The sequence below is a fragment of the Streptopelia decaocto genome (genome assembly GCF_964273445.1).
Source record: "Streptopelia decaocto genome assembly, chromosome: 3".
Taxonomy (NCBI): domain Eukaryota; kingdom Metazoa; phylum Chordata; class Aves; order Columbiformes; family Columbidae; genus Streptopelia; species Streptopelia decaocto.
This window is the reverse complement of record NC_138656.1, coordinates 18,295,366-18,365,833: the sequence shown is the minus strand read 5'-3', so window position 1 is coordinate 18,365,833 and position 70,468 is coordinate 18,295,366. Positions and strand designations below refer to the sequence as shown.

At 45.8% G+C, this 70,468-nt stretch overlaps 2 protein-coding genes across 3 annotated transcripts in view; one reads left to right on the top strand and one right to left on the bottom strand.

Moving 5' to 3' along the window:
- Positions 1 to 17,750: 17,750 nt before the first annotated feature.
- EHD3 (EH domain containing 3) lies at positions 17,751 to 48,339 on the bottom strand. The gene is made up of 6 exons (XM_082047610.1): positions 47,718 to 48,339; positions 40,731 to 40,907; positions 35,671 to 35,768; positions 22,528 to 22,940; positions 21,346 to 21,510; positions 17,751 to 19,793 (listed from the first exon to the last, which is right to left on the bottom strand). The coding sequence occupies exons 1-6, from the start codon at positions 47,942 to 47,944 to the stop codon at positions 19,266 to 19,268; spliced, it is 1,608 nt and encodes a 535-aa protein (XP_081903736.1). The 5' UTR covers positions 47,945 to 48,339; the 3' UTR covers positions 17,751 to 19,265.
- Positions 48,340 to 56,789: 8,450 nt separating this feature from the next.
- Positions 56,790 to 70,468, top strand: part of CAPN14 (calpain 14) — a 25,602-nt gene continuing 11,923 nt past the window's right edge. Inside the window, exons 1-11 of one of the 2 annotated variants that reach the window (XM_082047904.1) lie at positions 56,790 to 57,035; positions 59,443 to 59,512; positions 60,469 to 60,587; positions 61,439 to 61,575; positions 62,715 to 62,889; positions 63,616 to 63,681; positions 65,001 to 65,086; positions 66,288 to 66,362; positions 67,012 to 67,175; positions 67,868 to 68,031; positions 68,770 to 68,781. In XM_082047904.1, coding sequence (XP_081904030.1) covers positions 56,805 to 57,035; positions 59,443 to 59,512; positions 60,469 to 60,587; positions 61,439 to 61,575; positions 62,715 to 62,889; positions 63,616 to 63,681; positions 65,001 to 65,086; positions 66,288 to 66,362; positions 67,012 to 67,175; positions 67,868 to 68,031; positions 68,770 to 68,781 — 1,299 coding nt within the window. In that variant the 5' untranslated portion in view covers positions 56,790 to 56,804. Of the gene's footprint in view, positions 57,036 to 59,442; positions 59,513 to 60,468; positions 60,588 to 61,438; positions 61,576 to 62,428; positions 62,481 to 62,714; positions 62,890 to 63,615; positions 63,682 to 65,000; positions 65,087 to 66,287; positions 66,363 to 67,011; positions 67,176 to 67,867; positions 68,032 to 68,769; positions 68,782 to 70,468 lie in introns of those variants that run through there. The other variant, XM_082047905.1, reaches the window with a different exon arrangement.

Genomic DNA, 70,468 nt, shown 5'->3' with positions numbered 1-70,468 from the left:
ACCAGGAAGGTTAAAAAAATCCACAAACACTATTTTTTAAATTATATTTTAAATCACTCACTTGCAGAGGGCATTGGCTGTTTGCCTGACGAGGAGAAGTTGGGCAGGGGAAAAAACACATGACCCAGAGGCCCCGCAGCACCACCAGCACTGGGACGTGTCAGTGAAGAGGAATTTTCTTGCCTGTTTTACCACCCTGGAGCCTCAGCAGCTCCCAGGGCAGCTCTGTTGGCTTCACCCTGGCCCAGGTGCTTTGAGAAAGGGCCAGGAGCTCACAGACCCATTGCGGTCTGTAGCTCCAGCTCAATCCAACAGCCTCCTTCTTGAAATCAGTCAGAAACGTTCTTCTTTTTTTAAAAAAAAAAAAAATCCTTGGGATTATTTTTATCTAAAAGTGAAGAAAAGAGAAACTTCTCTTCCTACATTTCTAAAATATTTTTTCCCGCAGTGGTTTTGGATTTGGGAAGGAGGAAAAGGGGAAATGACTTTCCTCCCTCATTCAAAGCTGGCAAATGCAGCCAAAAATTGCCTCCTCCTCCCATTATTGTACTTTTGTGAGTAAATCTCGCCTGCCTGTAAATCAGGTTTTTCTGCAGATATTTTCATTCTGGGAAAAAAAAAAAACAACAAACCCTTGCCGCCTCTTCCTCCTCTCCAAGAAGCCTGTGTGCCAGGTATGGGTTGAGGGAGCTGTTCTCCATGAGCTCAGGGCTTTGATGGACACATCCGGGGGGTACTTGGGGAGATGGGAATGTAAGACCCCTGTGCTTCTGTCACTCCTGGTTATCCACATCTTCATCTGTACATCTCAGTTGACAAGAAGAGTTGACTCATTGCAAAACCATCCATCACCCTGCTACCTACCACCCTCCTTGCCACATTCACCACTCCTTGCTTTGGTGACCAGGCTTGCTGCTGACAATGGCACATGACCTCCTCTTTGGTGGTGCCCCCGCTGTTTTGGGGTGCAGCAATTGCAGCATGGCAATGTAACGTATTAAATTACATTGATTTAAATATATATATTTTTTTCCCTCAAATGGTTGTTCTCAAACAGATGTAACAATGTTATTCAGTGGGATCACATTTGTCTCCCTGCAGGTGCTGAGGTGCATTTGGTTTCATTCTCTCCAAAACAGACACAAGGGAAGTGGCTACTTGTCACCCACAGCACCGTGTTCCTATAGAACAAAAACACCATGTTATGAATGAAAGGACCTGGAAATGCTGAAAAATTGCTTGGAAAGAAAAATTGTGCCAATGAGCAAGTCACCCCACAATTAAAGCAGCAGCAGATCCTGGTGTCGAGGCAGTTTTGGTCTGAAAAAGCCCCAAAGGTTTCAGCTCTTCTTCCTAGTGAAGGGCATAAAATGCAGCAGCTGTTCAAAGTCGCGCTCTGGTGTTCCACCTGCCCTGTGTGCTGAATTTCAAAGCAGGTGATGAAAATCTTAACTAACAGGGCAGGAAAGGTGTAAAATGGAAGACCAGAGACGTCCGTGCCTGAAGACAAATTCCAGGAGGGGTGAACGGCTGTTTCACCCCAGCAGCCATCTGACTCTACGAGCCTTTGTTTTCCCCTACACCTGTTTTCACTGACTGTGGCACACAGGAACAAATCACATTTTGGGAACTCTCTGGAAGCAGAGATTTCAGATGCACCGTTGCTAACTCGTTACCTAAGACCTTGTGGCAGGTTTTGCCTCTGGGAACTTGTGACCCCAACTGGTGACTGCACCCTTCTTGAGCATCCTCAGCTGATTGTCCTGGTGAAGATGAAGAAGGAGGTAAAGAAGATGGGTGATGGAGAGGTGGCACCAAGTTCTCCCCTGTGAGAGCCCTGTACAGACCTTGGGAAAAGCATTCACAAGCAGGCACCAGTCGCTCACTTCAGCCCTTGAGGGAGGTCAAGCTAGGAGGAAAGGGTTGGGAATATGCTGTAGACCTTGTGCCAAAACAGTGTTTTCAGCAGCTCCTGAGTGGTGGGAACTGGCATCGCTGCTGGGATCCATGTTGAAGTGCTGCCCCAGCCCTGGCCCTTGGAATTTAACAGGACCAGGGCACCCAAATGCCCCTGAGGACCTGTCTCTTGGGTCCTACTGAGGCTTTTTTAGACCATTGGCTGGTAGTTTGGTCTTGCTCCAGTGCATTCCCACTCCCTTACTCCTGCCCTGGCAGTCCCTTTGCAGAAGACCATGCTGGTGTCCCAGGAGAGCTGCCAGTGCCAGCTGCCTCTATAAATAATTCTGCTATAAATTCAGAGAGCTCGGTCCCTGGCAGGCACATCCCTGTCTCCCATCACCGCATCGAAGGGTGCCAGGCTGGAAACTTGCAGGCTGTGAGCACTGCCATGAGAGAAACAGCTATTAACATCTTGTTAGAAGGCTTACAACTCCATTTTCAATTGATTAATAAAAGCAATGCAATGCTCTCTGATATTGCAGTGTTTCCATTCCCTTGGTATTATTTAAGGCAAATATTTTAATTTTTGTACTGGGATAAATTGTTTTTTGAAAGCAAATCTAACACATACATGCAAAAGCACTGCAGGCTCTGTGGCGATAAGCCTGGCACCTAGGCTCAGGTGTTGGTGTGCTGGGGTCAGACCTGCAGGTCTTTGCTTTGCCATTTCAAGGAAGATTGACTGGTCTCCACCAGCATGAAGCTTCCCAAGGTTGCACGATACGTCCTTCCATTTTGAAGGCTTGAGCTTTCCCAGCAGCAGTGGGTTGAAGGCAGCTCTCACCCCACTGGTCCCCCTCGCTTCCCCAGCCTGGGGAATAGCAGCTGTGGTATTTCTCAGGTTGACCTAAAGGGACATTTTTTATACTCTTCTGGCCCAGATTGACTTTCTGAGCGTTTTCATGTGGTAAGGCTGAGTCCCTAGGAATGACCCTGTTGGATTCAAACCTGTGTGAGGAGGAGGAAAGACTCACCTGTCTGTGCGTCTCTGACAGGACATCTCAGGGATGGGCTGCAGCCAGAGCTGCTCTCAGTTCCGAGTGCCGCATCTCTATACCCACATCTCCAGTGAGAGAATCGAGATTTATTCTTAAAAGGATTAAAAATATGCACTTTTCCTCTTCTCAGGGAAAATTCTCTCCTCCTTTTACTCGCTTGCCAAGAGGAACGGCTTGCTGGGGGTTGAGAGAAGCTTCTGCTCGAGAATGGGGAAAAGTGTGAATTCCTCTTCACGTTCCTGTTGGCGCATTTCCTTTTAGCACTTGAGGATTTCTTCCCCAGTCACAGAGAAAAGCAGGCAAGGGAGAGTAGGAGCTGGTGGGTGGCAGAGCCCTTGCCAGTGTTTTATTTCATAAACGATGCTGGTGACCTTGGTGGCTTCGAAATAAGGTTTTGTTGTGTGAGTACCTGCTCAGTGCAGACACAGCTAAGAAGATGATGCTTTTGCATTATAGGAGACTGAGAAAATCATCAGCATTCAGGCTTAGAAACAGCCTGTCCTGAAATTGTGGTACTCCTGTTTGGGCATGGGGAGAGGTGGGGAGCGACCCCCTGAGGCAGCCCCATGTGTCCTACTCCTCCCCATAGCACTGGGAGCTGTGTTGGGGACCTTGGTACATGTACATGTGTGCTGAGGACCATGGGTACATGTGTGTTGGGGGAGCATGGGCACTGTGTCATGGGCGAGTGGGAAGGGTGGGAGGAATGACTGTTCTCCTGTGCTTATATTTATCTCCCAGTTGATGACCAGGCTTAAAAGGCAGGATGTGCCTCCCTGGAGCTCAAGAAACTCACAAACATCTACCTGGGAAGGACGCAAACCCGAACCTTGCTACTAAAAATATTCAGGCAAACACAGATTTTCCAAAACAGAGTTCCGGAAATGCTAAATTTGGTGGCGATACGTTGAGGGTGGGGGGCACAACTGCTTTATTTTTTTTCCCTTAAGGCAAGCAGGAACAATGTAAATCCCAAACACCGTTCGTCCTACCCCCTTGGCTGGGCTGCTGTGCTTTGAAGCACCCACCAATAACCCCGTAGGCTCTGTCTTCCCAAGAAGGCAGACCTGCTGCAAAAACAGGAATCCCTTATCGAGTGGCAGGAAATTCTATTTTTACATGAAGTTCAGATTAAAAATAAAAGGAAAAGATACACACCGGGGGTGCAGGCTAAAATTAAACCTTCAGCTTCTCCCCTGATGGCTGGTTCCTGCTGCTTGTTTGGTGGAGAACTGGATGGTGAATGCCAAGAAGGCACACTGTCACTGCTGCTCTTGGTGGGGTTTGCTCTGCTGTGGTGCTTTTCTTCTGGCGGCGAACTTTGAGTGGGGCTTAAATAAACCATCTTGCACCACTGCTGTGACCTTGTGTTCTGGGCAAGTGAGAAAAGGCTCTTCGATAGCTTCTTCGTGCAGCTCCCTGACATGACTTTGAGCCAAAGGGTTTGGTTTCTGACTGCCCCATGAGCCGCCCTGTCCTGTGCCCAATCCACACCTTTCTCTGAGCAAACATTTCTGCATCTAGGTGTCTGGTGTCATGTACTTGTGCATCTTGAGGGTCTGTCTTGTCCAAGTGACTCCCTTGCCACCTGCAAGGGATAGACCAGCATGTGTGGCCTGTATTTTTGTCATCACCTTACAAAGTTTTGCTGGATCCATATTAATGAAACAAGCTCTGAGCTACAATCCCCAAATCTCTTCCTTTCCTGCAGTCCAACATTGAAAAGCGACTGCCAAAACAGCACTGTGGCTGTGTATTTTCATTACTGCTGTGATTTATACAACAAATGCAACCCATTTGCAGTCATGCTTTTGTTCTGAGGGCATCTGAGGGCTCAGCCAGCTGAAGCCATGCTTGGGGCTTTCCTCTGGGCTGCACCAGCTTTACCAGCTCTGAAGGCTGGGTGACACTGGGGCAAGACCTGCAGGGACCCTCGGTCATGAAGATGGCCCTGATGGCCCCTTGTCAGCAGTCCTGCCAGGCAGCTCATTTCAGGCTTATCTGCATTGGACCTTGGACCAAAAAGCTTTCTGCTTGGCTTGAGAAAAGCAATTAAAATTTATCCCGAAAAGTCAACTAGTAAAATGAATGCATGAGGTACACATCTTCTGAGTGACCACACTGAGATTTTGTGTGTGTGTGTGTGTGCATGTGTGTGTATATATGTGTATATATATATATGTATACACACACATATATATATATACACATATATATGCGTTTATAGGCACAACATACCTCCTGCTTGGGAAATGTCCCTTTCAAGTGTAAATGGAAAGCAGGAGGGCTGCCGAGCTCAGATGGGGGCTCTTTGCACCATGATAGGGTTTTCTGCAGGGTGAGAGATGCCCAAACCACACAGAAGGCTATAACCAGCTATGGGGTTGCAGAGGGATGCCCACAGCTCATGTCATCGGTGCACAGTCAGGCATAGGTGTTGTAGGGCTCAGAGCTGAGCAGAGTAGGACAGCTTGTTCATGGTGACACAGCCCAGTGAGTCTCCAAAAGGCAGCAAGAGGAATGTAAATGGCAGTCAGATACGATAAACCACATGGACAAGTTGAGACCGCACCTGGAGTCCTGTGCCCAGCTCTGGAGCACTCAGCACAGGAAAGACATGGACCTGTTGGAGAGGGGCCAGAGGAGCCACAGAGATGATCAGAGGGCTGGAACAGCTCTGCTGTGAGGACAGGCTGAGAGAGTTGGGGTTCTTCAGCCTGGAGAAGAGAAGGCGCCAGGGAGACCTTATTGCGTCTTTTCAGTACTTAAAAGAGGCCTGTAGGAAAGATGGGGACAGACTTTTTAGCAGAGCTTGTTGTGGAAAAAGAAGGGGTGATGGTTTTAAACTAAAGGAGTGGAGATTCAGGCTAGACATGAGAAAGACATTTCTTACAATGAGGGTGGTGAAACACTGGCCCAGGTTGCCCAGAGAGGTGGTAGATGCCCCATCCCTGGAGACATTCCAGGCCAGGCTGGACGGGGCTCTGAGCAACCTGGTCTGGTTGAAGATGTCCATGCTCATTGCAGGGGGGTTGGACCTTTGAAGGTCCCTTCCAGCCCAAACTATTCTATGATTATATGAATGTTTTGAAGCTCAACAAGAGCAACAGAGCAAACGTGCAGAGCCTGGGGGCGCTCAGGCCTCACCTGCCCTGGTAGTACCACCACCAGCTGCTCTGTCCAGGTTAACCTGCACAAACTTCACCCAATAACTCCTCTGAGTTACTTATGCTGAGAGGGGGAAAGCCCACAAAGATGCAAGTCTGTGATCTCCACTATGTTGTGTAAGTACTTCTCAATTCTGTTGCTTACTGTAAGATGAAGTGGTGAAATTCGGCTTAAAGGAAAAGTGATGTGAAATTGTGCCTTGTCTGATCTGGAAAAAGCACTGATCAGAGGGCTACTCCTCCTCCATGGGGTGCAATCTATTTTGAATTTCAACCTTCAAATGGTCTTGCTTATATGTAAAAGGTTTTCCTTTGCAAAACACCTCTTTGCTGTTTTACCCCCTTAAAATCACTCTCACGACTGTCCAGACTGCTCCTGTGCAGGAGATGCTGGGGCGCTCTGCCATTATCCTCACCCTTCCCTGAGGCAGGGACTCTGTACCAGAGGACAAACGGAGCCTTTAAAATTACTTTTACTTCACTTTCTGGAGTGGGCTGAATTTCTAACTGGTTATTTCTCTTTTAATGGGAGGTGATTTTAAGGGGTTAAATGTTAAATTTCTGTGTAGAAATCTGGTGCTCCTGGGGAATATCATGTATCCATATCTGATGTTGAATCAAGTGCGTGCAATGATTTTTCTCTTATCTTTGAAGAGGAGAGGCTTATGAGGCCAGTGCAATCACAGGTGCACATGAACGCCTTCGGGCCGGGACTGGGGCAAATCCTCTGCCAAAAGCCCCTTTGGCAGAGTAGCATTTACAGGGAAGGTGCAACAGAGAGCTACTCTATTCTCTGATACAGCCTGTTTGGACCAGATATCGGACCTATGGTCTGACCCCAGTAATCGGGAACAGTGGATCCAGGAGGTGCACTGAGGTGATGGAAAAGGAGAGGACTTTCCACAAAGACTGTTGGGATCCCTAGGCTGCTGTGAACACAGGGCAATCTGTGCTGGAGCACTCACTGGTGACTTTTTGGGGTTTCAGATGAAAACCTGTGTCTGAGATGCCCCATGTGAATACCAGGCAAGTCAGCAATGAGCAGAAATAGCCGCCCATCTGGTAGATCTCCTCAAGCGTGCATATGTGCTCACATGCAATGGAGGTTGTGCCACCCCCAATGAGAGCTCACATCCCTGGAGATTTCAGCTTTTTTTGCCTGCATTAGGAAGTGTGGGTGTTGAGAGAGGTGGTACAAAACACAGAACTTAAGAGAGTGCAGGGTAGGACCAAAGGTGTGCGCTGAACCTGATCCGTCATCCCTATGTGGTGATGGACTCAACTCTCACCTGCTGCCTCAGCAGATGTGCTTGGGTTTCTTGGACCTGGTCCCCATGTCATGTTCAGCAAAGCAGAACAGATTTTGCAACATAACATGTTTGGGAGAGAAAAAAAAAATATAGTATATCTGTTGGTCCTTCCTCTTCTGTTTGAGAGAGTCAATTTTTATCAAGGAAAAAAAAAAACCCAAAACCGCAACACAACCCAAAACTCAAAACAGGAAACTCTTATCAGCTTGCCAGGAAGCTCTATTGCTTTGTGGAAGTGTTACTCTACGGTCATTGCTGCTTTCAGTAGCTGTTTGTGAGTAATTTATGGCTTTAAGATGGGCGTCAAATCTTCCATGCAAGGAGGGGAGAGGCCCTAAAGCTGGAAGGCGTAGTGGTAGGAGTGGAGGGTGGAGGGGAAATACCAAGGAACAGGATTTGTATTATCTTACTACATATATTTACGACGATAAGATTTTCATTGTCTTCTATGGTAAATTATGATCCTGTTTTTGTTCTGTATTCGGATCAGGAAACAACAAACCTGTGTCTTCAAAAAATGCACAGGCTTAGTCTTCAGTGACAGTTATTCAGCAGAAATAACCAAGGGATTCAGGATGATATGTAACTTCTTAGCAGGACAATTTCTGAATTACCGCCTTACGAAATTCTGTGTGCTTGTATTCCAAAAGTAAGTGTCTGTGTAAAACTATATATAGTTTTATATATAAACGTAATATTAGTCACTTATCTATTTAAAAAGCTATTAAAACTTGGCACAGGGGGTTGGCTGTTTCTTTTTCATGACCCAGTTTTGGTGTGCCCATGCCCAACACAGAGGGCTTGTTCATGTCCAGAAGTAATTTCTTCAAAAATAGCATTCCTCCAAAAGGTCTTTGGATTAAAAAAAAAAGTGGTATGCAATGTAGTAAAACGTATCTGAAAACTCTGTGTGTGTGCTTTACATATGGAGGTGAGGAGCTTACAATTCAAATCTCCCAAGCAGTTGTGTTGAACGCAGTGCTGGCTCCTTGCCTGTTTGTTTGTTTGTTTTTCTCTTTTTTCCCCTGGTGTAGCTGTTGGAGTGTTTTGTGGATGACTGTCACCCTGGCGTCACCTGACACTATGCAATCTTTACACCAGAGCTATTTGGTGTCCTGCGAGCTGTGCCGGGCAGCACGACGCGAAGAAGGAAGCGCAATGCTCCTGCCAGGTTATCGTGTTTGTTGTGTTGACTGCTGACTAAAGTGCTTCTTTATCTTCTAATTTGTGCTGGCAAAACTCTTTTGCTTAAAAAAAAAAGAACTGAACTTTTGTCTGGAAAGCTGAACTTCTGGACCATGAAGGAAAAAAATTTTCTGAGTGGGTAACCCATGACCAGCTCTCTTAAAGGCAGTTTGGCAGCAGGGCCGAGCAGAGGAGCCGGGATGACATCCAGGTTGAGCTCACTGAGTGCCACCAGCGACGCACAGCACATCTCCATGGGCCCTGGCCTGGCGCTTAATTATGCACCATGGTATCAACAGGCTTTGGGAGTGCAGGGAGCGATGCTTTTTTGGGAGCAATTATTTTCTCAGAATGGCTTGGGTTCCCTCTTTGCTGGAGGAGTTCCTGTGAAACCAACACCAGAGAAGTTAAAGATCTCCATCCTTCCATCCCATAACAGATGAGCGCACTTTGAAACTGGCTGTGCTTATAGGCTACTAGTCTGATATCCCTCTCTGAAACACATCTTTAAATACAAAGATCAACCATTATTTTTCATCTCCCAGTTTTTAAATGATGGTCTTAAACCCAAAGAACCCTGCGCAGGTTCAGTGTGCTGGTGTTCACTGCTTCTCGGAAATGGGGTTGTTTCATGATTGCTTGAAGTCTTTGGCCCAGCATAGTTAATAGAATTATAGAATAGTTTGGGTTGAAGGGACCTTCAAAGCTCATCCAGTCCAACCCCCTGCAATGAGCAGGATCATCTTCAACTAGATCAGGTTGCTCAGAGCCCCGTCCAGCCTGGCCTGGAATGTCTCCAGGGATGGGGCATCTACCACCTCTCTGGGCAACCTGGGCCAGGGTTTCACCACCCTCATTGTAAAAAATGTCTTCCTCATGTTTAGCCTGAATCTCCCCTCCTTTAGTTTAAAACCATCACCCCTTGATCTGTTGTAACAGAACCTGCTAAAAAGTCTGTCCCCATCTTTCCTACAGGCCCCTTTTAAGCACTGAAAGGCCACAACAAGGTCTCCCTGGCGCCTTCTCTTCTCCAGGCTGAACAGCCCCAGCTCTCTCAGCCTGTCCTCACAGCAGAGCTGTTCCAGCCCTCTGATCATTTCTGTGGCCTCCTCTGGCCCCTCTCCAACAGGTCCATGTCTTTCCTGTGCTGAGGGCTCCAGAGCTGGACACAGGACTCCAGGTGGGGTCTCACCAAAGCGGAGCAGAGGGGCAGAATCACCTCCCTCAACCTGCTGGCCACGCTCCTTTTGATGCAGCCCAGGATATGATTGGCCACCTGGGCTGCAAGCGCACATTACTGGCTCATGTCCAGTCTTTCATCCACCAGTACCACCAAGTCCTTTTCTGCAGGGCTGCTCACAATCCCTTCATCCCCAACCTCTATTGAAACCCAGGAGGTCAACACACAGAGGTACAGCATTATAACTGCATTTGGGTGTAAAACCATTTTTCTCTTTTAATACACATTTATCTTTCTAATAGGGCATTTGAAGACATTTGTCTGAAACCCAGTAAACAGTGGCCTTTTTTTCTCCTTGGACTAAATTCAGTGTTTGCAGTTGCACTTCATTAGGAAGTAAATAGCTATTTGCTGGGGCTGTAAAAATCACTCTTCCTCTCCTTGTACCTTATCTCATCTTCCTGGGCAGAAGTCAAGAGCCTCTTTCTTTCCTCCCACCCCTTCCCTCTTGGCTACACAATTGAATACAAGTGATCCAAGGGGTATAATATGCCAGGTATTTTGCACATTCATCTCTGGGGAGCTGATAACAGCAGCCTGACTCTCTTGGAAAACGCCTCTTGATCCGCTCTTTCTTGCTGGAGTCAGCAGTCACTCGTGGGGCTGGGAGGTGCTCGTCTCCCTCATCCCTATGGTGGAGAACTTCGGGGCAGGAGGTGAGGCTGCATCTGATGCTTTGAGATGCCCTATTGATTGGCAGGTCAGGTGGCTTAATTGCAAACCTCCAGCCAGGGTGGTGAGGTCCTTGAAAGACATTTCCTTGGCTAGAGGGGAAAAATGGGCTGTGAATGGGTTTGACCAGTCCTGGAGATGGTGGGAAGCCAGGTTTGAGCATCCTCCTTCCCCAGAGGTCTCCAAGAGGCTAAGGTGGGCCTGCCAACCTTGTGTCATCCTGATTTTGTTAGCCTTTCCATGTAAATCGCAGCTCTGACATTCAAGTCTGCAGTGAGAAGCTGGAAAAGTAAATACCCTTCTGGGGAAGGAGGAAGGGCTGCAGCTGGCATGTGCCTCTTGGGGTGTGATGGTGGCCCACGGCTTTTGGCAAGACCATGCCAGCTCTTGTTCATAACTGTCCTCCTGAAAGGAAGCAGTGAAAGGCCTCCAGTCCGCCTTTATTTCTGTGAAACCAAGTGAAATGAGTGAGGCGACCCATCGGAAACAGATAATTAGAAACACTTGTGGCCTTGCGTGATCCCTACAGAGCTGGGATACAGGCAGCCAGAAAGGGCAACGTGTCCTCATTTGTCACATTAGCAGTTTGTCATGTCCCTCCCTGCAGGGCTCATTTCTCTCCCCTGTGAAGGAGCCATGCATGTTTCTTGCTGGGTGGGGAGTAGCTGCTCTGGGATGGCTGGACAGACTCTCCATGGAGGCACAACCCGCTTTCAACACATTCTGCTTGCACCAGCCTGCCCCAGCTGCATGGACATGGCACCTTGGCCAACTTCCAGGAACTTCCCTCCTCTCCTCTGGTCCCACCTTGGAGGCCCTGGGGCTCCCTTTGTGCCTCTGGCAGCTTCTCCTGAGGGCTGGGCTTGGTTTGAGCTCAAACCTCAAAGCTCCATTGCTTTGGGACCTAACATAGACTGGCTATCTCTAGGGGGCTACAGGACAAAGACCATCACGCTTGCCTACCTCAGAAAGTCTTTGGGGTATCACGTTAAGCACTTTCCTCCTCCCGCTCCCACTGTGCAGGTTGGGCGGAGATCTGTACTTCCCCAAAGAGCTGGGTGGGAGGGGAGGAAGGACAGAAAGTGGCCTTGAGAAGAGGAATTGCTGTGAAAAACCACAAACAAAACCCAGAACTGCTCCTTCCAGGTTCTCACAACAGATGTGCAGCTCTGACCTCAGGTCTGAAATGCTGCCAAGGCTGAGATGATCTGGTGCTTCTTGAGTTTTACTGTACTGTGTAAAGGACGGAGCGTGAGAGAAAAGCTGTTCAGCCCAGACTTTCCCGCTTCATAGGCAGCATGTGGTCTGTTCTCTACACTGTGCCTCAGCCTGGCAGAGCCTCCTCCCCAGCATTCCCTCTTGTTGTAGACATGGGGACAAAGTACTGCAAGCAAAGGGCTGGAGCGACTGAATCAGCAGAGCTTAAAGGAAAGTACTGCTGCCAAACCTCGCTGCCTTGTCAGTCACCATTCTTGCAAAGTTTTACTGGGAAAAAACAAAACCGCAAACATAATCCACTGCTGTAAAGGGCTCATGGGTGCACAGACAGCTTTGAGGCAGTCAATGGTCCATGGACTATGGTTTGGTTACTGCAGGCCTGGATGTTTACAAGACGTTCAACCACTTGTTGCATAGCGTTGCTGTATTTGATGCCGAGAGCTGGCAAGGCAAAGTCCACATGTAGCTCTGTCAAGAACCAGTTGCTGGTTATAGCATGTACTGTCCGCGTTGGGCTGAAGCAGGTCTGAACCAGAGCTTAAAAACTAGGTCCCAGTATATCACCAGTACTTGACCCATAGTATTTTTTGTTGTTGTTGTTTTTGTTTCGTGTATGGTTGTTTTTTTTAATTTATTTTTAAATTTTTTATTAAGGCTTTCTGTGAGACCTGGAGTTGACATTCACTGCTCGCATAACTCTTGTTCAGTAAATATCTCTGCTCCTGTGCATATGAGACATCTCTGGGTGGTAAAGCTTCTTGCTCAATTGCTCTTCCAGTTGCTGGATTATGTATTGACCCGAGCAGCCTACAAATCTCCTGACTAGCACCAAATGGCAACCACTATATCATCTCCTTTCCCCTTTCCAGGCTGCTCAATTTCAGAAGGAAGAGCCAAGTCTTTCATGGCTCAGAAGGAAGAGGTGATTTAGGCGTCCTCTGCTAATGTATGTTGGTGACAGCTGGTGGGACCCCAGGAAGCACATCACCATTCCTTTTTATGGTTTAGTTTGCAAGTGGAGGTTTCTTGGCAGAGCAGATGGCCATCGATCTGCTTTTACCCTTTGGTAGGATGAGTCATCAAAGATGATGCTGTTCATTAGAGAGCTGATATTCCTTGTGGAGAATGGTGTGAGCTCCTTGGTCTGTCAAAGGTTTGTTCCGAGGTAGAACCGGATTGATGGGGGCTAGTTAGCTATTACGGATGCTCAAGCTGCTTATGACCTTTCTGTGCATACAAAAGAATTAAAACTCTGGCTGGCATATGAAGGAACTCTTTACTGATGGATTGAGGCTCCTAACCAGGGAGCAACTCTACTTTTGAGAATTTAACATACCTGCTAGCTGGGACCCCAGTTACACAGTTACGGTACAAAATGGAGACGCCTGTGCTGTGTGACATGTAAACTTTAAAGGTGTTTGGATGCAGAGAATTCCCCCTTGTCCTCTTCGTGAATGGCTTAAACATGGTAGGCATATGTCGAGCTCTTATTGTGATTCCTTTCCACTGTCTTTAAAAAACAACAACAACAACAACAACAAAAAAGGCTGCTAAAATTCTGCCTTGAAATCTCTAAGTTAAAGGAGGTGACAGAAGTGTCCAGAGCTGCCCCTGGAGCTGGCCTTCCTCCTGGCCCCTGGGCTGCCTTCACCTTATACGGACCTTCTGTGATTCTCCTCTTGCTGGTAAATGCGTAGGGTGGTGGACTGAGTGGTGGGTAGAAGCTATTTAGAGAGAGCTTTTAGCTGGCATTTGCTTGCAGTGATCTTGTGAGGTGTAAGGAGAGGAATTCCACACGTACAGCCTTGGTTTGTCTACGCAACGGCGCAGGCGAGGAGTACAACATAATTCATTTCCCACGTTCATGTCTTCAGAAGACGTTAATGGAGCCCTTGCTGACGCTTGTTTACATGACACGTAACCAGCTGGAGAAGAGCCCGTTTTAAAGCCTAGCAACTCGTACAGTGTTTGACGTGCTCCTGACTAGTAAAGGGATCAGTGGAATGACCATGCCGCAGAGAATGTCTGCTGTGTTCTCCAGGGATTTCTCTCCCTTTGGGCAGAGAGGAATTGTTTCAAAGTGTGTTCATCCGTCTTTAAATGCTGGCTTCATTGCTCTATCTGCACTGCCTGAAGGTGTTGGAAGGCTATGCAGTAATTGACTTGCCTGCACTAGCCTTGAACTTCTTAGCATATTGAGTTTCCAAACCAAGCTGTGTGTTCCCCCGCCATTGTGTAGACTGGGAAGAGGAGGGAAAGGCTCATAAGCACAAGGAATCAAAGGGAAAGACCTGAAAATAATAGATGCTGTATTGTGAAAACTCCACAAAAATAACTTAGATATCATAGTCAAGTTGCTCCTTGGGAATAACTCAATGCTGTTCTCCATGTTTCCAAACACCCATCTGTCAAGCTTTGAAGGACTTGAGGACTTCTGAGCCTATGAAGGGGTTAAACAGCCTATCATGTCCCTCAATTTGCCAAAGCCTAAATGTGGAGTCACTTAATCCTCTTCCCACAGTTTGTCCCTAAAATAAGAGAAACATTGAGATAAACAATAGCAGGGGAGGAAGCTATCAGTGATGCAAGAGGTGTAGCATGTTCTGAGGTGAATTCTGGAGAAGGTTGTCCCTGGTTCCTGCTGGGCTTGTAGGAACACTTTAACTCTATGTCAGATCAGATCGCCCATAACTCTGTGTTCCCCAACCAAAGGTTACCGTCATATGGACAAAGCATTAAGGCATAATAAGAGCAAGTTAAAAGAAGTTTCCAGACCTAAATCTGAATTTCATTGTTGTATGAAGTTTATGTTGGAACTTAAGATCATGGAAAAACTGAATATAACCTTTTCTGTTTGATTAAAAATCCCTCTGAACTCCAGCGTGTTGGATAAATTCCAGCTCACAGAAGTAATTTGCTTTTGCTAAACTACACACCTCCTGTGAAATCTTATTTGGGGAACTTGGTATAATTAGTATCCTTCCCTTCAAATAAATGGCTATATAGTGCTGTTGATCCAATCTGCCTGTCATGTTCCACAGTAGGGAGAACTTCATTTTTAAGAAGCCCATATATTGTCCCATATAGCATGTAGGTACAGATTTTTCATTTCTAAATCATTCCCAGAAAGGAACAGGAAGAGGAAAGACCAAATGCAGTTCCTACTCAAAAGAAAGGACCTTTTTGTTCTTCTAACCGTGTGGAAGCTGTTCTGTCTGAGGGTGGGTAGAGAGGGGCATGACAGGATCAGAGAAGTGACTGACACTGGTATGTGCATGTGATATAACCCCCCCACCCACAGACAAGAACAAATGAATAGGTTCCTCTGTATAATTTCCTGGGGAAACCTTGTTCAGTAACTGAGAACTGCTCCCAGAAAAAAAGCATCGTTGGCCACAGATGTTGCCTCTGGGAGAGTAGCTCTGTGGATCAGCAAGAGCAGGCGCAAGCTGGAGGTCTGAGTGCGCAGACTGAGGTGCTGGTGGACTTGGGGAAACCGCATCCTTCCACAGGTGTGGAACACAACACGAGTGCCTGGGATTGCCCAAACAGACAAAGCTCTGAAAGGGATGGGGAGAAGGGGGCAGGGCAGGGAAATACAAGGCTGGGAGAGATGTTGGTGTGTGCAGTTGCTGTCTGTGGGAGTGGAATATGAATCTTTTTGTGGCGATACTGGATAGGATTGCATGTGTTTTTGTAAAGAGAACCTCGGGGTGCTGGAGGTTTGGTGTGGTGGGGTGTTTTGCCTTTTTTTTTTTTTTTTAAATTTCCTGAAGAGCTTAGCAAGAGTGAAATATGCTGGATAAACTTATCTGAATATGAAGGATCATTTGTAAACTGACTCTCTGGAAACAGAGCCTCTCAGGTTGCTGTTCTCTCTCTGTAACCAGGTTGCTTTGTCTCCTGCCTGTTGCTGAACCACAGTGCAATCATATTAAGTAACGGCATGCTAATTGCTAAAATGCTTGTGTTGGGTTTTCCCCCTCCAGCACGACTGCGGAAGTTGCACTCTTGATAGTGGAAGTGGTTTCTGAGAGAGTGTTGAGAGAAAACCCCCACGCTGCAGTGCTGTGGAATTATTTAGTGCTCAAGAGCTGTGCTGGCAGAGCTCTCTGTGCCGCTGTTCTGCTGTCATGTCCGAGCGAATCCTGCTGAAACATCCCGGGGATGCTCGTGTGGGCACGCAGAGCAGGAGCCTCTGCACGACATGCAGAGCAGAGGCAGGAGCTGTGGTAGGTGCTGTAGTGCCCTGGCTATGGTGTTGGGCAGGTGACTGATGTGACCACGACACAGAACATCTCCTGCTGCCTCCTGTGTAACAGCGAACCTTGGAGATGGCGAAAGCAGAGGCACAGTCAGTGCCATGAAAATGGCTTTACTACCTGTGTTTTAACAACAGGCTAGTGGTTTGGTTGGTGAACTTGTACACCCAAGCACTCGAGCACAAAAGGCTTTGTGCCCCAAAAGCCATTTGATACCTAGGACAATGAATCTTTGGCCTATCTGAGCAACTTGCTGGTGTGTACTGGAAAAAGACTAATAGATCTCACCTTTATAGAATCATATAGAATAGTTTGGGTTGAAGGGACATTCAAAGGTCATCTAGTTCAACCCCCTGCAATGAGCAGGGACATCTTCAACTAGATCAGGTTGCTCAGAGCCCTGTCCAGCCTGGCCTGGAATGTCTCCAGGGATGGGGCATCTACTACCTCCCTCAGCAACCGTTTCCCCACCCTCATTGTAAGAAATGTCTTTCTCACGTCTAGCCTGAATCTCCACTCCTTTAGTTTAAAACCATCACCCCTTGTCCTATCACAACAGGCCCTGCTAAATCTGTCCCCCTTCCCTACAGGCCCCCTTTAAGTACTGAAAGGCCACAATAAGGTCTCCCTGGCGCCTTCTCCAGGCTGAAGAACCCCAACTCTCTCAGCCTGTCCTCACAGCAGAGCTGTTCCAGCCCTCTGATCATCTCTGTGGCTCCTCTGGCCCCTCTCCAACAGGTCCATGTCTTTCCTGTGCTAAGGGCTCCAGAGCTGGGCACAGGACTCCAGGTGGGTTCTCACCAGACCTCCTCCCATCCCTTTTGAGAGAACCAGTAATACTCTGCGTTTAAAGGAAGTGTCAGTTTTCCGCATGACGTGATAGGCACAAACAATGTGCTGTATGAGCATCCATCAGAAAATCACACCCACACAGAGGTAGGGCTGATGCAGGGTGCTCTGTTTAGCCTCAACCTTGTTCCTTGACTTGGTATCTGATAGAAACAAATTCCACAGAAAGACCTGGACAGCTCTAGCACTCTAAGGTAGTTGAACTGGACTGACACACACAGCCTGCTGACTTCTAAATTTGCATTTACTGCTGCTTGCCCTCCACCTTGGTTTCCTCTCTCACCCTGTACGAATGTTGAATGGAAACTCTGCCAACCATTGCAGCTCACACCTTCTTCCCAAGTGCTTCACCAGCACTGTGCTCACTGCTCTGTCTTATTCAGCCCATTTCACTGCCCTGTTCTGGGGACAATGATCACTGCGGTGAACATGTTAATAAAGGGCAAAGAAGACAAAGGTAAAATTAGAGCCAGCAAGATTTAAGTCTAAGGGGTTTTTGTGCCCTTTCCAGATCTTGATAAATTTGCAGCATTCTCATCCGTCACTGTCAGGAGGAAACTCTTTCAATATATTCCTTTTCCTAATGGAGTACATATTTCGTTGTTACCTCTGCCCTATGTTGAACAAGGTGAATCACGGGCACAATTCCACTTGCTTCAGCAAGTATCGAGGTTGTGATTAGACCGTCAGAAGAGAAAGGAGACGTTGCAGATGTTACCCAGCCATTCAGCACTGCGCACCAGAGTCCGGCAGGGCTGATCCACACACGCACGTTTGGGAATGCGCTAAGGACAATTGCCTCATTCTGGTGCATGTAGAAATAAGCTTTTTTTTTTTCCTCCCTCTTTTCAGCTGCATTGAATTTTGCTATATAAACAAATAGACAGATCTGGCCTTTCTTTTTTAATAATGTTTTAGGACCAGGGTACAAAAGAGGTTAATGCATTAATGTTTAAGACAAGTGATAAATGTACTGCAATAAGCACATCCTACATACACAGAATATATTTCTCTATATAATATGAACACAGAGATATAAAATAAGTTATATTTGTCTTTGTCTTTCATCACAGTAGGAGCTCAGCTTATATAAAGTGACAACAGGAATTGGAACAACACACTGCTCCAGAGCAACAACAGAAACCAGAAGAGCCTGTGCGTGTGTGTTTGGGAAACAAAATAGGAAATTGAAGGAGTTCTGCCAAAATTAGGTCTTCAAAACAAAAATTTCATAGAGCATGAAAGGGAGAAAGGTCTCGGCTCAGGGCAGAGGTTCTGGAGGGGATTGAGTGTTACTGTGTGGTGAGGAGGAGGGCGGGTGAAGGCTGTCAACATCTTGGCTATGTTTGCGGGGGCACAGGTGGAAGAGCAAGCTCTGCCCACTGCCCCGCTGTGTCCTCTGCTCTTATGACAGACCATCTACCCAGTGTGGGATTCTTGTCTTTGTGGTAAGAATGGGACCTACCAGCTTTCACTGTGCACGATGAGACTAAACCTATCACTTCACAGGAATGAGAAACACCACCATTGTTCAAAGAGAAAACACTATCCACTGGTTGTGACATGTTCGGTGAGCCCAGGAGCGGCGTTCCTCCCTTCTGACCCACCTGGTGTCTGCCTCTAGTGCCCCCTCCTTCGGTGTCCCTTGGGAGGGTGGTTCTCTTGGCTGTGCCTGCAGAACAAATCTCCCCTGGGGACTGAATGGGAGGCAGAGGTGATTGGGATTTCTTAGTGCCTGTCCCACAGCGAACAATGAGGAACTCCAGCTGCCCAGTTCAGAGCTGTTTCAGATTTTATTTGCATTTTTTTCTTTGAGGACAGGTAAACGCTTGTAAAATTTGCATCTAACAGTGAATCAAGGTTCCTAAAATTCTTAACTCTGGGGTTTAGTATCTAGTATTCTATTGTGGGCTTATGTTAATTAGGAAGTGCTCCTTATTTTGGCCAATAGCGTGGAGACCTTGTGATTTCTTCTTTACTATCAAGAATTCATACTCCTGAGGTTTGTGAGACCCATTAAACAGCAGAAGGTGCAGCCAAAGCTCAGGAGTGACACTGGCAGTTAGCAGATGTCTATTAGTGCCTATTCCACTCTCACAAAAGGCAGACCACTTCAGTTTTTGTTCTACTCCTGCCTATCAGATTCTTCTAGTCTTAACATGCTTTCTTTACCCTCATATTTACAGACTACACATGAGAAAGCAGGGACATTACACTGGAAGAGTTAGTTGCATATTATAATGAAGAAGGATTGGACTCTTTTGTTCTGCTTTAAGTTTTTTTTTCTTCATACAGTAAAATAGGTATAAATCCAAAGGTGATCTCACATCTAAAGGTATAATTTAAGTAAACATGTTTTTCTAGAGCTTTTTTTTGCCCTCCCTCTCCCCTGTGTAACCTTCCTTTCACTCTGTTATTTTCCTTTTGGACGGAGGGAGGAGATGGGAAGGGAGCTCATTTGGCAGCTCATGACCCTCCAACTTGACTTTAATGAGATGATTCGCCAAGGCAAACTCCTCATCATCCAGCATGCCATCTTTGTCGATGTCAGCCAGTTTCCATATCTTGCCCAGCACCGTGTTGGGCAGCTTAGACCTTACCATCTCCTTCTTCGCGTTGGCACCAGTTATTTTACCATCGACAGGTGAGAGTGTGTAGAAGATCTCATCATACATGGGCTTGTCCCTGGCCACCACCCACTCGGCATCATCAATCCCTTCACCAGCACCTTCGCCATAGCCATGGCCGAATGGACCATGCAAGGTGCCCTCAAAGGCTCCTCCCTTCACCATCTGGGTTGGCCGCTGCGACTCTTCCTGGCGTACGAGCACCATGAGCTGGGCGATGTCGTTGGCCAGCATGTCTTCCACGGTCTCCAGCAGCTTGCTCTTCAGAGGCTGGAACTTGCTAAAATCCTGGGCTTGCAGCTGATCCTTAAAGTGGGACAACATAACAAAGGGTGAGTGACATGGACGTGCGTAGTGCGGAAACAGTGCAGAGTGGGATGTCTGGCTGCTGTTTTGCTCAAAAAATTGCTACTGCAGAGGAGGAATGAGGAGTTTGGCATTCCCTCCTCTGATTGCCTCGCTCCTCTGCATGTGATGGGGTCTCCCTGGCTGGCCTTGCTCTTAACCTGAACCTTCTTTAAGCCCTAATCTACAGAAAATGGTCTTCCCAGCTTACAAAGCATGGCTGACATGGTGCAGAGAGGCAACTGGTTTACTCCAAGGCCCAGATGACAGCCATAAGCAAGACTCCTCCTTTCCAAGCCATGTACAAATGCTCTCCTTGAAGACCAAATTGTTCAAGGCAAACTGGTTGTGCAGCTCTTGCTACATCCTCCAGCCAGTGCTCTGCATTTTCTCACACTCTGCACTCTGGGAAGGAGGTGCCACTCTGACAAAAGACTACTTTTCTAGAAAAATCCTTGTCATTATGCAGTGCATCCTTCAGGTGCCATAAAGATAGCAGCATGTCTGTAAAGACATGAGCATTTATTACAGCACAGCTGAGTTTCTGCAATTTTCACAGCTAAGCAAAAGTGCTTTGAGCAGGGACTGCACATAACTTTCTCCTAAGAACTGCAAAATTACCTACAGCTTTATACTTCACAGTCTACTTGTTAAATTCTATCTATTCACTCCTCCTGGAGTGGTATAGTTATTTTTAAACACTTAAACACGCATATTAAGCAGCAGTGAATGGGATCCTCTATTGGTTACACTCCACAGATCTCATTCTCAAGAACTTATGGAAAGTACATTGTAAAAAAAAAAGCAGCAGATGCTGTGTTTTCCATAGAGAGCTAGTAATGACTTCAACAGCTATTAACTGAGAACAGGTTTCTGCTTGGACTGAAGCCACACAGCAACGTTGCAGTGTCCAGCATTGTTTGAATATACAATACAAGGCCCTGATCCAAGATTCTTTGAAGTGTTTGACTTAGATGAACACTGTGTCAGGTCTCAGCTCTGCAGAAAAGAAAACCTGCTTCTCTGCTTAAAGCAGAAAAAGGGGCTTTAAGTTTTCACAGCCTCCTTTCTCTCTGAGTCTTTCTAGAAACAAAGAGTGAACTAGAAGACAAAAAAAAAATATAGCTCTTGAGAAGAGGCATGGACATAGGCTTTTCAGGAGATTTATCTTTCCTTTTAATATAGATTAACAGTATTTTTAGGACTGAGAAATCTGAAAGTGGAACCTGGGCTTAAAAAATAAAAGTGGAAAAAATAATCTTCTGTAAAGTGCTATTCAGGCAAAGACCTGCGAAATGAAAGCAGCTGAAGCTTCATGTGACCTCTGTGCACAAAGTGTTTATGCCCAAATATAGCCTGCACACAGCCCAAGGCCCGTCTCAGTGCTACAACAGGCCTTTTGCATGGGCAACAACAATCAAGGTCTGCGGGGTTTCTGCCATAATCCCTGTGGTTACTCTTAATGCTCTTTTCCTTGGATGTTTGGTGCTCTGGCCAAGATGCTCCTACTTACCTGCATCTTTCTCAGATTAGGGAAGTCTCCTGGTGAGATCTGATGCTCCCGTTCAATCCTGGCATAAATCTCTCCCAAATTGTTAACAAGCTCTTTCTTTTTATTGTCTTTCCCAAACATTGAGGGCATTTCCTTCTTTAAGGAACTGATGATGTAGGCATGGACCTGAAGGGCATTAAATTACAGGGAATGAAGAAGACAAGTGTTAAAGACCACATCGGAAAATTCTTCATAGCAGGGAGTATCTGTGCCTAGGATTCAACCCCACTTTGTCCCACCCTCAAGAGCAAGCTCAGCTCCGTGGTTTGCCTCTACCTACTGGTTATTGCTGCAGTGCTGAGAGTTGCTCAGCTGTGCTGAGACAAGGTGGAGACAGTGTATGAGGTCTTGAGCATACAGAGAGTAACATTCATATACACTTCCTGGAGGGAGTGGTGGGTTATTTCTTTTAATTCCACTGGGAATGGCCTTGCAGGGAATAGTCCCTTTCCAGTCCAAACCAAACACACACGTTTTGGAGCTCTCTAGACTTTGTTTAATGCTTTAGCATGAATACTAGTCCTTAACTTATGTGACATGCTGGCTTTTTTCTTTGAATAGTGGACCCAGTGTTTTCTCTTAGAAATGAAGAGCCTTGCACATAAAGCTTTTTAGGGATCTTTTGAACTCTTTTTCTCAATTGGTATGGGTTTCTTCCCTGTATTATGAGGGGGCTTCATTCAATTCAAATATTCAGTGCTACGGCAGTCTTATTTGCCATTCTAGTGAGTCTCCACCTTATCTACATCCATCTAAGCCAGGTAGCTCTCTTGGCTAAGAAGGTTTAAGGCAAAAGACCTAGAGCTTATCAGTTCCCTTGGTGTATGATTCTGACATACTGAACTGGTCCTAATTCTCAAGTTGCTACCACAGAGCAACTGCTTTTCCAGATCCTTTCAAGTGCTACCTGTTTTGATCTGTGACTGTCTTCCTCACCCTGGCTGTTATGATTGACACACCAAGCAAAGGAGGTGCTTTCTGACTTGAACTGCATAGGGCTAATATATACTGGGTCTGAGTGAAATGGGGTGGAAAAAGAGTAGGATCCACCAGGTCTGCAAGCCAAACTGGCTGAAACCACTTCCCCATAGCCTGCATACTGCAGACAGTCCAAACTGCATGTTCACCTATGCTAACACCCACCTTGGCCAGCCGTGCTCGCTTGATGAGATCATTCAGCTTTCTCAGGGCTGCGTTGCGGGGCAGGCTCTGGATATCCCTGAACAGGTCCTGCTCCTCTGCCTCAAACAACTTGCGGTTGTCAGGGATGAGCAACGGATGGGACCAGAAGGAGCCAATGTAGACTCTGATGACCTCAGGAGTGTTGACGATCTTTCCCAGGGACCACATGAGGGCACCGTACACTCGCATCAGCTGTTGAGTCTCTATCTGGTCAGCCTTGTTGAGAACAACTCTCATCTTGTCCTCATGGTTCTTCAGGGCCTTGATGACCTCAGAGAATTCATCAGAGATGTCCAGCTTGTGTGCATCGAAAAGGAGAATGATGCGGTCAACCCGCTCTGCAAACCACTCCAGTACAGCGGCGAAATCGTAACCTGCAAGGGGTGGAGGAAAAGCAGTGGGAGTGGTGAAGCCTGCTTGGTGTGCCTGACCTGTGCCAGCTGAGGCTAAGCTTGCAATGAGGAAGCTTCCCCACTAGATCAGGTAGCTTGATAAAGGAAACATGAAACATCATTCTTTGTCTCAAAGAAGGTGGAGATGAGGCACTGTCCTTCACACAGAAACGCCCAAGATGCACGCAGTTAAGGATAGCTCTCATCTTCTCCACATTAAGAGATCACTGAAAGAAGCCTTGAACTTGTGTTACAGACGCTTCATTCAAATGCATGTCATGGGGAAGCTGCTATATTCAAACAGCTACAGCAGAAGTCTTGCATGTGGCAACAAGAGAGGTCTAGTTTCTGAATTACTGGCCATCAGTATAACCTACAAAAGCTGTGGAAAGCTGGATAATTGCAGGACTTGCACCCAGACTGGTTTGAAATGCATATCTATGCTGCTTAATAACTCTCAAGTCTTGTCTAGTTGTACAAGACTTTGTCCCATCCAATTCAAAACCCATGATGCAAATAACCTGCCCTTACCTCAGCAACCATCCTGCCATACCTGCTGCATGTGCAGAAAGCAAAATGTTTTATTTACACTTTGCCACGTACTTGATGCTTCGAAGATGGCATGAAGGTGGCATTGCTGTCAACACCAGTGGTGGACTCAAGCTCCAAAAAGTGGGTCCAAATTTCACATGCATCAGAACCAAGGATAATGGATGCCCAGTGTACTGCCATCTCTAGGCACTACAGGGCATGATAAATAGTGTGAGGAGATGATTTTTAACACAACAGCAATGACACCAAGAAAATGACCTTTTTTCCTATCTCTGTGGTATTTTTTCACCTTCTTTAAAGCCTCACTAACAGACTGGTGCTCCCTCTCTGCTCTGTCAGGCCCTCCTATGCTGTGCAACATTTGGGGTTATCTGTGATGCCAGAGTACAGCACTCTGTTAGGAGAGATGATGACAGATCATACGCTATTTGCATTCAAATCCTTTAACATACTGTTTTAATCTTGGCTTTTATGAATAAATGTATGATAATTAGTTCAGTGATTTTTTTTTCCCTTCTTTGTCCACTCCAAAACCTAGAGGGCAACCAGTGCATCCTAGTCTTCAGAACTACAGAAGGGAGGACTGCTGAGCTCTGATCTTGATTTTTGCCACTGGCCATTTCTCCCTTGTCACAAAGCAACTGGGGTGAAATCCTGGCTCTTCAGTCAGGAGTAAAGTCTGTGTAAACCTGCTCTTCAGCTGGATAAATTGTTATTAACTGTTGGCAACTGAGAACTTTTATACAACTGTGAAATATTATTACTGGGCAGTGTTTTGCTTCAGTCAATTATAGTTTGCTCCTTACAAGAAAAGAGGGCGGGAAGGGGAAGAGGATGTGGACAGATTGCCCAGATCTCTTCCATAGGATCTCCAGAAATCATAGATGGAGGAGATGAATGTTTGTCCCACCACTGGCTTTCTGCTCACTCAGGACAGCAGTGCTGCCTTTAGTAGCAGCAAGCAGTGCTGGGCCCTGGCTCTTTGCTCAGCTATGTTTGATGCTGAGAACTACAGAGAATTCAGAATTAGTATTACCTTTGACAGAGACCTGCTGAGCATTCAATATATTTTACTGATATCTGTGTATCTTGCCCTGTCCATGTGTCTGACCTCAGTAACAATCATGAGTCAGACTCTCTTGCAGTTGAAACAAACTTGGCCCTGCTTGCTTTCAGATTTTAACAGCCTTTTTAACCTTGGATTTAGGGCGCTCACCTCCATGGATCTAATTGCAGATCTGCTGTAAAGCTATGCGTGCAGACTCCTTCCCAAATTGTGCTAGGAGGCACTGGCAGCAGGACAGAGTCAGTGCCGATTCCTCGTTTCACTTGGGCTGGGTTCAGGCTGCACACCGCTGCTCTGCAAGCAGATCAACGAATTTGCAAATGGGGACACCCCCCAAACTTTACTAAACACGGCACGCACACCCACACTTAATTTTCAGTTCTGCCTCGGCTGTACTGGAAGTCATCTAGCATGGCAGGATAGTTTATTCTTCATACTCAGAACCACGCAGCTTGCATTTTCACCATGGAAGCAATGAGTCAGGGCAACTTTGTTTGGGGATGTTTGTGCATTTAATCTTGTCAAATCGCACTCACTGGGATGCTTCCTTATCAGGCTGGCATGTGTTTGAATTGCACCACGACTACTTCTGGCAGCCTTTTTCTTGGGGAGATCAAGGGGGAAACAGAATCATGCTCTCTAGAGCACCTTGTAATACTACAGTGACGTCCTGTAAGACTGTGTTGATGGTTTGCCTCTGGCAGCAGACGAACAGCCACTGTTGGGCTCTCTGGTGGCTGGGATGAGGTAGGGAAAGCATCTGCACTTGACACTCAGCCCACCTTTTAGTGATTCAGCAAACATGGGGATCGATTATTTGGAAAGAAAAAAAAAGAAGGAAAAGGAGGGAAAAGATAAAAGGTGGTATTGCAGTTTTGGTATTAGCTGAGGACTTGGGAGACTGACCTTAGCCCTTTGATCTGCCTGAGTCTCACCCTTTGTCCAAAAGTATCTTTAGGTGCTTAGCTCTGTTGATTTTGTCACTTATCAAGCCTGGATCCACAGTAGCACTTCGAGGCTAGTTGCTCTGTGAGCCTGTGTTTCCTATTCACAAACAAATATGTTGATCTACCAGACAAGAAAATGGAATAAATATTTGCTCAGAGCTTTTGTATATTCCCAGCTGCTACGGTAACATATAGAGTCTTCAGTGTCCCTGTGAACTTCACTAAATGTCCAGATTGATTAGCAGACTTTCTTTCCCAGCTTCTTCACTTGTTCAGAGATATTCTCACAACAGCTGTCCTGCATATGTCCATTAAAGAGAGAACAAAGCCCTGGGGAGTAACACTTGGTGATGTTTCAGAGCAGTCACAGCAGCACAGACTCATTTGTGTCCCATCACACACGCACGCACGCACACGCTCTTCTTTTATGTCCTGCTTGCTTTGGTGCTTAGGGAACACACGAGACCTCTCTCGTTGGTGCCCAGCTAAGCAAGAAACATGTCCCTCTGTGTGCCGCTTGAGCAAGTGCTCATCACACCTGCATCCTCTTGTATGGAAGTACCTGCAAGGTATATGTGTATATATTTTGTTAAGTGACAGAATGCTTCAGAGGAAAGGAGAGGAAAACTATGGGTGTTGTATTGTTCCTTAATGCGTAGCAATGACTTGTGGAAAGGGCAGGTGGGACAGACCTCTTTTAACAACTGTCTACTTGGAGTCACTGACTGTGATGGTGTTTTTTCACACAGACAAGTGCCTAGAGAGTTGCTACACAGGTGATTCATAGGGCTGACTTTGGTTTTGCTTTTAACATATCAAAGAGTAGATTGTTACTAAAGCATTTGGATAACAGGGTGACAGACACTGCAAAACTCTATGCGCAAGCTATTAATAAAGCTCTTTAAAAATAAGGTCTTAAATTAATATTTTAATATTTAATTCAGAGCTTTCATTTTCAGAGAACTTTCCAATAGCATAGAGAACTCAGAACATTTTGCCTGACTCCAGCCAGAGCTGAAGGTGCTCAACACCCCAAAACACCTGACTGTAACTAAATCTAATTACCACTTTGATCCACCCCCCCCCACCCCCCCCTTTTTTTTTACCTCCCAGATGCATAGGGCCTGACTCTTTCTTCTGGCAGCCTATTAGTGTGTGAGCTTAGACCAAGAACTGATCTTGATCTACAGTCAAATTAGGAGTTTTGAAAGTGTCCCCTTGCTCATTCCACTGCAAACGCATGATGTCTCTTTATGCCATCTCTTACTGTTGTAGAGCGTTGCTAAGGCCTCTCACAAAAACAGCCAGTTACTATCTCTGATTTGGCAGCAGTTCAGTGATGGGTGAAGCTATCCATATAACGTAGCACAGTTTTTCTGTGAAGTTACAGAGCATTTGGGAAGCCATCTGCTTGCCAAAACTGCATAAATGCAAACCCATTATTACAGGGATGTTGAGACAGAAATGTAAAGGGGAGAATTTTCTGTTCAGTAATTCCTGCCCATTTGTGGTTGCACTTACATTTCTGTTAAAAATATGATGTGTATCTAAACATGCTCTAATATCACTGATGCAGCTGCTTTCACAACCTCCAGATAAGGTGAACATGAATAGAAAATTAATACCAACCATAAAGTACTAAGAGGACAAGATGAACACAATAATCATTTTCTTCTATCAGATTTCCTTCTGACAGCATGAAAAGGACTCAACAGATTTACCACAAAGCTGACAAATCAGTGGGACTGTCAGTGGATTCAGCCTACAGAGAAAATGATCTTCTTGCAGACACTCTGCCACCTAGACTCCATAAGGAAGACTGGTTTAATGAATACTTGTCTCTGTCGGAATACCTGGCAGCACGCATTTCACCGAGATCTGGCAGGATTATGCAATTATATTTCTGTCAAGTCAGACCAGGCATGATACAGTCTCTACGCTGACTGCGGGAAGACGGATGATAGCTAACCCAGCATAAAATCTGCATGCCTGTAAGATTTTTAAGCCAATTTAAATGAGTGCGCACCTATTGGGTTCAGCATTTCTCACCAGGTAGCTACAGTAGTGGTTGGGTTATTGTTATTATTATTTTGGTGGTGGGATTTCCTTTGTTTTGTTTTCTTTTTGTCTGATAGTAAGCACGTTACTGGATAATCTGTCTTTTGGAAGCATGGCCACAGCTCCTGTGGTGGTAGAATCTGGGTGGGTGGGATGGAATGGGAATAGTAAGATCAAGAAATGATGAAAACCCCAAAGCTGTTGCTTTGCACCTGATATCTCAGTTTGCTGTCACTACTGCTTTAAATCGTGCTGCTGCTTTTAGCAATTCACCACCTTCCTGCTGAATTTTAGTCACTGGAAGCTCCCTTCTCATGCTTCTAAAGCTGGTGTTACTCAGAGACTGGAAATTTGCTGGATCACAGCTCACTATAGAGCACAGTTTTATGGCTGTGTCAACTGATAGATTGGCTCTGCACATCTGAGGACAGCATCAGAAGATGGGATAGCTGGCATAGCAAACACTGACTACCTTGAGAGGGAACAGCTCGTGGAGACAAAATGAGTGCCTATTCCAGGGAGCTAATGACTTGATCTGCATTTTCAAATTGAGTTAAGAGGGTCTGGAGGCTTAGTCTAACTGGTCACGGTGATGTCCTGCCCAAAAGCTCTTCAAAGGCCAGGGAAGAAGACTGTGTCATGGCAAAACAAGCAGGTAGCTCACACTGGAGGAGGAGAGTGTGCCAGGAGGGGCAGGTGTTACCTGAGTGTGACAGATGGCTGTACGCAAAGGAGAAGGAAGGCAACACAATGGTCAGAAGAATATGAGGGGAGGAAAGAAGGAGGCAGTGACACATCCCTTTGAGGACACACAAAGTGAGTGGGAAGCAGGGTGGGTAGCTGTTGTGAGCCCCAGGGAGGGATGGTTCAGTGGAGAGAGGAGGGTGCTGAGGAAGAGTATTAGAGATATGGAACAGCTGGGACTGGGTGGAAGAACAGTGACTTGGGTAAGTTTCAGTAAAGGTGAGAAACTGGTGGTGGCAGCAAGGAGAAGACAGAAGGAGAGGTGAAAAACAGGGGATGGGGATGGGATACACGTTACTGCCGCTCATCCTAAACCATCTTTGTAGAAAGCTGCCATACTCCTCTCTGGAAGTGGCTGCCTCCCAAGGGGATATTAAAGAGATTCCTGTAATGTATAACTGTGGGTGTGTTGGGAAGTAGACATAAGTCCTTCAGGATGAAAAGATTTCTATGAAGTTTACATGTCATAATTTCTAGAGCAGGCCCAGCAGTCTGATCACTTCTGCCTTTGCCTATACTCACAGAAATAATCTGTCCCAGAGCTGGTGATTCACAGCACTAGGAGCTACATCCTCCAGCCAGTGCTCTGCGTTTCTTTCCCCTCAGTACCAAAAGCTAATGGAAACATTACATACTTTTTGGAGACTTGAAGGTTTCCAAAGCAAAGGCAAAAAGACTCAACAGAGCACAGCAAATCTGCCTGTGTTCTCAGCTAGTAAAGATGGGCTGGAGTCAAATTTCTAATGCTAACATTTACATTAACCAGTACCTGGAGTGGCAGAGTGTAGCCTTTAGCTTTCATGTTGTTTATTACAAGGGTTTCAGGGTTGGGAAGAGACACAGAGCCTGGCAGGGCTCTTGCTTTATGTCAATGGAAAAAGAGCGAAACCTCACTAGACATGTTCAAGTTGGGTGGAGTAAAACTGATGAGAGCATTGTCCAGAGCAAAGTTTCCTTACGACAGGCTGTTTAGCTTCTATGTGTACACAGCAGAACTTGTCCCCTCTACCCTTTACATATTTATACATTTGTCATTTGTCACAGATGGACTGAATGTTTCCTGGTACTCGGGCCAATCCTCAAACAGTTCCTAGCCAGACTTTGAGACCTCAGAAGACATCTGAATATAGGCCAAATTTTCCAGAGGGGTCAGCACAGAACAGCGCTGACACATAGCTGGAATTCCAATGAAGTTTTTTTTACTATACTATCCAAACACTGACTGAATTCTCTTAGTACACATAGTTTAAATTTGGGGAAAAATCATGTTTGAAAACCTGGCCTGAAATGTCCATCAGTAACTGAAAGCTGTTATCACTCACCAGGCAACACAGTCCTCCATTGTTACTCAGGACGCTGAAAGAACACGTGATGGGCATAAATAATGCAAATTGGTGAGGTACTGATGGGAAAACTATCTTTCCTTGATGAAACAGATACTTAGGATATTTCTGGAGTGCACAGTGAACAATAAAATGGACAGATTGAACAGTTGATCTAAAAATCAGACTTGCTAGAGCAACTGTTCAAAATCAGAGAAATTAACTACTTGTTATATGTTAACAGGAGTAAAAGAAAAAAAAAGGCACAGCCCTTTCTATCCATGTAACCATATCATCTCAGTTCTTTTGCATTATTTTTTTCTCTTCTAGTTCTGGAAATGCAAAACATAACAGTATTTCCAACACAAATCATGAACACAGCATCTCCCCCCTCTCCTGACCCTGAACAAAATCATGGTTTCATCTTCCAAAGCCCAAATATAATCATGAGTTTTTGTCTGCATCCCGCCTTCAGGTGAAAAGTTAGGCTTGTGGCTTTGCATATTTCTACAAATAAGAATGGCCTGAACTGTGGAGATTTTTGTGCTCATTTTTGCGTTGCTCTTGGAGGAAGTTGTCGCAGAAGCACAGAAACGTGTGACTGTAGGAACTGAGCCTTTCAGTGGAACAGTATGCATTTGTGAGACTCTGATAAAATCAGGCAAGTTGGCAGAGCAGCTACTGCACTGCAGTAATGGAGGTGAACTGGGAAGTCAAAACTAACCAGTGCACTTTCACCCTCCCAGGCAGAGTGAAACACAAAATATAAGCAAACATCATCAGTGGGGAGTATTACAGCAAATATTTGAAATGCCTCCCTTTTAGAAGCTTTCAGGGTGGATGCTTTCAGCTGTATATCATGCTGTTGCTAGCACACGTGACAAAACTCTTCAGAAAAAATATTTTCTTGTTGCCATTGTACCCTAAACGACACTGCATGAAGTGGGAGAACATCAATTCCCTTGGTGTTTGCCTTTCCCTTCCAAGCATGGCTATTTGAGACAGTCAGACTGAGAGCTCTGCGCTGCCTAAGACTGTTGTCCATTAGTGATTTTCTTCTCACTGTTAGGCTGGTGAGTGACTAAATATCCCTGGTGCTGAAGTTGCTGGTCATTGGGAATTCTTCCTTCCTAGGAAAGACAGCAAGACTAGCGCGTGCTTTTTTTTTTTCTTGGCTATGGGAAGCCTGGGCTGCACTGTAGCCAGAAGAATGGAACTGGGTAGAAGGCTGGAAAAAGTCTGCAATAGTGCGTACTGGAAAGAAAGCAGATGGGGAATGATGCTGCCAGTCCTTAGCTCCTGGTTAGGACCCTGGGCTCACCACTGACATGGGAAAGGGAGGAGATGACATATATAGACTGAAGATGAAGTGTTCAGGATGTATTCAGGAAGCACTACCCTGAAACAGGCATCAAATGCAGCTCGGCAGACCTGGATCAGCTTAGTTCAGGGCATGTGCAGGTCGAGACTGATGGTTAGCAGAGCGTGTAAGGCTCAGCTCCCCAGGGACGGCCCTGCTACTGCAGTGCATGAGTTGCTGTTACCAGGTGGCTCAATTTGCATAGCAGACTGCTCAAGACAGTGAATTATGAGGAAGTCCTAACTCTTGCCCTGGCCCTGCTGTACTGCATGACCTGACCTGTGGTCCTCTCCCTTCTCCTCATTTATTTCAGTACAGCCATCCTTTTCTCATCTTCCCTCCTGGCAGGATGGCCTGGGCTCATTATGTGACACCAGAACAGTGTTTTGTAAATGGACAGCATCCATGTTATTATCAAATTGTCAAAGTAGCCAAAACTGTGCTGTTTTGGTACAAATACCTCCATTACGGGCATCTCTGCAGCCTGCTGATGCCTTATGCTCAGCTGGAAACAATAAAAGAAAGGAGGAGGGCACAAAGTGAGGGACAAGGCAATGTAATGAATAGTTCTTTACATGCGGACATAGATCCATGCCTCAGTATGTGAAAAGGATGAGAAAAGCCGTTTTCCAGGCAAGGATTATACAAAAGCAATGAAGGGCAGGATGCTTTGGGCCATGACATCCTGGGAACACTTCCCACCAGGCCTGTACATGAAACCTGTACATCCTAGGGGGTCTGGCTTTCACACCAGTGACACCATATGTCCCGCCACAAAAAAGTGCACAAAAAGTCGCAGGAGCTCAGTAGGACAAATCACTGCAGGCAGCTGTCTGGCTACACTTTTTATCAGAGCCTGAGAGCAGCAGCAGCAACTGTGTCAGTGCTGGTGATCTTGTTGCATGCTGAAGGGACGTGGACTTCAGTTATGACAGACTGCATCACCCTCAGCTGCTTGACAGGCCTAAACCTGCAAGTCTGCTACTGGGAAACTTCATGGGCCACTCTGTAAGGAGGAGGGGGTTTTTATGACCATGTGGTGATGTCCTGAAAGAGAACCAGCATGGAGTTCTGTTTCTCAGGATGACACAGCATTCCTTGGAGGAAAGCATGCTACCCATTTGCAAAGCGCTGCTGCTGGCTACGCAAGGCTCACTGCTGCTAACACTGGTGTGCTGGTGCTTCTGCACGCTGTCTGTCCATCAGGGAAGGGATTGTGTTATCTGCCATGTTAGTATTTCAAACAGCAATGAGGCAGTTGATTTAATTCAGAGTTGAGTTCAGACAAATTAGAAGCTTCAGAACCTGGTCTTGGTCTCTGAATCATTCCTTTAAACCCAGTTTCCTTGCTTCTGCTCCTTGAAACATGAACACAATAACAGGAACAGGTATTGCCTTGAAATCCAAGGGTATAAGGTGGCCCCCACACATTACTAAACTTTGATACCAGGGTATTCAGCTAAGCTGGCACTGTATAGATTAGCTAATGCTCTTGGCATCTAATAAGAAAGGAGACAGATTTGTGATGTTTCCAGTGAGAGGAATTTCCTATTTTTAGAAATGCTGCTGGTTCTCATGTGATGGACAAGCTGGGAAAGCCTGCCACACCTTTTGCATCTTTACTTTTCCCCTCAAATTTCTGACAGAAAGTGACTTTACTATCTGCTCCCTTCCTTGGTCTTGCATCACAGGTACCATGGTCTGAGGGTCTTAAAACTTACTACTAGTAAACAATGGGGGTAAGAAGAGCTCCTGTGTTCCCAGCAGTTAGAAAACTTCAAAGTGCCTATTGGGGAATCCCTGTAAGTCTCCCTCAGGTCTTCCCAAGTGAAATCTGAGCAGGCTGGGAAGGCTTAGAAGAGCAGAAGCATTTTGTTGTGTCAGCAGTTTTTCATACTGTCTTGTTTTCTGCCTAGAAACCACATTATTGCTCTATCTGTCTCCAAAATCAAATTGTTAATGAGGACAGCTGCCACGTAAGCTTGGTGGCAAAGGCAGCAGCCTCACCATTTTTTCCTATTTCTCTTCCATGTGAGCTGGGAGGTGAGCATTCCCTTTCAAACACCAGCTTCCTTGAGATAAGCTCAAGCCAAGGCCTCACAACTGCCCTTCCTAAACATAAACACCTCAGCACTCTTTTGACTCTTTCTACTCCCTGGGCTGGATCCCCTGCAGACAGGAATCACTGGAGTTCTGCCAGCTTCAACAAAATGATGTTGATCTAAACCAGATGAGGATCTTGCCCTGTAGCTATCGAAAGGCCATCTGACGTGGCCCACATAAGCAGTTTCAGGCCTGGATATAAATGTAGTGAGATCCCACCTGCTCTGTACTTTTAACTGCTGTGATTAGTCAGTTGATAGCCAGGTTATGACAACCCCTTTGTCTGGCTGGAGTGTAGCAGAGCAAATCCCTGGGATGGCAAAATGAGTAGGAGATGGTGGTGCTCCACCTAAAGTTCTCACTTTCTGGCAAAAGGGTGAAGTGATGACATGCTGTAGCCACAGGGCCAACACACAAGCACTATATTGCACTAAAGGCAGAAAAGAGAACTTATTGAGGCCTTTCAGTACTTACAAGAGGCCTGTAAGACAGATAGATTTTTAGTAGGGCCTATTGCAATAGGACAAGGGGTGATGGTTTTAAACTAAAAGAGGGGAGATTCAGACTAGACATGAGAAAGAAATTTTTTACAATGAGGGTGGTGAAACACTGGCCCAGGTTGCCCAGGGAGGTGGTAGATGCCCCATCCCTGGAGACATTCAAGGCCAGGCTGGACGGGCCTCTGAGCAAGTTGAAGATGTCCCTGCTCATTGCAGGGGGTTGGACTAGATGAGCTTTGAAGGTCCCTTCAACCCAAACTGTTCTATGATTCTGTAAATTCTCCAGGAAGAACTTGCCCCATATGTTGAGACAGGTCTCCAGTTGTACATGCAAAAGCTCAGAGAACTGGGACTCCCCTTCAGCCTTCTTTGCTCATGAGGAACATTCCCTCAGCTATTCCCAGATGTTTGGAGAGGCATTACTGCCTCGGGTCAAAGTGCACCAGTGTCTTTCCCAACAGTGCACAGCTGTGCATCACAGCATGTTCTGGCACTGCTGCAGGAACAGGACACCAAGGCCCACTGGGAAGCTGATAGAGAAATTTTGCAAAAGGAGGAGCAAGAAGTGCCAGCACATTTTGCAGGAAGGTTATTTTTAGTACTGGAAATAGTTGGAAAATAGAAAAATCTTGGAACAGAATGTTAAGACTTGAATTGGTGAGGAGATTTGAGAAAGTGGCTATGGAAGTTTTTTGGGGGGACTTGAAATGGATCCATTTTGATTCACATGTCTTTTTTTTTTTAAGAACAAAAATATTTCCTGCTAAGGAAGTTTTCTTCACAGTTGTAGTTCCACAAAAGAACTGGTTGCTTTCAGTTGCATTTTTTGACTGAAAAGTGCTTACACCATGTCATATCAATTTTTATTTATCTCCACTTTTACACACCTACTGAAGGAAGGAATGCTCGCACGACGTGTTTTTCAACATTCTGATGAAGGCTTGTGAGTCCTGCTACCTTTTATATACTGCCTGGAAGGAATTTATGATCCCCCAGCAGTGCAGAGGCCCATGATGGAAAAACTCAATGTGAGTTTTCAATTAACTTTAGCTATCCATTAAGTCTTTATTGACACTTCTTCAGCTGAGATCCCTGTGGTGGAAGATCCCAGTAGAACAATCAAGACCTGGTTCTGTGCAAGGTGGTTCCTCAAAACAGAAAAGGAAGTTTCCAAGAACAATTTCAATGCAAAGGAGTGTATAGATGTGTGAAAAGCATGAGTCATCAGAAATCTGATGGGACAGAACACTGAAATATAGGAAATAGCTCAACGCTTTGGGTATAGCCTGTGCCGCTGAAACTTAATTGTGCATTATTAATAGGCAGTGTGAATGAGAACTGATCTCCTCAAACCTGAATGCTGTGATTACTGCTCTTGGCTTTCTTCCAATGAAATGATGCACAGCTACCAGCTTTGTCTAAGGAACCTCCAGGAAATGTGAGCTATGCCACCACCTTACAGAATAAGAAAGTGACCACAGACATTAGGTTTGATGTATCAAAATGTTGCCCAATTCAGAGGGTCAGCCTGAGACACTCAGAAGTTCACTGAGAGACTCTGTGCTCTTCATCAGATCCATTTAGTGTTCCCAGGATTTCCAGACTCCCCACTGGGGAACCTGGGTGCCAATGGCTCTTAAGCCCAGTCTAGTTCTGTGCTAGATTTAGGAAGCCTGGACAGTGCCAGAAACCTGCTAGGTCAACTGGAAAGGACCCAGGTTGATTGCCATGGGAACCTTACCCATGGCTCGTCAATAAGTTACTGAAATGAGTGTTTCTGCAATGCAGATAGGTATTGACTCTTTGTGATGGAAATCTGTTCTGCTGGGAAATAGTGGACTTTGACACAGGTACTGCTGACCTTGTCAGCAACCCTCCCTGAGAGCATTTAAATTATCAATAGCAGATTGCAAATTGAGTCCAAAGGGACATGGATAAAGTCATGCTGTATCTCTGAGGCTCCTACTAGTGTTTCTGTCTACAGCTGGTACAGCTTGAGGTGAAACTCATATACAATCTTCATTACTGTCATTTGGAAGAGAACTGAACTTGGGACTTACCTCTGCTAATTCTCTGTTTTTCTCCAGAAAGGATTCCTGGTGTGTCAATGACACTGATGCTCTCTAACACAGGATTAGGTAGCTGGGCACATACGAACCTGTGTGAAAGTAAGTGTGTTTAAAATAAAAGCAAAAGATATTTATGACGTGCTGAACATCACAGGCAGCATGAGACAAGACAGACTCTGATCTGGCTTTCAAGTCTTCAGATAGACCTTGGAGTTACTCTTGATTTAAAGAAATGAGAAACAAGCCAGAACTGAGCACTTTCTCTGACTATTTTGCCGGTTCTGGCACATGGGTCTCAGTCATGACCTACAGAAGGTTTTTTTTTATGTGGCCCCCCAAATATGAATTATTAATGAAAATGTGGAAATGCAAATGTTTTCATTTACTGTTTAGATTTTAGCAAGAAGTGGTATTTGTTTTTCTTCACTTGAGCATTTCCCTGCAGCGTTCTGAACGTAAGTGAACTGAAAGGACTAATTTAAAAAAAAAATAAAAAATTCAGCAATGTTGTAAGAGTTTTGTTCTCTTTTAAATTTGGTCTTAACAGACAGAAAGTGTGGTATTCTCCACCATGGAAATCCTAAAACATTTGCAGCATGAGATCTCAAGAAGTTGCTTAGTCTTATCCTCCTCCCTCAAGGCAGGATCAATCAGATATTTGTCTAAAGTGTTCTTCAAATCCGCAACACTGCAGACTCACCAACCTTTGCTGGGAGTCTACTCCATTAATTAATTATGCTTACAGCAAAACCCCTTTTTCTTAATGTCTAAACTAAACCTCCCATGCCACAATGCCTTTCAGTCTCAAACATAGTAGACATGGAAAATGAATTACTTTTCCTCTCTTGTCACAATGTATGCTATTGTCATCCTGTCTCCCCTCAATCCTTTCTCTAAATAAAAGAGTTCAGGCTTTTTTTTTTTCCTACCTCTCTCAAGTCTCTCTGGCTGCCTTTCCAGTTCATTTCTAAATCCCTGAAGACCCTTGGAGCTTTCCTTTGGGTCCTCTCAAACTGCTCCACATATTTCTTCAGGCATGATGCCCCAAGCTGATGTGGTACTCCAGCTGTGACCTTGCCAGTGGTGAACAGACTGGCTGGATTGCTTCTTATCTCTTACATATGACAGTCCTGTTTATACATCTCAGTAAGATGTTTGCTTTTTTCATAGCAGTTTGACACTGTTGACTTACATTCAGTCTGCACTTCACCCCTCCCCTCTCTGCAGCTCCATTTCTGTGTAATTGCTCATCAGCTGGTTGTTCCCCATCTTGTATCTATGCAAATCACTGCCTAAGAAGAGTATCTTGTACTTGTTTTCAGTGGATTGCAGCAAAAATCTGTCCACTTATATGACTCCCAGGAGTGTTTCACAGATAGCCTTTTTTGTGATGGCATTCCAAGCAGCTATAAATGTGTGTATACATACATGTGCGTATACATACATGTGCATATTAATAGGGTAGTGTGACATCCAGGCACAAAAAACACGTTAGTGTGGGAGGAAGCAGAACCACATAAAGGATGGGGGTTGGCACAAGGGTCACCAGATGCAGTCAACGGAGACAGAGCCCTGCAGCGCTCCAATGAGTGGCTGGCTCTGATGAAGTCTCTGCAGCTATGAATTCCTCCAGGCTACGCTAAAACATCACCCCAATTTTTCTACTTTTATGACTCCAAGAAGATTCTGACAAAAGTGAATGAATCCTCATGAGTTAGATGAGTGTCTTCTCTCCTGAGCTGTCAGCTATTTCAGACCACATATTGCAGCCTCTTTCTCCCACATCCACAGCTTAACAGGTGGCAACAGCGAGCATTTCTGAATGTGTAACACAGAATGTAGAAACAGGGGCCTGGCTTGAGAAGCAAGTTGAGTGCCAGGCACAGCAACAGAGAACAAAAGGCTCAGGTCATGTTATTCCCCTCTCCTGCCAATCCAGGTTTGCTCTCCATTGTTACAGCCCTGAGCATTCCTTGTGGTCCAATACTAAATGGCTCAGGCAAGGGGATTTTCCACCAGTTTCTCTAGGGAAAGTACTCCATGGGAGACTTCAGATATAAGGTCAGAGGCCAGCGTGAGTGAGTGCATTCTGGCTCTGTTGGCAAGGTTGTTAAGGCTGCTGCCTTCCTGTCATCCTAGCAGAACTGCAGGACCTCAGGGAGCATGACCTAATTCTGTCTGTGGCCATATGAAGGGAAGAACATGGTGCCAAACTAGATTTTCACTGCCTATACAGGCAGAGCATGGGGGTGAAGTGGGAACCTGTTAACCATGATGTCTCCTGCTGTTGACAGTGCAAAAGCAGGACTGACTCCACCTTGGCTTCCCAAGACTGAATTTGGGGGTGTGAGGAATTTTGCAACCAAGCCAGTGTGATAGGAAAGTAATGGCTGAGATTCCTGATTTTGCTCCAGGCCCTTGGTGCCAAACAAGTCCTCTTGATAATGAGATGCAACCTGCAATCTCTCTGGGATCCCTCCAGAGCTGGGATACTGCCAGCAAAGTTGGAGTGAGGAAAACAATCCCTTCTCTCAATACCCAGGAACCACCTGGGGCAAGGAGAGGCAGACAAGAGCCAGGGTCAGAACATGGTGCTGCAGAGCTGCTCTCCTCCTTTCAGTGCCAGGCAGCTTGTCAGCCCTATCTCTGCCCTTAGCCAGGAAGGTATGTGCAGGTGCTTCAACTTCAGGGAATGAAGGGAGGGAGGAGACAGGCTCTGAGCAGCACGATTAGCTGCTGTCTCTGAGCCAAATCCTGACTGTACCACCCTACCCTTGCTTCCTGGAAGGCAGCAGACCCCAGTCACTACTGGGAAGGGAGTACCAGCTGAGGCTGGAGGCTCATTCCTTCTGCTCCTCCACTTAGCTCACCTGGAGCAGCAGGCTCTGCACCCCACAGGACACAGTGTGGGCTGCCACCGTCATGGTCTGTGTGAATGCTACTACCTTGTGCTGCTCTGTTCCTTTCCACCAGTGCCCACAGCCAATCACTACCTTTAACCACCCAAGGTTAAAGTGGTCTTGCCCATGGTCACTCTCTTATCTCAGCTTAGAGGGGTGGCTCCTGGAGAATACCTCCTTTCTCTAAATTTTCTTGCTCACAGTCTCCCAGCTGAGGTCAGTGCCATAGTAAATACATAGCAGCAGCAAGATATGTGTAAGGTAGAGACAGCTCTGCATTGTCTCTTGCTAAGAAGCCAGGCCCATAACAAGTGTGGGTGGCTCAATCCAGTCCAGTGGGTGCACTCTTACATCTGCTAAATTTCTGACCCTCTGAGTCAATTCTTGCATGTACTTATTTTCCTCATTAGTGGATATTACCATCTGCATTTTCAGCACTGTGATGCTCACACTGCTGAGCCAGTCCCCCTTCAGCGTGTCTTCCTTTGCCAATTTAGAAATCATTACCCTCTTTCTATCTGTCAGCAGAAAAGGCGTCACTTAGCTGTTGTGGCTACTCCCTGCATTGCTAGCAGGACTGTACTGCTGCGGCTGCTGAATCACCACTGTGCCCCTCTGCCCTGCTGTCCTCACAGGCACATGTTTGACTCCTTCCTCGCAGGAGAAGGAAAAGTAGCAGGAGAGTAACGAAAGCACAGCATGATACAGTGAACTAGGCTAATGGGTGCAGAGATCCCTTGCCATGTTAGAAGCAAATTGCATTCAGGGCACATCAAACAGTCCAATGCAGAAGTGTTTGGTTTTTTGCCCTCCATCCCTGGCCTCCTTACTCCTGATGTTGCTTCTCCTCTGTAGCGAACTTTCTGCCAACTGCGGTTGTTCCTGGCTATCAGCAGGGCTTTTCTGAATGATGTTCTTTTCATCTGCTATCTCTGCATTCCAGGCAGGACTTATTTTTTGAGAGCAAACCACCTTCCTCCCCTAGTGTAGGGAGCGGCCCATCACCTGACCTAACTATTGCCCAGGACCTTATAAAATACTGAAAACCTCTTCATGTTCCTATTGTACAAGACCACATTGATGTATCTGAATGACAAGTCTGTGTAGTGATCAGATATTGCTTCCAGAGTCACCCTGAGGGACTGTGCACTTCTCTGCACAGCAGCAACTGTCTCTAGGTTTAGAGACCAGTTAGGTCTCTTCTCTCATCAAGCTTCTCCCCCATGCTTCTCTGCAGGTCCCTTCCCTGACTCACTACAGCCTGATGCTGCACTCTCTGGATAGACACCCTCTAAGCTCAGAAGTTAGGAAGCAAACCAAATCCCAGCTTTCCTGGTCGTTTGGCTGAGCAGCTGCCATCTTTGCAACGTCTCCCACTCTGTGTTAGCAGGGAAGGTGCTGATGATGGGTGTAGTCAGTTTGTTCCCATCTGCCTGCTGCAGCACAGTCTGTGCTCATCTAGGATATGGGTGTGTGCTGCTGGCTTCCTGCAAGGCCTAGATCCAAAACTCAGTATGGTTGGGCTAGGTCTAGGGGATGGAAAGGTCACATTCCTCATATCACAAAGCCACTGTCTAAACCCCCTGCTAGTTTTTTTTTTTAATGGGAAAGACATCAGAGCTGGCATCGGTTTGCACCTGAGGTTTTATATATAAGGCATCAGAATGGAGAGAGCCTGGTTTTGTTATAAGGGGGTCATTGAAGCAACATTTAAAATGCAAGAAAATAGAAACATGCGTATTATGCCAGTTCCACCCCTCTACGGACTTCAGTGGCTACATCTGGTTAGACTATTTAGTTCCAGGCAACTGAAGTGACGGCAGAATGGAAGAACCTAGGAATGTAAGAGCAAGTGAGAGTGAAGTGTAATTAAGAGATTTACCTCTAGACTCCTACAGGATGAGCTTGACAGGCTTAGCTGTAATTTTTGTTTATTCAAGTAAAATGAAGGTTTGTCTCACTTGAATTTGTTCATCTGCCTCTCAGTGAGTGACTTACATGCACCTGGTAGGACTGGAAAGGCTTTACATCAGCCATGTAGATGGTAAAAGAAAGAATACTGTAATGCCTTATCCCTTTAAATTGCTAAGTTGTGCTGCTTATTGGATTCTGGCGTTATTCTCCAGAGCAACTAAGTTCTTGAGTACTGACCTGTTCAAAAAGGCATTGCCAAAGGCGTTGAGTTTCCTGAACGGTTTTTTGGGATCCACCACCAATGCGTTTCCAGGAACAATTCCTTCCACATCTCCTTGCATAACTGCTATAAAGGAGTCAGTTGTAGGCTCTGGTCCAATCCTCATCCCTGGGAAATCCTGCTCCAGCAGGTACCTGCAGGCAAAAAGACAGGGCGTGGGCATGAGACATGAGCTGCCTAAGTCTTAAGAGTTGTACTGAAGATTGCAATGTAATTATGAAGCTCAAGAGTATGGATCCTTCTGAGACTATTTTTAGCACTGTCACCAAATCACTTGATAAATGTCATGGCAGCTTTTCTACTCAAGATCTCCACACTTAAAGACTTCTTATTTCAGGTGGATTAAGAAATTGAGAAGATTACAGCTGCTGGGAAGAGATTCGCATCATGTTTGATCATTTTGTGTATTTAATCCTCAAGACATTTAGAACAGACTTAGCCTAGCAAAGCAAAAAACACCAGTTCACTGCAATCACAGAGTTAATCCTAAAACCTTACTGGTCTCTGGTGCCACTATCAATTATTTCACTGCTGCTCATTTCAACAGACTCATCCAACTAATGTGCTTAGCCTCCAGTTCAAATCAGTCGCTTAAATGCCAACTTCTCCTGTACCTGACTGTTGAAGTCTCAAGTCTCCCTTCCTGTGTGCTTCTGCAACGCAGCTACACATCTACAATACAAACTGCTCAAGCGTATTAAGCATATGTGGGTGGCAGAGTATATCCCAGTATTTCTTATCAAGCTAAACAGCACACTAAGCACAGCAACCCTTATTATTTCCTAAGCCTCTGTCAGCCTCTCTAAAGCTATGGTTTAGCAAATTTAATGAAAAGATACTCACCTATGGGGCTGTAGAACTTTGAATAGGACCCTGGCAGCACATCCTGACCTACCCTGCCAAATTTGGGCTGGGTCAGTGGTGTGCATGGGACAGGTCCCCTTGGCTCATTAAAGCACCAAATGCCACCACTGAGGTCAGGTTCCTGCAGGGGTGCAAAAAAACATACTACCTGCTGGTTCTACACTGAAAACTAAGACCATTGTGTCCATGTGGCTTGCAAAAGACAGCTATAACTGGCCTAGAATTCAGTATGGAATGGTGTTGGGCTATCTGAGCTGGTGAAAAGCTCTGGATTGTTACATGAGGAACATACAGCTGTCAGGTTATGAAAACATAATACCATGTTGCTTGTTGCCAATAGGTAGCTAGCATTCCTCTTCTGTTGCTTTGACCTAATCTTTAGGAGGCAGAAAGGTAAATATAAAATTGCTGTGATGTTAAAAGTAGATTCAGGGGATGGGGAAAACGAAATGGAAGAAGGGCTGAAGATTTTTCATGACTGAGATCAGTGTAACAACCAGCATTGGTTCACTCAGCTGAGTCTTATCAGAGATGGTAAGTTCCTATGTGAGTGACTAATGGACCACTGGCATGAAGGCTTTCGATAACTTTTCTGGGGTTCTTGCTTTCACCATCGTTTTAAAAGGTAATCACCATCCAGTGTTGTTGTACTAGTTCAGCAGGAATATTTATCGACACCATATCAGCAAATGCATCTTCATTTCCCAGTGGGCAAGGCCAAATCAATCAGATCTAGAGGTAAAACGAGAAAGGGCAGGGCCAGGATATACTGCAAATCACAGCTGTTTCTCTGGTTTGGTACACCTTAATGATGAGAATGGCTGCAGCAAGAACAACTCCAGCAATTATATCCACAATTCCCTTAGAAGCTGACTACCTCCTTTATTGGTATTTTAACATGTATTTTCCTGTAACTTCCATCCCAAGTGATTTCCAAGCCCTCTGCTCACCAGGATGGACTTCTCGTAATGGGAGCAACTCCAAGATGAAGCAGCAGCTGTTAGCAGTTCCCAAAAAAGCTGAAATAATCCAGGAAGGATTCCAAGAAGGGAAGAGACCTCTGACCTATACTAGGATGGATATACGTCCTACCTACCTAAAGCCTATGCAGGGGTTCCTTGAACTTTCCTATAAAAGTGGATCATTACTTAGCCAAAGCAGACCGCAGCTAATGCTGGTGTGTGCTACCTCCCTGGCCAGTGATCACCATACACCCTCCTGGCAGCTACAGTAACTTCTCTCTAGCTTGGAGCAGCCATTTTTCTCCCACCAATGGCTCTCTAGGCTATCATATGTTCTTGGCTCCAATTCCTGGAAAGCTCTTTACACTGAACCGTTTGCTACGTTAGAGGCTACTCAGCCAGACTTGAAGTTCAGGCCTCCTGGATAGCAATTTGAAAATGTTAGCCCCTGATGGACACTGCTGCAATGCTTGTCACTGCTATTAGCTTCCCACTTCACTTTTGGTCTGACATCATAGTATATTTAAGAGTGACATGCAGATAGGCATTCATGGAATCCATAGAAAAATCCCCAAGTTCTCCTTTTGCAAATACTAGAGAGAAAAGAAACTGGTAGTGATAACAATTGTCAAATGCAACAAGTGAAGTGCTTTTGAGCACCCAATGCCAGGTGTCAGCCTTGCCAGAACAATAACCTGTTTGTTTTTTACCAGTTTGAGATGCAGATGTAATATGATAGGTTTTGGCCAACAGGAAAAAAAAAGCCTGCGGGTTTTGTTTGTCATTTATAGACAAAGCTTCCGAGAAAGTCTAAGCAACAGTCCTGCATATAACAGCAACACTACTCCTCCAGCCAGGCTGCTTGAAATAATTTTATCACAGCTCCACTCAGCCAATGTTTCAAAGCATTTCTGTGTTTATTTCTTGCATGAGACTTAAACAAAACACCACAACAAAAACCACTCTCATACAGAAGTAGCTACAAGCCAATGTTAATTGACTTAACGTGCAACAAGTGGTATGAAATCAGAGAGATGAAGATTTGCACTGCCTAGCATCAGAGCATCTATTTTAAGGAAGGCTGCTCTGGGAGATTCGGGTATGTAGTGCAGCAGAGTATCTGCAGCACAAGAATCACATTGTACACAGGACAAACACAAGGGGATTTATTGACACTGTCTGATGAGGAAGGCACTTCTGCTAGGCAGTGACACAGGCTGCCTCTGCTAACAGAAGCAAGCTAGAGAACACATGCAATTGTAGCAATTGTGGGGATTTCTGGGAGAGAAGAGCAAACAATAGCTGTGGAAAACACCAAATAACAGAGAGCAACTACCCCTGCCAGCACAGCATGCCTTATTCTGAGCTGCTGAACACCATGAAGAGCCTGGGGGAGTGACCTCCTGCCAGACTGGGGACACCTGCAGAGAGTGCCAGGCAAGAGGTGAATGGTATTCCATAGCCAATCTGCTTTTTGGAGGAGTGTCTGGAGTTGGTATGTGCCCAGGAACACCAGGATGTTTGCCCTATTTCAGGCCTGTGTCCCCTCCTGGTGAGGGGAGAGGTGAGAGAGAGGGCAGGAAAGCTGCATTAATGCCAGCCTGGCTTGGGGTAGCTTTCCCAGGCAGGTTTGGAGCAGCACAGGAGCCAGGCCAGGACATCCCAGGCTCTCCAGGCAGGAATGCTGCAGGATGTGGGGGAAGGGGTGGTTTGCCGGTGATGAGTCACACAGGAGCTGGGCAGGATGCTGTGTGTGGCAGCAGAGGTGATGCGGAGCGGGAAAGGGAAGAAGGGCAGAGCAGGAGGAAACAGTGACAACTGCCTGGTGCAGGCAGAGATGAAAGGTTCAGGGCCACACAGGGAGGTCACACCAAAACTCTGCATGTAGCCTGTGATAAACAGTCTGCAGAGGCCAGGACGTGTAAATGATTGGCTGTAGGAGGAAGGGGTGGCTACACCCAAAAAGCAAGCCATATTGACAGTTAGTGGAGCTCTGGCAGGCTCATTTATTTTATTAGCAGGATGGCTGGACAGAAGCCAGGATTATTTTTAGAAAAGACCACAGCATCTGAGTTAATTAAGCAAGTAATGTTCTGTCCTGCACTCCCACCCTCTTACAGGAAACATAAAAAGCCATAACATTGCAGAGGCAGGCTCCAGTGGCATCCTGCTGAGGCTGTCAGATATTCTCAGGTAGAGGTGTTGCCTTGCCCTCACTGCTTTTCACACCCTGGCCCTGCAGAAAAGCCTCAGCCAAATGTATGCTGAGGAGAGAAACAGGATGATTGAGAACAGAGGATACAGCAGGGAGCAGGAACAGAAAAACTGCAGTTAGTGACACAATATCTTCCACATAGCAAGGTAGGGCTCAGTTAACTGGGTCCATGAAAGCAGGGGAGAGAACAGCCTGGCTCCACTGAAAACAAGACAGTGCCTTGGTCTCACTTCACTGGCTCTGACCCACACAACTTGCCTCCCTCCTTCCTGCCTCAACCTCCAGTCATGTTTCTCACTGCTGACCTTGACTGCCTTCTTTCTGCCATCACTTCCTGACAAGCAAGAAGCCTCACTGCAAGACACTGCAGCTTAGGTGCTTCAAAGCCTTGCATTTCTTCCTTGTTTCCCCTCAGATTCCCCAAGAACAAGAAAGATGTTTGGGTGATAAATCTACCTTTGGTAGGTGACTAAAGTCCTCTGTCCTTTATTTTAAGGGTGTAGTGGGATCCAGATGTACTGGGACCAAGTTCATTCCACATGAGTGTTTAATGGTGCTAAGTCATCTCCCTAAGTTGCATGGCAATGCAAGCAGGATGCAATAAGAGTGGATACACAGGGATAACACTAATTATCCCGCAATCTGACAAGATTACGGAAGAGATGTTCAGAGGCAGTTTCTTGCTTCACTCTAATAGCAAGACATAATGGTTGTTTCCTCTCCTGGTTCCTCCCCCAGTCCCCTTTAACTCCTCCCTGTTCTCAGTTTTAGCTCCCACTTGCCTTCCCACAATAACTCTGGATGCTAATCTGGTGCTTATCCCAGCTCTCTAATGACCAGCGCCTGCAAGCTCACCCTGGAAGCCTATCAGGAGCAACACTCAGTTTTCTGGCACCTCCTGCCTTTGTTTGGTTGGGAACATACTGGCCCAACAGATCCTCATACTCCTCCTACTGGAAGAGGCCCTGGGGTTCTCCAAGAGCTCTCAGCTTTCACCTTCCTATCCACTATTCTACACATAGAAAACTCTGCCTTCCTGTGCAGCCTTCTCAGGTCCATTTTGCATTCCTGGGAAGCAGAAGCTCCTGGTCTCTTCTGCTTGACCACAGTCTCTGTCTGGGTAGGCTCATCCCAGCCCTGTACACAGAGAAGGCTGTGACACAAGGACACATACAAATGAAATGCAGTGGACAGAGAGGCTCAGATCAGCTTGCAGACAGGAGAGCAAAGGGGCTGGTACCATCCAACATGAGTGAAGATTCAATCTGCTGCTTTTGCCTGGAACATATTTTAGGCACTCAAACTTCTTGCAAAAGGAGCTCAGGCTTACAGGAAGAGGACTTTACTGAACAGAAAAGGGCAAAGGCAGGAAGTCCCTGCCAACAACAGCATGCAGGTGAGACCACATAAAAAGCTGATGCTGGCAATCCAGAGAGAAGCATTAGTAAGAGATGCTCTAGTTACACAGCTAGCAGCCTCAGGCATGGATATTTAGCAACCTCCTTGTGTTCAGGGGAAGTTCTGCTCTGAGATGTCAGCAACCAAGAGGACAGAAAAAGCCTTTCAAACACATTTGGTACCAAGTCACCAAACAAAGATCTGGGGTGGAAACAGACAACTATATTATCCAAGCTAGCATCTCTGGTTTTTTAGGAGCTACTCCCTTTCCAATCCTGTGTCAAATACTACTTAAGGTCATTCACGCCCCTTTACCATCTACCTGACCTGCTCACAAGGGAAAAGCCTTTTCATTCAAACTCTGTTTGTCAGGTGCATAACAAGGTAGCAGAAACGCATTCTGTTCTTGGCTCCTGGCCGGGGCATTAAGCAGCAGGAATATTACAGCACACACACACAAAATAAACTTGCATTTCTCAAGGTCACTCCTGAAGAGGTAGAGCAAATTTGATTCACCTCTCTCTCAACAGCTCCCTCCTCCACCAAGAAATACTAGTAGAACAAAGGGCTGGCTATTTGTGGCTTGTATCCAAATTTACACTGGGGTAATTCCACATATTTCAACACAGCCACACCAGAAAAGGCTGGAATTTAACACTAAGCTTATGAATCACATAGGAAATGCAGACAGCACAGCTTCAGCTATGATCCCAAGAGAAAGGCTGCTGCAAGTTGAACTAGCAATGTGGCTGAACAGAGATCCCTGCAACCAAGTCCAGCTGAAAGTTTAACCCTCTCTTTGACAATTTCACATCAAACCTGCTGCTGGCTGCTGCCTTTACTTTACAGTTATGAACAAACTTGCTTTTCCCGGCATCTCAGCAGAGCAGGACACAAACAGGGCTTAGTTTTCGAACCCTGAAGATGGGCAGGTCTCCCTTGTGCACACACACACTTGATCACACATGCTTCTCAAACTAGGCCCTGAGCGTTGTTTCTGAGCACAGTACAGGGAAAAATTAAGAAAGACACAAGCAGGAGACACAGACCAATTCAAGCACCCACTGTAGGTTTCCTTGGCCATAGGTTGCCCTGCTGCCCAAAAGCTAGATGAAGTTGGAAAGAATGGCTGTTGGAGGGACTACCCTGACCCAAACAGTCATGGGGACGCCCTGCGCAAAGCTTCCCACAGCCTTTGCACTTTGAACGGAGAAGAGTGACTCACGTCTCCACTCTTATGCCCTGCCAGCCTCCTCAGCCCTGCCCTGGGCTACTTCTTGCCACGTCGGTGTTCCATGGGACATCTCACAACACCCTGCCCTTGCGAAGGAACCCTCTCACAGTTTGAGTGGAGGTGGCTTTTCAATTGAAGGGTGTTGATGGGCACCAGGGGCAGGGAAAAGGGAACTGAAGAGGGATCCAGGTGTAGCACGGGTACCAGAGACCCCTTCTGCCCACCACAGCCCACAGGCATTGAGGGTGAGGGCACACGGGGAGGGTGTTACCTGATGAAGGTGGTCTTCCCAGTGGAGTACTGCCCCACGAGGAGCACCATGGGCTTGTTGTCGAAGTCGGCATCTTCCAGGGCCGGCGAGTGGAACTCGTGGAACTTGTAGTGCTCTTCCAAGGGGAGAAGCTTGGTTTTATAGAGCTTCTTCAGGCCCTCGCTGACCGTCTGGAACACCTCGGGGTCCTTCCTCCGGCGGTCGTCGGTGCCCAACCAGCTGAACATCTTGGGGCCGCCTGACGCCAGCTCCGCAGCGACCACCGGGGCTGGGGCGGCGGGCGGGGAGGCGCCGCTGGGCTGGCTGGCTGCGGGCGCGGGCTACCCCCGCATGCCCCCTCAGGCCGGGCGGGCGGCGGGGACTGGGGGCGGCCTGGCAGGCCTCGCTCCCCTCCGGAGCCCACCCGCGAGGGCCGCCTGCTGTTACGCGACCCGCGGCGGCGGCGGTTGCAGTCAGAAAAACGGTCCCCGCGCGGGGCTAAAACAGCCGCGTCTCCTCGTAGCTTCGGCTGAGCGGCGCCGGTGGACACTGCCTCCCTTCACGCCGCCGGCAGCCGGCGTGGGCATGCCGCGGAGGCAGGGCGGGATGGGCGGGCGGTGGCGGCGGCAGCGCCCTCCGAGAGCGGCGGGCGGCGTTTAAGGGCGGCCCTGCAGGAAATGGGCCGACGGCGGAAGTCGGCGGCTCCTGGCAGGCGCCGCCCGTTCTCCCAGGCGGGTGAAGCCGCACTGCGTGGCGCCATGTTGAGGAGGGGCGCGGCGGGAATGCGAGGTGGGGGGAGGGAGGCCGGGCCCGCCCCGCGAGACGCTGCGAGTCACAGCGCCACCTGCGGGCCACTGCAGGGATTTGTGGCACGGCCGCCATTTTATTCCCCTTCACTTAGAAAGAAACCACAACGTGTGCAAATCTGATGAGGGGTCGGCTGTTTGTGAATGCTGCCACCCCAGCTGGGTCCCTAACCCCCCTCCCTAAGCCCCCACTCGAGTGGGGGCAGCGCCAGCAGTGCCAAACCGCCTTGGCTGCAGTGCTGCTGTCCCTCCTCAGGGGCTCACAGACACCAAGCTGGCTGTGCTCACCATTTAAGCAGAAGAAATGCACGGTCATCTGGAATATTGTGTCCAGTTCTGGGCCCCTCAGTTCCAGAAGCACAGGGAACTGCTGGAGAGAGTCCAGTGCAGGGCAACAAAGATGATGAAGGGAGCGGAGCATCTCCCTTATGAGGAAAGGCTGAGGGAGCTGGGGCTCTTTAGCTTGGAGGAGACTGAGGGGTGACCTCATTCATGTTTATAAATATGTAAAGGGCAAGTGTCACAAGGATGGAGCCAGGCTCTTTTCGGTGACAACCAGTGACAGGACAAGGGGTAATGGGTACAAAGTGGAATACAGGAGGCTCCACTTAAATATGAGAAGAAACTTCTTCTCAGTGAGGGTGCCAGAGCACTGGAACAGGCTGCCCAGGGAGGTTGTGGAGTCTCCTACTCTGAAGACATTCAAAACCTGCCTGAACACCTTCCTGTGTAACCTCATCTGGGTGTTCCTGCTCCAGCAGGGGGATTGGCCTAGGTGTTCTTTCGAGGTCCCTTCCAATGCCTAACATGCTGTGATTCTGTGATTCTAGGAAGGAAATTTGCCTCTGTCTCCACTCCTTTATTCTTCCAGCAATTAGAGTTTACAGGACAGCAGCTGAGCAAAACCTGTGTGGGTTTCCCAGCTGTGGCCCACAGCTCAGCACATCCCCAGGGCCGTCTGTCAGCCATGGCGCTGCACCACTGAGCTCTCCTCATTATGCCTGAGTGGCTGGGATGGAGCAGCGATTTTTTTCCTAAAATATCCCCAAATGGCTTTTTCACTTGAGTTCCTCCAGCAGGTTTGAGAAATGTGGCAAGAGACTTGTATGCCACAAGAGAGGACACACACACCCCAAGATACCTGTGGCTCTGTGCGCCAGGACAAGGATGCAGGTCCCTTTCTCTGCACCTGGTGGCAGGAGCAGCCATTTTCCTGCCTGTTCCCATTGTGGTCCCATGTGCTTGTGCGTCCTGCGGCATGGCCTGACCCGGGAGGTACGCGCGAGGGCTCCAGGGACCAGTTTTCTTTTTCTGGAAGAAAATAGCAAGCTGACTGTATTTTCTGAAGGTCAGGCTTCTCTGCTTTCCTGCCAATGCCTGAAGCTAGTCTGAAAGTGGAATGAATGTTTTGAAAGCTCCTTTGGACTGATTTCCCCCGTTTCTGTCATTTTATAAATGGATATTTTTGCTTTAAGTATTTGATGACTCCTTTCCCATGAACACTCCTGTAAATGAAAAGCCCCGTAGAAATCAACACTTTTTGGCAAGAATTCCAAATTTTGTAGGAAAAAAAATCACTTTCATCTTCTAGATAGTTTTGCCATTTAAGGGCTGCGCTCCTCCAATGCCGTTCTGGTATTTCTACAGCTATATTTGGAGTCTGTTTGGTGCTTGCTTGCGATATCCTCTGAGCTGAGTAAAGGGCAGGCCAGGAAGCCTTTGATGGTAAATCTCCCCAGGCCACCTTGATGCCCTTCCTGAGCACAGTGAATGGGGAAGGAAAGTACGTGTTCTGTTCTGCAAGCTGCGGGAGCTTGAACCTACAGGTACACAGAAGCACGCTTGTCCCATGGTTACAAGAAGAAGATATATATTAATAATAAAGTTGCACTAATCCTAAATATGTTCATCTGATGGCCAAATGGCCAAAAAAAGAGTTTCCTTTCCTTCTCTGAAGACAGCCCCTTTCCTTTGGATTCTTCATCACCAGGGCAGATCGCAACCAAAGATGAGAGTTTTTATAGACTTTCTGTAGATGACTCACAAACGTTGCACAATTGTATTTATTTTTCAGCTTGTTTTCTGAGCCATTTCTTTCTGGAAGGCTGACTTCCTCAAGGACTGTCTTTACCTTGAAGTGCAGAGCTTGTAAAAAACAAACGGAAATAAAATTAGGAAAGGAAGTTTAAGACTATAACTAAGTTTTTCTTTTTGCCAGAGTCCAAACTGAAATTTTTAATCTGTTTTCACTGCTTATTCCTTTTAATTTCTTAAACAGGAATGTGTTAATGGCTGGTTTTCTATCAGACAGTTGGTCTTATGGTGCAATCTTTAGGCATTTTTAAAAACAAAATTTTACATTTTTTAAATTTTGAAAGCAGAAAAAGAATAAAAGTATATATTTTTTTCCAAGTGATTTTTCCTTTAAAATGTCACTACTGGAAGAAGGGCTGTTTTTCTTGAAAGTTTCTCAGTCGTTCAAATGCAAAACCTCTCTCTCAAATGCCCTGCACAGAAACTACTCAACTGCAGTACTCAGGACATACCCGTACCTGATACAGATGGTGTCTGCTACTGTGCTCTACTATAGAATTTGTCTTTTTCTCTCAAGCCACAATGGATTAAACTTTCATCTCTGTAGTTTCTCTGTCTTGTCCCTGCTGTTGGTAACATGGCTGGCAGTTACTTCTCTGCATGTTTGCCTTGACCAGGAGAGAGAGACTTAGCTGGAGAAGATCCACTTCTGCTTTGCTGGAAGTGAACAGGGCTGCATGAAGTCACATAGTATTTGCATTCAAAACCAAACCTATTTTTGGGGGGTGAAACCCAACATTGTATAACTGAAACTCATTTCACGTGCAATCAAGTAATGGTGACGTGTATTTGCTTATCTCCTGCCTTAGGTTGAATGGGTTTACTTCCTACAAAAGATCATCTGAGGATGGGGACATTACCAAGTCACCAAGTTTGAAAAGAGGTGGTGACTCGGTACCATAACACTTTGACAGTGTGAAGAAACCTGTGGGAGCAGTGTTGTTCGGTAGAATTCACTTCCTGCCAGTGCAGTTACTGTCACTGTTTGTTCATCACCCAGTAAGAAACCCAAATAGACAGTGTCAAAAGTTCAGGTAGTGGTGGGTTCGACAGAGAATATCTGGGTTTATGGGAAAGGGATGGGGAGAGGGGAAGGTACAGCAAGCCCCCAGAAATAAATCAAATACACTAATTTGATAAATAATGGAAGGAGAGTTTCCTCTGGTTCAGCTACATCAAGCTTCTTGACCTGCTGTTGCCACGCGGCGTAGGAAGAAAATAGTCTCCACCGTAGTCTTATATCTTTCCTCACTTATTGCTTTGCCTTTACAACTCTGTGTTCTTGTCCTGCCCTCACTGCTCCTCCACATTCACCTGAAATATTTCCCATCAGGTTCCTCCTGCCATTGTTCTCAGGTGGCTTGGTACGCACACGCTGTCCTTTTCTCTGCCCTTGCCAAGCAGCTCTTAGCCCTTCATTACCTGTGGTGGAATGTGGTGTTGGTACCCAGAAGTGCCACCAGAAATGGAGAACAGGGGATGGATAAGGTATACACGGTGAGTGGGAAGCATGATTGCCTCCAGAGAGTTCATTCCTTACGTTTGTATAGCAAAGACAGTGTTTTGTATTGCACGTGGGGGACCTGACCTGTCATGTCTGTAATAGCGCTGGAAAGAAAAACCCTCAGAGCCTTTCACCATCCTTGCAGTGCAGAACCTTGGAGGTTTGTCCTATAAATCCTGGATGGTTTTGACTGTCTCTGTGATAAGATGCTTACTTCCCTCAAACTTATATACATGTTCTTTTTAGAAATTATTCAGATTTGGTGATTGGCAAAATGGAGTCATGGCTCCATCTGTTCTCAGAAAATGTGGGGTTTTTGAGGTTATTTCCTGTCTAAACTTTTTCTTACCTGAAAGCAGAAATCGTGTTAAAATGTATTAAGACACAGCTGAACGGGTCTTCCTGTTCTACCTTGTCAGTGATATGCGGAGAGACATGGAGTTTTGTGCTTTGAACAATCAAACAGCTAACTAAACAAGGAAGCTGCTGTCCACTAAAGTGATGGGTGAGTCAAACGATAGTCTGCACGACTGACCTGTTCTTTCCTGTCTTCTGTGGAGTATTTTGCATTGGGCTCTTCAGAAATTTTCTGACATTACTCAATATGCTTTTTTTCCCCACCTCCTGCTTTTACCGTAGTGCTTGATAGGTGAGGACTAGCTCTCAGAGTTACGTAGGCAAGATATATATATACATGAACACATGCATGCATACAAATACACACAGAGGTAGAGATAACATATATACTATTTATAAGAACAGGCATTACTGCCAGTGGAACAATTATCCTTCGCTGTGAGGACACACCTGGAGAAGGTAGGACATCAAACGCCACGTGCTGTGTACAGGGATTTGGTGCTGGCATTCAGCAGTTGTCTGTGGCCAGCAGAGAGTTGGGATTTTCCAGGGGTCTGAAAGGCCTGTAACTCTGTCACCTCTTCTTGGAGGCACAGTGCTGAGATGAAGCTGTCCTCTAGGATCAGGTGGGTGTATTAGTTACACGACATTGCTGGCCGTGCTGAATGCAGCAGCTGCTGCTGTACTTTGGAAGTGTTAAAGAGAAAGGCAAAAAGTTCCCATCAGCAAACATGAGAAGAATGGGTGTGATGTAAAGCAACTAGATGAGCCGGGACAGCTGCCCTGCCTGTCGCGGCTCCAAAGCTTCTGCCTGCCAAAGGGTTGGGAACACAGGCTGGTGTTTTAGGTAACCCAGATTTTGTGCACCCTTCTCTCAGTTTTGCTGTTTAGGTGTGGTTTGGCTGATATTTGATCACAAAGTATTCTGTAGAGGTCAGAAGGTTCATCTGACTTTAATGGGAGCTCTGGCCAGTCAAAGTCTCTAATGATTAGCGTGATTATGAATAGGGTGTTGTAACCTTAAGTTTTTACGGACAGATCTTGAGTAAAATGGGTTTTCATATTTCCACTGATTTTGATGTAGCTGGGACAATTTACACAGCAAAGAATATGTATTTTAAATCCTCAGTCAGAGTCTTTGAATGTGAATCTTTGCTCAGAGAGGTATTGTTTGAAGTTCTGAAAGCCATACGGGTGTTTTTGCTACCGTCTTGTTGTTAACGTCAGTGGGAGGTTCACTGCTCAGCCTTGAAAGTCTCAGCACCAGAAGAAGGTGTTCAGCAACTTTTGGGCACAGGAAATTCAGGGCAAGGTCCTCCACCTGTCTGTATGTTCATTCATTTTGTGAGAAAATGCAGTTCAATGCTTCTTTTAAAGATAGTGCTATTTGCTGAAAAGCCCACAGGAAGAGTGGGAGTCAGCTTTGTGTCTTTATTTCTGAAATATATTGCTATGTTTAGTGAAAGACTTGAGACTGTACCTGCAAGTGCTCTTTTCATGCTGTGTGTTTAGAGACTAATAAAGATTAACAAAGCCTAATACAGTCAGATTCCCATTTTGACTAATGACTGCTAATTTCTGTAGCTAATGTTCTGCTGTATTGTGAGAACAGTTGTAAAAGATGGGCCCACATCATTTGTTCTGCTTACTGTAAAATTTATTATTTTGCATGCAAACTTTAGCTCTGTTCCACACAATGAGGAGTGTCTCCTCAGACCAGATACAGATTGTCTTTGTTAAATCAGAGCTGGGCTGAGCTCTGTCAGCGCCGGGTTTAGCCCTCAAATTACCCACTGCCTCAGTGTTGCCTGAGAGAAATCCCCTTGTAGAGAAAGAGGCTCTCAGAGAATTCTTTTATGGTCCAATTACTTTTGCTAGAAGTGGAGGATTTTCTGTGGATTCTTCAGATTCTCATTTTAGGACTTAGTAATGAGGGTACTTCGTGGTATCTAAGATGTTGAGAGAGATCAGAGATCACAGGATGCTAATGTAGTGGAAGGACCTACATCAGAGGACAAACATACTAACTGGGAGAAGGTGCAAAGAGTAAAGGATGAAATCCATCCAGCCTACTGGTTCACAGTTTCCATCTGAAGCATTTAACCTCTGTCTGCTACACTTGGCTGCTTTCCATTAGAAATTATAATTGCTGGGAGAGACACGCACACACTCAGCTCCACCCATGCCGGAGGACATGGTGGGACACACTGATTCAGTCTGGTTCAGTAACGTTGCTGAGTGAAGCACAAGTGATTATCCAGGGATACTGTGCCTCATCCTGTACAACTGTATCTGTTGCCTCCTCTTCCACATGACTGTGGCCAGGTAGCAGGCAGAAGGTTGAACGTGAGGTGGAACACCTTGTAGCTGTCTGAGCACTGACTGTTCACGACATATAAAACGCTTCATTGCCTCTTTTGTTCAACGATTTCCCGGAAATTTGAAAAAGAGTTTAAAACAATACACTTACAGGCAGGTTCAGCTGGAAGGTTTTCAAAACATATAAAGTAGCTGCATCATTGACTCAACACACACTGTTACTGTCAGGACTGTTGGCTTGTTTTCTTGAAAATAAGGCTACATATTCAGGTGATTTAAACCTCCATTTTAAAAACATTTTTGTTTTCATACTATCTCTTGGTTTCAAGGCCTATCTATGCAGTTTAGTTCTTTTTCAAATAAACTGCAGGCTGAAGTGAGAACTGGTGAAGGGTTACAATGATTTTACCTGGCATTGTGGATGCTCTGCACACCCAAAAATGTAATGTCAAAGTATTTGCTCTTCAGTGTAGCTCAAAGTATGTCAATTGCTCACCACTTCTTTTCCTGGGGAGCAGCATATGAGAAATTCTTCTTCATACATGTTTTGTCTGTCTATATAAAGTGCAGCCAGTCTCCAGGCTGTTTTCTTCCTCTTTTTTTTTTTTCTCTTACATCTATCTCTCTGTCTGTAGCCATGAAGGTCAATGGCTGTAAAAAGGCAAGGTTTTGAGGGAGAGACAGTATTTTTCATCTGGAGAAAAAGCAGGCAAGTTGTTAGGCACTTAAATGCTTTTTCAGGTCTGAAATGTCTACTGTACAATAGGAAATTGAATTTTTGTTGCCGGGGTTATATTTTGAAGATTTTCTTTTGGTTGCCCTTGAGGGGCCTTATGGATCAGTTGTAGAGTGGTTTTGTAACAAATGAGGGCTCTGTGTGGGAGGAAAGTGCAATCTGTGGCTGTATGGTTTCTCACAGGGAACACCAGTGACCTTCAACTTCAATGGGAATAACAATCAACTGATTCCTAACCAGGACCAATTTCCTAGGGAGCCTGGGGCAGTGATTTTGAGTCTCAGAAAGCCTCCTCTGCAGGGAAGCCTTCCAACTACTGTATCATTATGGCATGTGAACCATTTATTGAACTTTGTATCCCAATTCATTTTTTCAGTCCACACTGTAATGAGAAGGCTATGATTATGATCATCTTGTTACCACTGATGGGTGTGATTTGCCTGTTGAGATTTTAATCATGATTTCTCCCAGGAGTCTACCACTTGCAGCAAAAGGTGATGGCTGCTGATGTTTAGCATAGCTGCTAATATTAAAAAAAATGGATATGAAATCACTCTCTTCTGTTTTCAGTGGGGGGATGAGAAACATTTATCTTGAATGTTACAAGAAAAAAAAATATCTCACCATGTGATTTCATGTGTGAATCTCTGGTAATCAGCAAGATGGAATGTGATCTCTTGGGAGAGATTGTATCATTCTTCAAAACAAGGCAAAAAGGGCAGAATAACCATTGGGGGTTGTGAGTAATGACTTTGTAACACCTAATGTCTTCCATTTTTCTGTTAGCCTTTGGTTTATCTTGCTATTTTTCTTTTTTGGGGAGGGGAAATGTCCACATGCCAGAATGTGGTTGAATAAAGACTATCATTCATGTTGCAGCAGGTTATGAAAATATCCTGGAAAGCCTAAGTAGTCCAGAGAGAGGCTGAGAATAGCCATGTCTGTGGCATCAAAGCCTCAGTAAAAGTCAATGAGGTCACTCATTTTGATTTCACTCAGATCTACAGCAAATGTAAAGCCTTCAAAATGCAGTGATAGTTGCTAGATTAGAATTGGATGGGTCCCTCACTGGGAGTGCCGCCCCCATCCCTCCCTCCCGCTAGCTAAAGAGAAAATTTTAAAAGCCATTATCAAATTGACTTTTTACACTTATTTTAGTGATCAGGAATTCTTTTGGAGAAGACACACCTCATCCCAAGAAACAAGGAGTTTCCAGCAGGACTGTGTAGGGTGAAGATCCCTGCAGAATTCTCAGTGGAAAAAATTATCCTGACATAACTGTGGACATCACCATGCCTTTGCTGCCGTGCTTGAAAAAAAAGAAGTCACCAGTGCCTTTAGGCAGGAGTATTTTTCAAAAACACACCCCACCCATCCAGCAGAACTATCAAGCCTTGCTGGAGATGTGCTTGAAGAACAAGTGCCTGTTCACAGATGACAACTTCCCTGCTCACATCAGCTCTATTGGAACAGGAGCACTGCTAAAGAAACTACCCCGAAATTTACGGTGGAAGAGGCCACATGTAAGTGACTCACGAAAGAGTATTATTACAGCTGATAGACAGCAAATAGTGTTGGGATTAAGCAGACTACTCTTAGACTTTAATTTATGTGTGCCTTAATGCCTCCAGAGATTACACTTATTGTATCAGCTGACATTTTGGAAGCTGGGCAACATGGAGTTTCATAGTTGCCTTTGAAGCATTTGTTGCCACAAATCATAACCAGCTTTGTTCAGTTTCTGTCCATTAACACTTGGAGCATGCAGGGAGAGCAGGCAAAGGGAGTGGGGGGAGTCCGTGTCCTTTGACCTCACAGCTCTGATGATCCCACCATGATTCTGTGATGACAGGTCTCATGACTACGATCCCTCTCCCCAGAATTCAAGATCTTGACCTTTTAAAAGATTTCTGAGTTTCTAGACAGTTCTCAGCCTTTGACCCCTCTCCCATGGACCACGTAGTATTGTGAAGCTGGAGGCTGCTACTTGCATCTGCAGTGGCAGGTGCCTCATCCTCTTGCTGGGCTGTTTTTTTCTTGCTTAACTGTTTAGTCTATTGTACTTAGACCACTATTTTCCCAGCTCTCAAGGTTGAGCTTCTACTATTACCAGTAATTAACCAGCAGTCAGTAAGTTGTTTTTAGTTCTTGGCCCTCTGTTTTCTACTTGTGCCCATATTTCCAAGGCCGTTGCTGATATCCCACACTCAAACTGAATGTCACAACAACAGACACCTGGTTGCAAATGCTGGTCACAGAGCAAGTTCTCATAACAAATGGAGAGATAACAAGTCTAAGGACATTAGGACAAAGGCCTGGCGCAGTTAGATAAGGCCTGTTACTAGCAATGGAAGTTCTGTTCTTACTGAGCCACTGAGCAATGTATTGACAATCACATCTTCCTGGAAGGGATGCACAGAATTACCTGAGAATTTCTCTAGCACTGACTCCTTATATTACCCTGGCTGTAAGGGAATTCTGAGAGGTAGTAGCAGATAGCATGGCCTAGCTAAGTTATTTTCCAGCTGTCAGATTTAACTAATTTCTTAGAGGAGCTGAGTTTCTGCAAAACTCATGAAAATCACTGGGAAAGTAGAGGCACCTTTGCAAAGACAGTGGGAGAGCTTGGGAATAGCAGCCCTGGTTCTCAGAGTTTCGTACATAATTTGATCACACAGATGGTTTGTTTTAAGTCACCATCTGCAGGTGGAGGAAGAGCACAGTCCTCAGTGGCCTGAGCTGGGTTGTGCCAGGCACAGTGAGTGAGGCAGCTCTGTGAGCACAGAGGTATTTGGGAGGGAAAGGTCAAGGTCAGCATGAGTCTTGGCCTCTACAAAGCCCTTCAGGTGTCCCTCTACCCTAGAGATATTGGAATGGACTAGAAACCTCCTCTGTCTCTCAGTCCACAGTTCTGCTGCTCTAAAACTGCCTCATAAAAAAGGCTGCCATTTACTCTGAATGCCAAACTTAGCCCAGCAAAGGCACTCTGAGGAAGGATGCTGTGCATTCGTCAGTCCCTGTGCTGCAGAGGAAAGGCTGAAATTCTGCCATTCAGCCTGCAGGTTTGTGGCTTGCTGCATCTATGACTGATGGCCTGCAAACTGAACACCCAAATTCACCAAGGATAGAGTGTCTAATTACTAACTGCCTTCTGAGGGTTTGCTGTTTCTCCACTACTGCCTGAAGGGGAAGCCAACAGTGTGAAAATTAGCTTGAGCAATTTGTGGGTCATTAGAGTGGAACATAAGTTTGACACTTAGTTTATTAATTTGATTCCAGAGGCACTTGTGAGAGGAAAAAAAATAACAACATAATTTCTTTTTGGACAATTATTCACAGACCCACTCTTCTCACAGCAACAGGAACTTCTGTAGCAGCCATCAGTTAGTCTGTAGCTCAATTGTCAGTGAAACCGTACAGATGTCAGGCAGGTTAGCTCAAAGTTTTAACAGTTATACTCTGCCATTGTAGCCTCTTTTGGCTAAAAACTGTCAGCAATGACAGTGGTGCAGGGCTGCCAGGTCTGAAGTGTTGTCTTCTCAACGAGGTGTTCATGGAGACCCATAGTGATGCATCTGAGTACCAGCGGCTTATGTCAGAGGCCAAATTCAATGTAGATCAAACACAAATGTATGCCCAGCCTTGTGTCAGGTGAGCCACAGCATGTCAGCACACTAAAGTTATCCCTGAACCAGAACAATGTCTCCTGGGACAAAGGGACCTGAAGTATTTTGAAAGCTTTGAACAGGCAGAGAAGTGGTTTGTGTCATATATCCATGACGTTTTTACATCCTGGACTAGGAACTCCCTGGATTTCCTATCTTAGGATATTGCAGTTCTGCAGACAGAAGTCCTCGACTTCAAGTTAAACCAGCTCATGTTACTGACTTGACTCTCTCCCTTTTTCCTTTTTTGTTGTGTGTTTCATAGGCTTTGCACAGAAGTCCGGTATTTTATGCAGCAAACAGAAAGCAACTTGATCTTTGTCAAGGATTGGTGGGTAAGAAAGCTTCTTTTATAAATATTTAAGTATTCTTATACAATATACCATTTTGTGTGGAATTTTGACAGTATAAAACTTGGCATAGAAATAGAAAGTCTGCATACCCTTATCTCTTCACTTGGCACAGTGTGGAAGAAGCAATCATTAGGGTTGGATAGGCTCAGTAAAATACCTGGCAAACTTTGAGATGGGATTTAAGGGATGAGGGGTATCTGCACAAGCTGAAATCACCGCTCTCAGTGTTGCTTCTGTGCATGCCAGTGCTGCCATAGGAAATGATCCTGTGCTCTTAGTGGTCTAATGTTGCTGCTTGACAACTGAACAGAGACCACAGAAGCAGGAAAAGCCGAGACTTTCACTATCTTTGTATCTCAGGCTTAGTGTGAGTGCATTCTCTTCCCAGCTTTGCCTGTGCATTTTTATGCCTGTGTTACCTAAAGTAAAATACAATATATTTGTCATCTGCAAAACAGGTAGAGGCAGAAATAAAGTAATTTTTGAGTGCTTTAAGCCCTTAAGCACAAACCCTCATAAGTAGAGTCTTGCACATGAGATCCATTTGAAACTATTTTTGTCTTCTGAAAAGCTAATGTTTTCAAAGAAAAAGGGCAAGTGTTTTTTTTAATAGTGTGCCTTTACAGAGAACAGAAGAAAAACATGCAATGTCAGTAAAAACACAAAATGTTGCCATTGAGAGCTATTTCTTGCTAAATTTCTTATTTAACCAAACAGTATCCAAATGAAAAGATCATGAGAGAATAATTATAAACCAATCATGGTTTGGTTAAATGAAAGCACACATCTGGATCATCTTATTTTCTGTGTATGATTTGTTATAATTTTAAAGACATTAGCACAACAGCTCTTTTGCTAGGATCTCGGTGGTGTTTCTGAACTTGGCTGACAATTCTGGCTTTTCAGCCAACTGCATGTGTCCGTTTGTCTTGGCACAGAAAACTGCTGGTTCCTGGCAGCCCTGCAAGCCCTGACGTTTCACCAGGACATCTTGGCTGCAGTTGTCCCACTAAACCAGAGCTTCGAGAGGAAATATGCCGGCATTTTCCACTTCCGGGTACATCTGCTTCCGCAGGGTGCAGGGAATCTTCAGAAATCCTCTGTCATGTTGTATCACACCCTTAGACAATTTGTACGCTGTTCCCCTTGGCCAGGGGAAGGGGCCAGAGGGTATCCCGACCTGCAGGATAGCCCATCACCCCTCCCACGAGGTTCCATCTGAATTTGAGGAGAAACTTCTTTCCTTTGAGGGTACCAGAGCACTGGAACAGGCTGCCCAGAGAGGTTGTGGAGTCTCCTTCTCTGGAGACATTCAAAACCCACCTGGACACCTTCCTGTGTGATCTGCTCTAGGTGAACCTGCTTTAGCAGGTGGGTTGGACTAGATGATCTCCAGAGGTCCCTTCCAACCACAACCATTCTGTAATTCTGTGAAGCAGTGCAGGCAATGGATCAACTACAAACCAGACTGAGAATATACCCTCGCTTGGCCCTTCCCTCCAGTTGTGCTCTACCCATATTTTAATCCCAACAAAACCATTCTTCCATAGTGGCAGCAGTCAGCAGGGCTTATGCACATCCACTCCAATCTTCTATCTCTTTGCCCAGCTCTTGCTGTAATTCTGCTACCCTGCAATTAGGAACTCTTTCCACAGAAGCCCATCTGTGCCTCATTTCACTTCTCAATCCTTTTACACCTAAGACAGGCTTTGTTTTCTCCTCTGGCAGGGTGGAGCTGAGGAGTTGGTGCTGTGGGTGAGTCAGCACATCTCCCTGACCCAGAGCAGCCCTCCCCTGCAACACAAGCAGCCCCTCATGTGCCCACAGCTAAGCTATCTTGCCTTTCCTGTTGTTTTAAGGGGAGGTCCCTTCCAAGGGAAATATCAGCTCATTCCTTTCCTCTGACAGTTCTGGCACTTCGGTGAATGGGTTGACGTGGTGGTTGATGATCGCCTGCCTGTGAACGAGGTGGGGGAGCTGGTCTTTGTTTCCTCAGTCTATAAGAACGTGTTCTGGGGAGCCCTTCTGGAGAAGGCATATGCTAAGTAAGTGACTCATTCCAAGTTATGCAAATAGACTCTCTAAAATATGTTGGTTGGTGCCTACACAGTTTGTTCTGGTTTATAAATGCATCTCCTAGGCCTTGCCACATTTGGAGTGTAGTAAGTGCTTCTCATCTTTCTATTATTAGACAGTAGAAGCTGCTACTGCAGTAGCTGTTATCAATCCAGGCCCTTGAGTTTAAATCCAAGGGTTTAGGAGTAGGTATGAAAACAGACCTATCCTGGGGCATTGTCCTCTGAGTGTTATCTCTGTTTGGAGTGTATGGCTAGGGTGATGCCTGCCTTGTAAATATTGCAGAGGAATGGAAGGCCGCAGATAGGGATTTTCAAAGGTGAATGATTTCTGATGCCTCCTTTGGTATATTATCTGTTTGAGAAACCTTCAAGGAGTTTAACTTTGGGGGTCTGCTAAAGCATTGTGCTTCAGTTTTGGTAGAAATTCCTGCTCTGGCCTCTCCCAAAGCTGAGGCATTCAACGAGTCACATGGCCCTATGAGAACACTAGCTTCTCTCTGGGGTGTTTTGTCTAGAGTGGCTTATCAGGACTAAGAAAAAAGCAACAAGGCATAACTGATGGAATTCGTTAATTTGGGGCTGAAATAATCTCTACAGAGCAGGGAAAAATCCTAGTTAACATTGAGAGAAAGATCATAGCGAAAGAGAGAAAGTTGAGTTATTTTCATCTGGTGTTAGAGCTAGAACAAAAAGACTGGAGATAGCCGTACTGCAGCAGTAAAAAAATCAGATTGGAGACAGAGCTCTCAAGGCAATGTGCTTCTCAGGGCACTATATCTTAGATACTGTACACTGTCTGGTAACAAATTCAGGCAAATCATCAAAGAAGTAGTGATGGGCATGTTCTCGCTGCTGTGCCGTGAGGGATGGCAGTGAGTGAAAATTCTCTTTCAGACGATGGCAAATCTGGGAGGCAATTTGCTAGATTCCCTTCTTCCTAAATGCCAAAGATTCTCTTAAAATTAAACATGTGTTACAGCCTTCCTTTTGTTTTTGCAGACCTTTATTGCATGTTCTCATTGTCACACTGTTCACAACCTATAGTCTGTGACTATAACCCCAAGAATATATCAATGTCTTTTTTTTTTTTTTTTTTTTTTTGCTAGACTCTATGGCTCCTATGAAGATCTGCAGATTGGGCAAGTTTCAGAAGCCTTGGTGGATTTTACAGGTGGTGTTAATACAACAATCAAGCTCGCAGCAGCTCCTCCTGATCTGTGGGATATTCTGACAAGAGCAACCTACAGCAGATCTCTTATGGGCTGTCAGACACATTTAGGGGTGAGACTTGGAGTGACATCAAATAGCTTCATAGCAAAAAGCCTTTCCAGACCTGTTTTCCTCTGCTCAGCTAGTTATTATGACTTGTGAAATATCAAAGCTCCCACACTTGACTTTCTGTAGAAATCAGGATCTTAAGATCAAAGTTTGCACATGGATTGATTCCCTTCTGCTCTCAGCTCCCTGTTATTATGTTCAGGAACTGGTTTATCAATTAAAGAACCTCTATTAAATACAGACCTACTGCATTTTCCTATTTTTTAAAATGCATTTTCCATTTTTACAGATGGTGCAGTGAGGCACAGCCACTCATGGAATATGCTTATATGTAAGGCAGAGAGGTGTGCACTTCAGAACATGAATTCGAATCTCGGTTTCCAAGCCTTATGCTAACACTTCAGCAGTTGGGAAACACTACAATTTTGCATATCAAAGCTTGACCTCCTGGACTTTTTAGAAGTGATATGATCTCTAGTCAAAGATCCACAATTTAGGAATGGACCTTCTCAATCAACCTCCCAACTCCAAACATGCTGCAAAATATGGCTGTTAGAAGCTCAGATTTTTTTTTTAAATTTATTTTTTTTTTCAGTTCAAACCATTCTCCATTTGCATTGACAGTCATTGCTTACACAGGTATAGGTGTCTGGTATTGGTATGAGTTGGCTGTGTAGGTAGGGATAGAATGAAAAATGTTTTTCTTCTGTTTCTGTTCCTTGTTTACAGACAACAAAGGTGCTGAAGAACGGGCTTGTTGCTGGCCATGCCTACACAGTAACTGGAATTAGAAAGGTAAGAATAGCTATAATGTCCTGGATGCAGGTTTGTGTGGATGTTAGCAATATTTATTGCAATCATAAGTTCAGCCCTAAATGAGGGCAACTGCAGGATTGTCTCCCCCCAGTGTCCCTCTCATAGTCTAAGACTAAAAGAGAATGTTCTTTGTAAAGATTCACTTCTAAGTGAATCTTTCAAGAAGAGAAGGCTCTGGGGAGACCTTATTGTGGCCTTTCAGTAGTTCAAAGGGGCTTATAAGAAAGATGGGGACAGACTTTTTAATAGGGCCTGTTGTGATAGGACAAGGGGTGATGGTTTGAAACTAAAGGAAGAGAGATTCAGGCTAGACATGAGGAACACATTTTTTACAAAGATGATGGTGAAACACTGGCCCAGGTTGCCCAGAGAGGTGGTAGATGCCCCATCCCTGGAGACATTCAAAACCAGGCTGGATGGGGCTCTGAGCAAGTTGAAGATGTCCCTGCTCATTGCAGGGGAGTTGAACTAGATGCCCTTTGAAGGTCACTTCCAACTCAAACTATTCTATAAGTGTGTCAATTTTAGTATCATAAAGGACAGTGGTTATAGATCAGCATATCTTTAAGGGTGGGAATGATTCATAGGGCTCTGTTGAGAGCATCACCTAATAATGCATCTTAGCTGTTAAAGAGGAATGGCCTGGCCTTTGGCCATGATGGGAGGATGAGCTGGAACCTGCTTGGGCTCAAAAGCTTTCCTCTGAAGTCAGAGGAGAGGCCATAGAGCAGTAAAGATGGTTGAATAAAAAGGCCAAAATGTGAAAAACTGTGGATGGCAATGTGAGTCAAGGCTAAAGTACAGGAACCAAACTGGGTTTCTATGCACAGAATATCAGGTGGACCACACTGATCTGCACATGCATCATTGGGACTCCCCTAAAGATATCCATCTAGAGGTTTGGGAGAGTAAAACAGTAGATCCCAAAGAGTGGGTGTTACACATAGACTTTATCAGAGATCTGTCTGTTGGTCTGGCTCCTCTGGTGGGGTGAAGAGCCAGGAAGGAGTAAGGGAGTGAGTGAGCACATGGAGCTGATGTGAAGTCAGCTGTTTTGCTGTATGCTGCTAACGAAGCCTCCAGCTGGCCTGGCTCCCTCTTCTCCCACCATGGCATCCCAGTTCAGGAGGCACTAATCTATGTGGTCACACCATAGGTTGCATTGGGCTTTGCCACTGCACTGGGGTAGGGCTTAGCTTTCACAATAGTACAGTCCTACCCCCCCACAAGCACAAAATGAGCAGATGTTAGAAAGGAAGAGGAAACCTTGGTAAACACAGTGTTACTGTTTTCTGCAGGTCACCTGTCAATATGGGCCAGAAAACCTAGTGAGACTGAGAAATCCGTGGGGAAAAATTGAATGGAAAGGAGACTGGAGTGACAGGTGAGTTTAAAAAAGGGAAGGTCTGATGCTGAATGGGAGGAAAAATTTCTTGGAGGAAAGATGCTGCCACCTTCAGGCATGATTAGGTGCTGAGAGCCGCATTAAGGTTATACTTCTCCACCAGATAGTGCTCACGTAGTTGGGCTCACTTCACACATGCGGCTTCAACAAGCTCGGTTCTGCTTTTCCATTCACTGGATGCCAAAAGAAACATAATATGAACATCAAACGCTGACTGTGTTGCTGTGATCTGGATGGCATGCCAAGTGACGGATAGCCGTGCAGGAGGCTCTAAACAAACAGCATGTTTCAGGGCATACAGCCCTCCGCAGGAGGGACTGTGTGAAGTCCTCCATGGGCTGCTTTTGTTGGAGTTGGATGGCTGCAAAGGAGTGCTCCATCCTGGCTCTTCAGGAAAATACAATTGGGTATGAGATCAAAGGAAGTAACTAGTGAGGCAAATGGGCCCTATATTTTCATCTGCCTGAATTTTTTGGTTGGGATCCATGAAAGACAGTGGTTTGAATTCTAGAACCTGAGCATCTGTAGACTTGTGTTTTGTTCCTCTTGGAAGTGGAGAATGTTCTTTCCTTCCTTTGTTCCCTACACAGACCCTGTTTGCTGAGGTTCAGGGGTAGAGAGGAGGGAAGAGCACAGAGAGGTTTTGGGAATGCAAGGGTCTTCCACCTTGTCTGCAAAGCAGTAACTTCTGATGCGTGTCTGTCACAATGACAACATACCAGCTGTTCCTGTTGAAGAGCATAATGAGCAACATACTGTAGGCCTGCCTTTTAAACGACTCCCAGCTGCCTCTTATGCTGTCCTAGTCATTCATTCATTATGCCAAACACTCTTCCTGTTATGTCTCCTTTGACAGAAAATTAACTAACAAAACAAGTCTAGATTTTTATATTTCAAGTGCTTGGAAGCTGTGTGTGCAAGTGAATGGACTGGCTGATGGAAATGGAGCTTTTTTGGCTTCTGCTGGATAAAACTGGAGCTATTTTAGCTACATCGTGTGGGACCTGGAGTGCTTGTGGAGTCTCCGATAGCTGAAGGCATAGTGGGCCTGTGTTTAGTGGGGGATAAATGTGGAGATATGTGGGGACAGGGATTTGGCCTCTTTGTAGAGGAAAGCTATGTACTCTGCCTTGAATTTGAGGCCACATTTGGTTTGTCATCTTCTGTTTTTTACCCTCAGCTCTTACAAATGGGAGCTGCTGAGCCCAAAGGAGAAGATTTTGTTGAGGAAAAATAAGGAAGATGGAGAATTCTGGTAATGGCACAGTCTTGCCTCTCCCCTCTCTGCCAGTAGCTCTGGAGCTGTGTCTGAACATGAAGCAGCACATTGCCACTTAGGCTGAGGCATATGTGATCTGCTTTAAAACAGCCCGTGCTTGTTTTATTGTTTTCTTATTCTGCCTGACAATGTGAGAAACACTAGCAGTGCTGACACGGAAGAGAAACACTGTTCTTTGGTGGCAGGAGCGAGGGAGAAGCAGGACACTGCCAGGTCTCACAGGGCTGCTGAAGACGTGGGAAGCTTTCAGGAGTTTTTGCCTTACCTTTTATTCTTAACATAGATTTAGGAAGCTTTTTATTGCCTTAGGTTTACTCGTGTTTTCTTCACAGCTTCTGCCACGAGGTGGCAATGTTGTCGCCCGTGCCATTTCACTTCGGTCCCTTTGGCGGCAATATTATTTTCATCTCTGTGCCGGTATACTTTGCTGAAACTTTGCTACTGCTAGATGCTGCTGTTGGAGCAGACGCTCTCCGCTTTACTGCCTAATAAAAAATGAGTTTTACCATATGTAACACAGAATGGTGTGGCTTCAGAGTACCCTGCTCCCTTTCCTTTTCTTTTTATAAGCCATACGGAGTAAACTGAACTGCTGACAAGATGTCTCTTGGCACTCTTTTCCCAGGATGTCTCTGCGAGATTTTAAGATTCATTTTGTAGATCTGACAATCTGTAAATTAACTCCAGACCTGATGAGCCGGGAAGATGGGAAGAAGTGGATGTACTCTGTGAAGAGTGGGAGATGGGTTAAAGGAAGCACAGCAGGAGGCAGTCTGGGATTCTGTAATGGTGAGGCATGATCAAGGTTCTTTTGGATGACTCTGGGGTAACATCGCCCTGCTGACTCCGTCACTGGCATCTTATACCCGTGAACACAAAATTTACAACAGAAACATGCTTTTCCTGTTTAACCCCCCTCACAAACATCAGAAATAAGCAGCCAAATGAGTTCAGCTAGATTCTGCCATCACAGAAGATGCATCACTTGCAAACATAGGGCAGTGGGCTGGTCATGGCATAAGATGAGCTGCAGGATTCCTAGGATCAATTGCCAACACTGAGCTTCTTTGTGGCATTAAACTTGTTGGTTAAAATTTGCATCCTCAGCACCTCCAGGGAGTTGAATTTTAAGTGAAGTGAATGGGAAATGTAGAGGCTCATCCCTTCTGGAAGCAGAGTGTATGGGTCTGAAGTCAGCTAGCCCATACACGAGAGGTGACAGAGGAATAATGATAAACAAAATGAGCTCTTAGTTGCAGGTCAGTGGAAATGTACTTCCTTTTTGCTGGGCCTTCCTCCTGTCTTACGTAGCGGTTGCACTGCTAAACTTGTAAATTGCACCATAAGATCAAATCCCTGTGAGGTCTGGAGGTTGAGACAACCTGTGACCTATTCAGTCCGATGCCAGGCATCATATGGTAAACTGACAATGAATTTTGTGAAGGAAAATGACGTCAAAACATTTTTCTTGCTTTGCTTAGGCACCTTTTGGATGAACCCTCAATACTTGCTGGATGTTTTACCAGTTGAAGACAGTAAGAAAAGCCTGGGTTCCTGCAATGTAGTTATATCCCTGATACAAAAACCCAGCAGCAAACACCGGAACCGTGCTTCTCACCTCTCCATTGGATTTTCACTCTATAAGGTATAAGAATTGCTTTGCCTTTCTTGTTTTCACCAAATAGGCAAACTTCAAGTCCCTGTAAATTGCAGAGCTTTGCAGACCAAGAGTTTTTCTGTGTACAGAGTGATCTGTGCTCTTTTCCCCTTGCTTGTGCCCAGTCTCCTCATGATTCAGGGCTAGGCTTCCTCAGGCTCTGTGCCCCACATCCTGCCTCTCTGGCATGCTGTTTGTCAGTCTGCAGAGCAGTGAGAAATTTCTCTTGCTTCAGAGCACACTGGGCTTTATTTTGCCCTCTCTGAGAGGATGTGCAAGAGCTGGGAGAGGGTGCCCTTTGGGACTGGGAGAGTGCTGTCCCCAGGTTGTCTCCAACCATGGTAAAATTGTGCTTGAGAGGTGTTCCTCGTATGGTGTGGCAGCTGCCGATGTTTGAATACTGCTAGTTCCCTATGTATCCAGGGGTAAGTGGACATCACTAGGAGTGCAGTCTGTCTCCCCTCCTTGAATTCTCTGCTTATCTGAGTGCCTTGGAGAGCTACTCTGCTTCCCTGAACAGAGCCACAGCTCTTGTTTCTGCTGTGAGTTTGCACAGTTACAGAGAGATGTCTGTGGTGAAGGGTTTTCAGGGGGTGGGACTGAGGTTTCTGAAGGCCAAGGCCTCAGCTGGACATACATAGCTGATTCCCAGCAATGATATGGCTGTGTTGTGTGAGATCCAGAGGTCCCTGTCTGACAGATGCTCTATTTCTTTTCTTTCTACAGGTGGACCTACAGGTGAGTCCCTTGTCACCACTGCTGCCTGTTTGCTGAGGGACCTGTGGTGCTGCAGCTGTGATGACAACACTGAAGGTGTTGTGTTTGCCTTTGTTCCTTGGTTGACACTGTATTTGAGTTCAGTGAGGCACCACAGTAAGTTACTATTAATGCAGAGCTATCCACTGAATCTTCTGAAGAGCAGCCATATCAGGAGGGCTTAGTGGCCTTAAAAAGGGGCATTAGTTATTCAGCTTCTGCACTGGGTCTTCAAATGTATTAGAAGTGGCACTGTCCCTGCTGCCATTGTGGGATGGTGCCCCAAGTTCTTGGCTGTGTCTAAACTGGACTTACGGCAGCTCTCAGGGGAACAAGAGCTACCTTTCTGCTTCATTCCGGTCTTGGCATGAGGTGGGAACAGAGCCTGTGTCCCATGCAAGTCAGGGGTCTCCCCGGGAGCTTGGGTTCCTCCTGGCTGGGGATGCTCTGGAGCTGATGCTACAGGTGTTTTCACCTTCCTCAGGCCAGATGTATTTCTAGCATTTTCTTTAGCCAGGAGACTTTGGGACCTGAGGAAGAACCCTGGAAGTTAAACCCTGATGTAATTCCCAGTTTTGGCTCTGCCCTCAGAGGGCTGTTTAAAATGCGGAAAGGTTTAACTGCTTTTGTCTTGACAGGGCATGTCTTCCACTCTGTAACTACTCAGAACACCTCTTAAATGAGAGTCTATTTGAATTTGGGCTGGCAAAGATTGGGTGTATGGTCAAGGCAGCAAACTTGTTTTCCCAGTTACTGCATTTCTGGCATGGTAACCATAGGGTAAAGTACCACTCTTTCCTGATTTAAGTGTTGTAGGTAGTACCAGAGTTATAAGTGAACGAAACTTCTTGGCAGAGGGGGCTCAGTGTGGCCCTAGCACACTGCTGCTGCACCTGAGGGGGAATGGTGACAGCCAGGACTTTAATTTCAGGTTTGTAGTGGTTGCCAAGATCAATACAGAGAGATGGCAAGCCAAGAGCATCTAAGGTATTGGAACTACAGTCAACAAAGTATTGACTGGAATATAAAAACTTAGAATTTAACATGAGGGGCATGAGGAGAAGTAACCCTGAACCCTTTAGAAGAAAGATTGCTCTATTAGTAAGAAAAATACTGGCAAGAGAAGAGGAATAGCTTCTCCACTACGTGGCTGCAGAGTAAAATGGGTAAATGTTTTGAGGAACAGCCAAGATCAGAAGGTGACAGTGGTTTTAGCTGGCAGGATTATTTATTTGGCTTGTGTACTGGGCATTAAAAATTAGTTCAGTGTTGCCTGGATGAACACTTTATACATCCTTCTATTGCAGAAAAGTGCCCATGGAATAAAACATCTGTAAGAGCCAAGAGTGCCAGGCAGATCAAGGACACATGCATGGAGTCAGGGCTAGAGATTAGATTGCTTGTGCAGTATGCTCAGATCTCAGGTGCTCTGAAAAATTCTCTGCTACCAGATCCCCGGTGTTAAGGAGAAGCTGGGGACAAAGTGGATGGTACCTATGGGACAAGGGTGTGTTCTCTGGAGCAGTTCCTGCCTTCAGTCATTTCTGCTGGTATGGAAATGTCTTTTGCAGAAGCCACTTCTCCCCTGTCCTTGCTGCTGTTCCTTGCAAATGCTATTATATTGTTAAGGTTGCAGGGAGCCCCCTTCTTTGTCATATTAGTATTGGGC

What these genes read in the sequence shown, in the direction of transcription:
- EHD3 (XM_082047610.1), bottom strand. Translation starts at nt 47,944, where the DNA reads ATGTTCAGCTGGTTGGGCACCGACGACCGCCGGAGGAAGGACCCCGAG. An exon ending in AGCGAGCACGGCTGGCCAAG is followed by an intron (nt 21,511 to 22,527) that starts GTGGGTGTTAGC and finishes AATGCCCTTCAG; the next exon opens with GTCCATGCCTACATCATCAG. An exon ending in CTAATCTGAGAAAGATGCAG is followed by an intron (nt 19,794 to 21,345) that starts GTAAGTAGGAGC and finishes TCCCACTTTAAG; the next exon opens with GATCAGCTGCAAGCCCAGGA.